This window comes from Arachis stenosperma, chromosome 9, assembly GCF_014773155.1.
Source record: "Arachis stenosperma cultivar V10309 chromosome 9, arast.V10309.gnm1.PFL2, whole genome shotgun sequence".
In the NCBI taxonomy this organism is placed as follows: domain Eukaryota; kingdom Viridiplantae; phylum Streptophyta; class Magnoliopsida; order Fabales; family Fabaceae; genus Arachis; species Arachis stenosperma.
The window spans coordinates 37,141,993-37,214,081 of record NC_080385.1 but is presented as its reverse complement, the minus strand read 5'-3'; the positions used below and the strand labels follow the sequence as shown (position 1 = coordinate 37,214,081).

The following is a 72,089-nucleotide window of genomic DNA, read 5'->3' as shown; positions in this document are numbered from 1 at the left end:
TCTCTTGGAGTTAAACGCCAGCTTTTGTGCCAGTTTGGGCGTTTAACTCCCACTTTAGTGCCAGTTCCGGCGTTTAACGCTGGGTAATCTGAAGGTGACTTTGAACGCCGGTTTGGGCCATCAAATCTTGGGCAAAGTATGGACTATCATATATTGCTGGAAAGCCCAGGATGTCTACTTTCCAACGCCGTTGAGAGCGCGCCAATTGGGCTTCTGTAGCTCCAGAAATCCACTTTGAGTGCAGGGAGGTCAGAATCCAACAGCATCTGCAGTCCTTTTCAGTCTCTGAATCAGATTTTTGCTCAGGTCCCTCAATTTCAGCCAGAAAATACCTGAAATCACAGAAAAACACACAAACTCATAGTAAAGTCCAGAAGAGTGAATTTTAACTAAAAACTAATAAAAATATACTAAAAACTAACTAGATCATACTAAAAATATACTAAAAACAATGCCAAAAAGCGTACAAATTATCCACTCATCACAACACCAAACTTAAATTGTTGCTTGTCCTCAAGCAACTGAAAATCAAATAAGATAAAAAGAAGAGAATATGCAATAAATTCCAAAAACATCTATGAAGATCAATATTAATTAGATGAGCGGGGCTTTTAGCTTTTTGCCTTTGAATAGTTTTGGCATCTCACTTTATCCTTTGAAATTCAGAATGATTGGCTTCTTTAGGAACTCAGAATCCAGATAGTGTCATTGATTCTCCTAGTTAAGTATGATGATTCTTGAACACAGCTACTTATTGAGTCTTGGCCGTGGCCCAAAGCACTCTGTCTTCCAGTATTACCACCGGATACATACATGCCACAGACACATAATTGGGTGAATCTTTTCAGATTGTGACTCAGCTTTGCTAAAGTCCCCAATTAGAGGTGTCCAGGGTTCTTAAGCACACTCTTTTTGGCTTGGATCACAACTTTATTTCTTTCTTTTTCTTTCTTTTTCGTTTTTTTTGTATTCACTGCTTTTTCTTGCTTCAAGAACCATTTTTATGATTTTTCAGATCCTCAGTAACATGTCTCCTTTTTCATCATTCTTTCAAGAGCCAACATTCATGAACCACAAATTCAAAAGACATATGCACTGTTTAAGCATACATTCAGAAAACAAAAGTGTTGCCACTACATCAAAATAATTAATCTGTTATAAAATTCAAAATTCATGCAATTCTTCTCCTTTTCAATTAAGAACATTGTTAATTTAAGAGAGGTGATGGATTCATAGGATATTCATAACTTTAAGGCATAGACACTAAGACACTAATGATCATAAGACACAGACATAGACAAACATAAGCATGAAAATTTCGAAAAACAAGAAAATAAAGAACAAGGAGATTAAAGAACGGGTCCACCTTAGTGATGGCGGCTTGTTCTTCCTCTTGAAGGTCTTATGGAGTGCTTGAGCTCCTCAATATCTCTTCCTTGTCTTTGTTGCTCCTCTCTCATGATTCTTTGATCTTCTTTAATTTCATGGAAGAGGATGGAATGTTCTTGGTGCTCCACCCTTAGTTGTCCCATGTTGGAACTCAATTCTCCTAGGGAGGTGTTCAGTTGCTCCCAATAATCTTGTGGAGGAAAGTGCATCCCTTGAGGCATCTCAGGGATCTCATGATGAGAGGGGTCTCTTGTTTGCTCCATCCTCTTCTTAGTAATGGGCTTGTCCTCATCAATGGGGATGTCTCCCTCTATGTCAACTCCAACTGAATAACAGAGGTGACAAATGAGGTGAGGAAAGGCTAACCTTGCCAAGGTAGAGGACTTGTCCGCCACCTTATAAAGTTCTTGGGCTATAACCTCATGAACTTCCACTTCTTCTCCAATCATGATGCTATGAATCATGATGGCCCGGTCTAGAGTAACTTCGGACCGGTTGCTAGTGGGAATGATTGAGCGTTGGATAAACTCTAACCTTCCTCTAGCCACGGGCTTGAGGTCATGCCTTCTCAATTGAACCGGCTTCCCTCTTGAATCTTTCTTCCATTGGGCGCCCTCTTCACAAATGTCAGTGAGGACTTGGTCCAACCTTTGATCAAAGTTGACCCTTCTTGTGTAAGGATGTTCATCTCCTTGCATCATAGGCAAGTTGAATGCCAACCTTACATTTTCCGGACTAGAATCCAAGTATTTCCCCCGAACCATAGTAAGCCAATTCTTTGGGTTCGGGTTCACACTTTGATCATGGCTCTTGGTAATCCATGCATTGGCATAGAACTCTTGAACCATTAAGATTCTGACTTGTTGAATGGGGTTGGTGAGAACTTCCCAACCTCTTCTTCAAATCTCATGTCAGATCTCCGGATATTCACTCTTTTTGAGTGAAAAAGGGACTTCGGGGATCACCTTCTTCAAGGCCACAACTTCATAGAAGTGGTCTTGATGCACCCTTGAGATGAATCTCTCCATCTCCCATGACTCGGAGGTGGAAGCTTTTGCCTTCCCTTTCCTCTTTCTAGAGGTTTCTCCGGCCTTGGATGCCATAAATGGTTATGGAAAAACAAAAAGCAATGCTTTTACCACACCAAACTTAAAAGGTTTGCTCGTCCTCGAGCAAAAGAAGAAAGAAGAGAGTAGAAGAAGAAGAAATGAGGAAGAAGGGAATGGCTTTGTGTTCGGCCAAAGAGGGGGAGAAGTGGTGTTTAGGTTGTGTGAAAATGAAGGGGTGAAGAAGGGTTTATATAGGAGAGGGGGCTCATGGTTCGGTCATGTATGGGTGGTTTGGGAGGGAAAGTGGTTTGAATTTGAAGGGTGAGGTAGGTGGGGTTTTATGAAGGATGGATGTGAGTGGTGAAGAGAAAGATGGGATTTGATAGGTGAAGGGTTTTTGGGGAAGAGGTGTTGAGGTGATTGGTGAATGGGTGAAGAAGAGAGAGAGTGGTGGGGTTGGTGGGGATCCTGTGGGGTCCACAGATCCTGAGGTGTCAAGGAAAAGTCATCCCTGCACCAAATGGCATGAAAAAACACGTTTTGAGCCAATTCTGGCGTTAAACGCCGGGCTGGTGCCCATTTCTGGCGTTTAACGCCAGGTTCTTGCCCTTTCCTGGCGTTTAACGCCAGTCTGGTGCCCCTTTCTGGCGTTAAACGCCCAGAATGGTGCCAGACTGGGCGTTAAACGCCCACCTGCTAGCCTTACTGGCGTTTAAACGCCAGTAGGTTCTTCCTCCAGGGTGTGCTGTTTTTCTTCCTGTTTTTCATTCTGTTTTTGCTTTTTCAATTGATTTTGTGACTTCTTATGATCATCAACCTACAAAAAACATAAAATAACAAAAGAAAATAGATAAAATATAACATTGGGTTACCTCCCAACAAGAGCTTCTTTAATGTCAGTAGCTTGACAGAGGGCTCTCATGGAGCCTCACAGATACTCAGAGCAATGTTGGAACCTCCCAACACCAAACTTAGAGTTTGAATGTGGGGGTTCAACACCAAACTTAGAGTTTGGTTGTGGCTTCCCAACACCAAACTTAGAGTTTGACTGTGGGGGCTCTGCTTGACTCTGATTTGAGAGAAGCTCTTCATGCTTCCTCTCTATGGTGACAGAGGGGTATCCTTGAGCCTTAAACACAAAGGATTCTTCATTCACTTGAATGATCAGTTCACCTCCATCAACATCAATCACAGCCTTTGCTGTGGCTAGGAAGGGTCTGCCAAGGATGATAGATTCATCCATGCATTTCCCAGTCTCTAGGACTATAAAATCAGTAGGGATGTAATGGTCTTCAACTTTTACCAGAACATCCTCTACAAGTCCATAAGCTTGTTTTCTTGAGTTGTCTGCCATCTCTAGTGAGATTCTTGCAGCTTGTACCTAAAGATCCCTAGCTTCTCCATTACAGAGAGAGGCATGAGGTTTACACTTGACCCTAAGTCACACAGAGCCTTCTTGAAGGTCATGGTGCCTATGGTACAAGGTATGGAAAACTTCCCAGGATCTTGTTTCTTTTGAGGTAATTTCCGCCTAGACAAGTCATCCAGTTCTTTGGTGAACAAAGGAGGTTTGTTCTCCCAAGTCTCATTTCCAAATAACTTGTCATTTAGCTTCATGATTGCTCCAAGGTATTTAGCAACTTGCTCTTCAGTGACATACTCATCCTCTTCAGAGGAGGAATACTCATCAGAGCTCATGAAAGGCAGAAGTAAGTCCAATGGAATCTCTATGGTCTCATTTTGAGCCTCAGATTCCCATGGTTCCTCATTGGGGAACTCAGTGGAGGCTAGTGCACACCCATTGAGGTCTTCCTCAGTGGCGTTCACTTCTTCTTCTTCCTCTCCAAATTCGGCCATGTTGATAGCCTTGCACTCTCCTTTTGGATTTTCTTCTGTATTGCTTGGGAGAGTACTAGGAGGGAGTTCAGTAACTTTCTTGCTCAGCTGTCCCACTTGTGCCTCCAAATTCCTAATGGAGGATCTTGTTTCAGTCATGAAACTTTGAGTGGTTTTGATTAGATCAGAGACCATGGTTGCTAAGTCAGAGTGGTTCTGCTTAGAATTCTCTATCTGTTGCTGAGAAGATGATGGAAAAGGCTTGCCATTGCTAAACCTGTTTCTTCCACCATTATTGTTGTTGAAACCTTGTTGAGGTCTCTGTTGATTCTTCCATGAGAAATTTGGGTGATTTCTCCATGAAGAATTATAGGTGTTTCCATAGGGTTCTCCTAGGTAATTCACCTCTTCTATTGAAGGGTTCTCAGGATCATAAGCTTCTTCTTCAGATGAAGCATCCTTAGTACTGCTTGGTGCATTTTGCATTCCAGACAGACTTTGAGAAATCAAATTGACTTGTTGAGTCAATATCTTAATTTGAGCCAATATGGCATTCAGAGTATCAATCTCAAGAACTCCTTTCTTCTGATTAGTCCCATTGTTCACAGGATTCCTTTCAGAAGTGTACATGAATTGGTTATTTGCAACCATTTCAATTAGCTCTTGAGCTTCTGTAGGCGTCTTCTTCAGATGAAGAGATCCTCCAGCAGAGCTATCCAAAGACATCTTGGATAGTTCAGAGAGACCATCATAGAAAATACCTATGATGCTCCATTCAGAAAGCATGTCAGAAGGATATTTTCTGATCAATTGTTTGTATCTTTCCCAAGCTTCATAGAGGGATTCTCCATCCTTTTGTCTGAAGGTTTGGACTTCCACTCTAAGCTTACTCAATTTTTGAGGTGGAAAGAACTTTGCCAAGAAGGCATTGACTAGCTTTTCCCATGAGTCCAGGTTTTCTTTAGGTTGTGAGTCCAACCATGTCCTAGCTCTGTCTCTTACAGCAAAAGGGAATAGCATAAGTTTGTAGACCTCAGGGTCAACCCCATTAGTCTTAACAGTGTCACAGATTTGCAAGAATTCAGCTAAGAACTGATGAAGATCTTCCAATGGAAGTCCATGGAACTTGCAATTCTGTTGCATTAGAGAAACTAATTGAGGCTTAAGCTCAAAGTTGTTTGCTCCAATGGCAGGGATAGAGATGCTTCTCCCATAGAAGTCGGGAGTAGGTGCATTAAAGTCACCCAACACCTTCCTTGCATTGTTTGCATTGTTGTTGTTTTCGGCTGCCATGTCTTCTTCTTCTTTGAAGATTTCTGTTAGGTCTTCTACAGAGAGTTGTGCCTTAGCTTCTCTTAGCTTTCGCTTCAAGGTCCTTTCAGGTTCAGGGTCAGCTTCAACAAGAATGCCTTTGTCTTTGCTCCTGCTCATATGAAAGAGAAGAGAACAAGAAAATGTGGAATCCTCTATGTCACAGTATGGAGATTCCTTGAGGTGTCAGAGAAATAGAAAAATAGAAGGAAGAGGTAGAAGAATTCGAACTTAGTTAGATAGAGTTCGAATTTGCATTGAGGAGGAGTGGTACTCCATAAATAGAAGGATGTGAGAAGAGAGGAAGAAATTTTCGAAAATTAAATTAAAAAGATTTTAAAAACATTTTGAAAAATTTTAATTGATTTTCGAAAATCAAGAGTGGGAAAGAGATCAAGTAATTTTTGAAAAAGATTTTGAAATTAGAAATCAAAAAGATATGATTGAAAACTATTTTGAAAAAGATGTGATTAAAAAGATATGATAAAAAAATTATGCTTTTAAAAAGATATGATTGAAAAGATATGATTTGAAAACAATTTAAAAAGATTTGATTAATGACTTGCCTAACAAGAAAAGATATGATTCAAACATTAAACCTTTCTCAACAGAAAAGGCAACATACTTAAAATGTTGAATCAAATCATTAATTGATAGTAAGTATCTTTGAAAAAGGAAAGAAATTGATTTTGAAAAAGGTTTGATTGAAAAGATATGATTTGAAAAAGATTTGATTTTGAAAAACTTTGAAAACTTGAAAAAAAAATTGATTCGAAAACAAAATCTTCCCTCTTGTGCCATCCTGGCGTTAAACGCCCAGAATGGTGCACATTCTGGCGTTTAACGCCCAATGCACTACCCTTTTGGGCGTTAAACGCCCAACCAGGCACCCTGGCTGGCGTTTAAACGCCAGTCTGTCCTTCTTCACTGGGCGTTTTGAACGCCCAGCTTTTTCTGTGTAATTCTTCTGCTGCATGTACTGAATCTTCAGTTCCCTGTACTATTGACTTGAAAACAGAACCAAGATCATATAAACAATGCATGCAAGACACCAAACTTAAAATGAGACACTAGACTTAACAAGAAACATAAAATATTTTTGGTTTTTATGATTTTGTAATTTTTTTGTGCTTTTTCGAAAATTATATGAAAATAGAAAATAAAGGTTTCAGAATTCTTGATTTGAATTCCAGGAATCATTGCAATGCTAGTCTAAGACTCTGGTCCAGGAATTAGACATGGCTTCACAGCCAGCCAAGCTTTCAAAGAAAGCTTCGGTCCAAAACACTAGACATGGCCAATGGCCAGCCAAGCCTTAGCAGATCATTGCCCCAAGAGCAAGATTGATAGAAATCAACAAGCTCCTGTGATGATGAGTTGAAACCTCGGTCCAATAAGATTAGACATGGCTTCACAGCCAGCCAGACTTCAACAGATCATCATGAAACTCTAGAATTCATTCTTAAGAACTCTGAAAAAAAAATACCTAATCTAAGCAACAAGATGAACCGTCAGTTGTCCATACACAAAATAATCCCCGGCAACGGCGCCAAAAACTTGGTGTGCAAAATTGTGATCACCACAACTTTGCACAACTAACCAGCAAGTGCACTAGGTCGTCCAAGTAATAAACCTTACGTGAGTAAGGGTCGATCCCACGGAGATTGTTGGTATGAAGCAAGCTATGGTCATCTTGTAAATCTTAGTCAGGCAGACTCAAATGGGTATAGATGATATATGAATAAAACATAAAGATAAAGATAGAGATACTTATGTATATCATTGGTGAGAGCTTCAGATAAGTGTATGAAGATGCTTGTCCCTTCCGTCTCTCTGCTTTCCTACTGTCTTCATCCAATCCTTCTTACTCCTTTCCATGGCAAGCTTATGCAAGGGTTTCACCGTTGTCAGTGGCTACCTCCCATCCTCTCAGTGGAAATGTTCAACGCACCCTGTCACGGCACGGCTATCCATCTGTCGGTTCAAGATCAGGCCGGAATAGAATCCAGTGATTCTTTTGCGTCTGTCACTAACGCCCCGCCCTCAGGAGTTTGAAGCACGTCACAGTCATTCAATCATTGAATCCTACTCAGAATACCACAGACAAGGTTAGACCTTCCGGATTCTCTTGAATGCCGCCATCAGTTCTTGCCTATACCACGAAGACTCTGATCTCACGGAATGGCTGGCTCGTTTGTCAGGCGAGCACTCGGTTGTCAGGCGATCAACCATGCATCGTGTATCAGGAATCCAAGAGATATTCACCCAATCTAAGGTAGAACGGAGGTGGTTGTCAGTCACACGTTCATAGGTGAGAATGATGATGAGTGTCACGGATCATCACATTCATCAAGTTGAAGAACAAGTGATATCTTGGACAAAGAACAAGCGGAATTGAATAGAAGAACAATAGTAATTGCATTAATACTCGAGGTACAGCAGAGCTCCACACCTTAATCTATGGTGTGTAGAAACTCCACCGTTGAAAATACATAAGAACAAGAGTGATCATTGGCTTCGGCCCCAAAGAGGGAACCAGAAAAACCAAGATCTGATCTAAGAACTAGATGTCCAAAGATGAAAATACAATAGTAAAAGGTCCTACTTATAGAGAACTAGTAGCTTAAGAATTACAAAGATGAGTAAAAGACATAAAAATCCACTTCCGGGCCCACTTGGTGTGTGCTTGGGCTGAGCAATGAAGCATTTTTGTGTAGAGACTTCTCTTGGAGTTAAACGCCAGCTTTTGTGCCAGTTTGGGCGTTTAACTCCCACTTTAGTGCCAGTTCCGGCGTTTAACGCTGGGTAATCTGAAGGTGACTTTGAACGCCGGTTTGGGCCATCAAATCTTGGGCAAAGTATGGACTATCATATATTTCTGGAAAGCCCAGGATGTCTACTTTCCAACGCCGTTGAGAGCGCGCCAATTGGGCTTCTGTAGCTCCAGAAAATCCACTTTGAGTGCAGGGAGGTCAGAATCCAACAGCATCTGCAGTCCTTTTCAGTCTCTGAATCAGATTTTTGCTCAGGTCCCTCAATTTCAGCCAGAAAATACCTGAAATCACAGAAAAACACACAAACTCATAGTAAATTCCAGAAAAGTGAATTTTAACTAAAAACTAATAAAAATATACTAAAAACTAACTAGATCATACTAAAAACATACTAAAAACAATGCCAAAAAGCGTACAAATTATCCGCTCATCACCATGCTTCATCAATGGTCTTGTACTTTTTCATAGACCCATTGCTAGCACCTTCCAATGTGGTCTTATCTTGAGGCTTCATGCCCTGTGTGAAGTAGCCAATCAACATTAATTTCTCAATCATATGGTGGGGACATGCTTCCAGAAGATTGTTGAAGTGCTCCCAATATTTGTGGAGAGTCTCGGATTCGCCTTGAACAATCATAGAAATTTCCTTCCTCAATCTATCAGTAACTTCAGCTGGAAAGAATTTTTCCAAAAATTCCCTTCTAAGCGTATCCCAGTTAGCAACAGTCACTCTAGGTTGGGCGTAGTACCACTCTCTCGCTTTTCCCTCAAGAGATAATGAGAAGGCTTTTAACAGAATAGAAGTTTCATCTGCACCATCACGCTTGACAGTAGAACAGGCTGCCTGGAAATTCCTAAGGTGCTTGATAGGCTCTTGAGCAGGTAAGCCATGAAACTTAGGCATCAAGTTGAGTAGTGTAGTTTTTAGTTCAAAATCTACAGCCACCGCTGGGTGATGCGCTTGATATGGTTGCAGTGTAAAATCAGGGGCTCCAGCTTCCTAGATAGTAACTCTCCTAGGTGCTGCCATGTCACCTGCACGTAAATTAACTGAATCAGTAGAAAAGGAGCTTGTTTCTTCCTTAAGTGACGTTTCAGATTCGCCCTCGGAGAGGACTAACCGATGTCGAGCTTGCCTTATACGTGAAATAGTTCTTTCAATCTCAGGATCAAATACTTGCAAGCTTGGATCAGGTAGTGAATGCGTCATTCAATGAAAGAAACATGCAGCTCATAGTAGCAAAATAAAATAAAATGCAAATAAATAAATTCTAATCAATAAATTAGCACTCTATTGCAACTCTCCGGTAAGGGTGCCAAAAATTGACGTGGCAGAAATTGGCAGATTAAGAATTATTAAGAAAAATAGCATTGCAAGTACAGCTCTTAACCAGCAAAAATCCACTTGTCAATTTAGAAAAGAGTTGTCACAATTAGAATTAAAAAACTGGGAGTATGAATCCCAGGTCGTCTCCCAACGAGTTGCAGAAAGATGTGCTATTTTATTAATCAGAGGTTTTCCAAAATGGTTTTGAGTTTGATAAACAGGAAATTAAATCAGAGAATTTATGTAATTTAAATAAAATCTTGACCGGGAGAAAATTAATTGGAAGTTCTATCATTGTTGGAATTTTCTCAAGATCAATTAATAATTAGTAATTGTTTCTACTTAGTTAACCCTCAACGAATGAAAGAAAGTCAAGTTAAAAGTCAACTTCTATTCACAAGTCCTAATCCTCTCCCTTGGGAAGGGTTAGAGTTAGTAACTAACAAGCCAACCAACAACGAACCAATTACAATTGAACTCTTGAGTATTCCAACTCAAGGTTCTCCTTTTAATCAACTCCCAATCAAGTTGGAAAACTACTCCATTATCATAAATGTAGACTTCACAAAATTAAAAGGGGAAATAAAAAGAGACACGATAAACAATAATCAAAGAGATCAATTAAAAAATAAAAATAGTCTTGTATTAATGAACTCCAAAAATAATCCAATTGTAACTCTGGACAAATTAAGGATATGAAAGAGTAAGTGAAAGGTAAGTAAACAAACTAGAATGACCAGTTCCGGAGGTAGACTCTTCTCAATAACCAAAGCAAAATCTTCAAATTCTAAACTATGAATGTAAAGAAAAACCTAGAGGAAGAGGTAGAATTCTCTCTCTTGATCCCAAAAATTAAAACTAGAAATTATGCGGAATGTGAATTGTCTTTTGTCTCTGCATGTTCCCTGGCTCTAATCTACGTTTTTGGGCCGAAAGCTGGGTCGAAACGCGGCCCAGAATCCACACCAGCGATTCTCATAAATTTTTCAGATTGCGCACGTCACGCGACTGCGTCGTCTATGCATTCGCGTCATCCAGCATTTTTCGTGCCACGCTGCACGTCGACCATGCATTTGCGTCACTCGTGCAGCTTCCAATCCACGCATTTGCAACAGGCACGCGAGCGCGTCACTGCGATTTCCTCTATTTCGCGCGGTCGCGTGAGCAATGCGCTCGCATCACTTCTCGCTGGTCGTCTCCTCAATTTCTTGTGTTTCTTCTATTTTTGCAAGCTTCCTCTCCATTCTCTAAGCCATTCCTGCCCTATGAAGCCTGAAACACTTAACACACAGATCATGGCATCAAATGGTATAAAGGAAAATAAAAATATATAATTAAAAGATCTTTAGGAAGCAAGTTTTCAATCATAGAACAATTTTGGGAAGGACTTGGAATATCATGCTAATCATATGAATAAGTGGGTGAAAGACTTGATAAAACCACTCAATTAAACACAATATAAATAATAAAATAATGGTTTATATCACACCTCAAGTCCAAGGTTTCTTATTCTTAAGACCTTATTCACTCACCATTCAAGTCCAAGTGTTCTAAGTGCAAATGCTAGCTTAGCTGCATTGGATTATGGGTTGCTAGTGCATTGAGAGGCTATCAAACAAGGTTTGGATTCTAGTATATATGTGACGAATAAGGTCTTAAAAATAAGAAACCTTGGACTTGAGGTGCAATTGCAGGACGCATCGACAAACAAATAAAACTACCTTGTTAATGCTTCTATTGCATAGATGCATATTGCGTGCTGTGAAAATGAAAGAAAGGAATTGGATAAGGGCCCTATTTAGAGAAAACCGTTAGCGGCTAATCATATTTTAGTCCATATAAAATGTTGTATTACTAATTCACTATATGTTAATCTTATTATTTTAAAAGACTTAAATCATAACGCAAAAGACAAATTTTATAATCTTCCTTAAGGACTAAAGTAATAACATGGAAAGATAAACTTTGTAACTATTTTAAATCTATAGGTTAGATAATGACAACAATTTTAAGGACAGTAACACTTACATTTTAGTAGTATCTTTTTAAGGAGTATCAAAAAAGGATGGTACTAAAATAATTACAATAGAAGTAAAGTTAATCCCCTATTTTATAGGTACCAATGCAATTAGAACAATAATTTAGGCATTAAAAAACATATTGGAAATATGCATCTAATAGCTTCAAAGTTCCACCATACAATTTAAGCTTTAATTACAATTAATAACTTCAAACCAAAGGTCAAAGAACTAAAAGAAGGAAGCTACTTCAAACGCAAATAGACCAAAAACTATAAATAGCTTATAAAATTTATTCATATTTAGTCTTTCCAAGTCCCACTTAAAATAAAATCATAAAAATACTCCCAAAAAAATGGGCATAATGATTATTCCAATTTCCAAATGCAATTATTAGATAATGTAACCCTATTACAAGTACTCTATAAAATTTTTAATTTTGAGTCGTTACCGTGCCTAGGTATTATTATAATAGTTTTGTCCAATGATTCCACTTTCTCTTTGTCACAAACTCTGCCAGCAAAAATATAAGCATGTTATCACCCCTTATGTCATCACCATGAATTCGGCAAGCTCCCAATAAATTGGCCCAAATCATAGCATTTGGTTCGACATTTAGTTTGTCGATGAACTCTTCAGCTTCTTTGAGATTACCCCAACGACCAAGAAGATCCACAATGCAAGTATAGTGATCAGCCCTGGGTTCAATGCCATAGCAGTTCACCATGAGATAAAAAATTTGACGGCCCTCGGAAACACACCCAGCGGCTGCAAGCAGTGAACACTCCGAGGAATGTGACATCATCTGGTGTAACACATGAGTGAGCCATCTCATTGAAGACCTTCAGCGAGATTTCTGCATGACCATTTTATGCAAATCCAACTAACATTGTGTTCTAAGGAATCACATCCTTTTTAGTGCCCATTTCATAAAAAACTTGCACCGCACTTTTTACATCCCCACATTTAGCATACATAACTATGAGTGCACTGCTGGTTAACTCATCCAAGTCAAAACTAGTATGAAATATTAGAGAATGTATCTATTTCCCATCTTGCAATGCCGATAAGAGAGCACAAGCTCGAAGAACTGAAACAAATGTTGCTTGGTTAAGGAAGATACTATTGTCCCACATTTCTCAGTATGAATTTATGGCCTCGTAACAGCAATCATTTTGAGTATTCCCAAAAATTAAAGCAGTCCACATAACAATGCTTTTAAGGTTCGAAAACCCTGAGAAAAGTAAGTTGCCATCTGCAATCCTTTGTGAGTCCTTATACATGCCCAACAAAGAGGTACCTAAGAACTCACTACCACATAATAGACCCCTCTTAACTATAGCACAGTGGATCTGCAACCCTAGAATTACCTGAGAACCGTTACAAGCATCTATCAGGCTTGCAAATGTAGTTTCAGATGGCTTGAACCCCAATGCCAACATCTCACTAAGAAGATTAATAACTTCTTTTATATTTTTCAGAACATATCCTGAAGTCAGAGCATTAATGGATACCACACTCCATTCAGGCATACTAGAATAGATTTTTCGTCCATCTTCAATGGACCAGCATTTAGAATAAGGTCTTAAGAATAAGAAACCTTGGACTTGAGGTGCAACTGTAAGACACATCGACAAACAAAAAAACCTACCTTTTAATGCTTCTATTGAATAGATGCGTATTGCGTGCTGTGAAAATGAAAGAAAGGAATTGGGTAAGTGTCCTATTTAAAGAAAACAGTTAGCGGCTAATCACATTTTAGTCCATATAAAATGTTGTATTACTAATTCACTATATGTTAATCTTATTATTTTAAAAGACTTAAATCATAACGCAAAAGACAAATTTTATAATCTTCCTTAAGGACTAAAGTAATAACATGGAAAGATAAACTTTGTAACTATTTCAAATTAATAGGTTAGGTAATGACAACAATTTTAAGGACAGTGATACTTACATTTCAATAGTATCTTTTTAAGGAGTATCAAGAAAGGATGGTACTAAAATAACTACAATAGAAGTAAAGTTAATTCCTTGCTTTATAGGTGCCAATGCAATTAGAATAATAGTTTAGGATTTAAAAAATATGTTGAAAATGTGCATCTAATAGCTTCAAAGTTCCACTAGACAATTTAAGCTTTAATTACAATTAATAACTTCAAACCTAAAGGTCAAAGAACTGAAAGAAGGAAGCTACTTCAAATGCAATTAGACCAAAAACTTTAAAAAGCTTATAAAATTTATTCATATTCAGTCTTTCCAAGTCCCATTTAAAATAAACACACAAAAATACTCCAAAACAATGGGCATAATGATTATTCCAATTTCCAAATACAATTATTAGATAATGTAACCCTATTACAAGTACTCAATAAAATTTTTAATTTTGAGTTATTACCAAGCTAAGGTAATATTAATAATAGTTTTGTCCAGTGATTCCACTTCCTCTTTGTCACAAACTCTACCGGCATAAATATAAGCATGTGGGGGCCATGTTCACAAAATTTGGTGTGTCCCACACTCCCTCCTTATATTATTTTTTCCCCAACTTGGATGTACCTATTCTTAAGATTTAATATGAGACATTAGGGAAGAATAAAATAGAAGGAGAAATCCTTCAATTATAATATATATAAGATATGGCTCCTAATTATATTAAATCACCAATGCACATGTAGTGAGAAAACAAATAAATCAGTGCAACATCATAGAAACAAGGAGCTCTTGCTTCTTGCAGTGTGAGTCACAAATTAAAAGTCTAGAACTTATTTCACGTGGATTGTTAAAGTGTTAAAAGTCAAGAAAAATATAGTTAGGAATAAAATTAGAGGAGCTTAATCCAGGTAACGTGAGGGTTTACTTTTTATTTTTTAAGTTCTAACCAGAAACTTATATTCAAACACATGAAAATGCATAATAAATTGTCAACAAACAGTTCATAAGTAATGCAAATAATAATATATTGCTTTTCGTTTGCGAGAAAGCAGTAACAATGGAATATATGTATGATTTGTTCTTTGTTAGAATGCAAATATGAGTTGATTACTTGATTTCCTATTACAGTGAAAAATTAAATTTAACCAACAAGCAAAATTCCATCATCCTAGAATCTGTTGTCTCTCATGAGTAGTGTCAAATGCTTCAAAGAATGTGAAATTTCAGTATAATTAGGATGTAATATACCTGCAACAAATGAGTTTGTCTTTTTTCTTACAACAATCCAGCTACACCCAGGCATCTTTTGGATTTCTTTCTGTATCATAGTGATCCTCAAAGATCTCGCTTCATTCCAATGTCCTGATGCAGCATACATATTAGAAAGCAATACATATGGGGAAGAATTGTCATGTCCTAACTTTATAAGGTTCTTAGCTGCTCGCTCTCTAATTATGTCATCACCATGAATTCGACAAGCTCCTAATAAATTGGCCCAAATCATAGCATTCGGTTTGATATTTAGTTTGTGGATGAACTCTTCAGCTTCTTTGATATTACCTCAACGACCAAGAAGATCCACAATGCAAGCATAATGATCAGCCCTGGGTTTAATGCCATAACAGTTCACCATTAGATAAAAAATTTGACGGCCCTCGAAAACCCACCCTGCATGGCTGCAAGCAGTGAGCACTTCGAGGAATGTGACATCATCTGGTGTAACACATGGTGAGCCATCTCATTGAAGACCTTCAGAGCGCTTTCTGCATAACCAATTTTTGCAAATCCAACTATCATTAAGTTCTAAGAAATCACATCCTTTTTAGTACCTATTTCTTCAAAAACTTCCACAACACTTTTTACATCCCCACGTTTAGCATACATGTCTATGAGTGCACTGCTGGTTAAATCATCCAAGTCAAAACCAGTGTGGAATATTAGAGAATGTATCTCTTTCTTATCCTGCAATGCTGGTAAGAGAGGACAAGCTCGAAGAACTGAAACAAATGTTGGTTGGTCAAGGAAGAAACTGTTGTCCCACATTTCTCGGTATGAATTTATGGCCTCGTAACAGCAATCATTTTGAGTACACCCAGAAATTAAAGCAGTCCACATAAGAATTCTTTTAAAGTTCAAAAACTCAGAGAAAAGTAAGTTGGCATCTGCAATCCTTTGTGAGTTCATATACATGCCCATCAAAGAGGTACCTAAGAACCCGCCTCTTAACTATAGCACAGTGGATATGCAACCTTAGAATTACTGGAGAACCCTCACAAGCATCTATCAAGCTTGTAAATGTAATTTCAGAGGGCTTGAGCCCTAATGCCATTATCTCACTAAGAAGATTAATAGCTTCTTTTATATTTTTCAGAGCATATCCTGAAATCAGAGCATTCATGGATACCACACTCCATTCAGGCATGCTAGAATAGATTTTTCGTGCATCTTCAATGGACCAGCATTTAGAATACATGTGAATCAAAGAACTTCCAACAAAAAAGTTTGTTTCTAATCCCAACTTAACTGCCAGGCAATGGAACTGCAATCCTGCCTCTAATAGCTTAATATTTCCACAAGCACTAAGTTTGATTGCCAAAGCTACCTCGTCAGGTACTATGCCATGTAACCTTATTCTGTTAAACATTTTGAAAGCATCAATTTCCTCTTCTTCCTGTAGGTATCCAACAATAATGGCATTCCAAGAAATGTTATCTCGGGTTTTCATGCGCCCAAACTGTTTCCTAGCATCCTTCAAAGCCCCAGCCTTGGCATACATATCTACTAATGCTTTGTTCACAAAAAAATTGTTTGCAAAACTTCTCTTGATAACTACTGAATGCACCTGACGACCAATTTTTAAGATTTCAAAACAAGCACATGAACTCAAAATGCTAGTGAAAGTAAATTCGTCCGGTTCAATGGTACGTCGTGTCATATCAAGGAATAGCTCAATTACATGATTGAAATAACCATTCTGTGCATAAACTCCCAGCATGGCATTCCAAGTGACCATATTTTTCTCAAACATGACATCAAATACTTGCTTTGTAGCATCTAACATTTTGCACTTCCCATACAAACTGGTCAAAGAACTTCCCACATATATACTAGAATCAAAACCTTGTTTGATAGCCTTTCCATGGACTAGTAGCCCATAATCCAACGCAGCTAAGCTAGCAATCGCACTAAGAACACTTGCCAGCGTGGACCTTGAGGACTTTATACCACACTTCCTCATTTCGAGAAAGAACTAAATGGCCTCTTTATAATGGCTCTTCTTAGCATGACAAGAGATCATCGCATTCTGTGCCACAACTTTGCTAGTGTGCATGTCTCGGAACAATTTAGAGGCATCATCCAACTTACCCAAGTTCACAAGAGCATTGAGAACAGTCACAAAAACCACCTGGTCAGGAGAGCAGCCAGCTATCTGCATTTTGTCAAATACCTGGAGGGCGTCCTGCAGTAGTCCAGCTCGAACATATCCAGAAATCAAAGCCGTCCAAGAAACAGTGTCCAAGTGGACTACGGCGTCAAATATGGCGCTAGCATGGCAGAGAAAGCCAGATTTTGCATAAAGATCGATAAGAGCACCTTGGCAGAACGAATTGGACTCAAAACTTTCCTTGATCGCGCATGAGTGAAGCAGCGTGCGAATTCAACATTCTTAAGCTTTGAACAAACAGAGAGAACTATAGCGAGCGTGAATTGGTCAGACAACTGGCCAAAACGCATCATAGAAACGAAACAACGGAGTGCATTTTGAAATAACTGTTGCCTTGAGTACATGAAAATGATAGAATTATAAGCGGATAAATGTCTCTGACGGGAATGGAGCTGGTGGAAGAGCCTCTGAGCGATGGGGACTTTGCCGGCAGCGGCATAGAGATCGATGGTGCCACTTGTGAGGAAGCCATCAGAGGAAATGTCGTGTTTGATGGCATATGCATGAATAGCTTTGGCCATTATCTTGTCGCCATGGTTGGAAATATTGTCGAACACCTGATAGTTGTGATGGTGATGAGAATTAGTTTTAGTTTGTTGTAAGCAGAAGCAAATGCAGAGAAGGTCGTCGTAGACTTGTGAGATGGTAGGAGAAGAAGGGGAAGGGCAGTGCTGAATGGTGAGTGAATAAGGTATTAAGAATAAGAAAACTTGGACTTGAGGTATAACTGCAAGATGCATCGACAAACAAACAAAACCACCTTGTTAATGCTTCTATTGCATAGTTGCGTATTGCGTGCTGTGAAAATGAAAGAAAGGAATAAGGGTCCTATTTAAAGAAAACAGTTAGCGGCTAGTCACATTTTAGTCCATATAAAATGTTGTATCACTAATTTACTATATGTTAATCTTATTATTTTAAAAGACTTAAATCGTAACGCAAAAGACAAATTTTATAATCTTCCTTAAGGGCTAAAGTAATAACATGGAAAGATAAACTTTGTAACTATTTCAAATCAATATGTTAGGTAATGACAACAATTTTAAGGATGGTGACACTTACATTTTCGTAGTATCTTTTCAAGGAGTATCAAAAAAGGATGGTACTAAAACAATTACAATAGAATTAAAGTTAATCCCCTGTTTTATAGGTGCCAATGCAATTAGAACAATAATTTAGGCTTTAAAAAATATATTAACTAATAGCTTCAAAGTTCCACGAGACAATTTAAGCTTTAATTACAATTAATAACTTCAAACCTAAAGATAAAAGAACTGAATGAAGGAAGCTACTTCAAATGCAATTAGACCAAAAACTATAAAAGCTTATCAAATTTATTCATATTCAGTCTTTCCAAGTCCAACTTAAAATAAAAACACAAAAATACTCCAAAAAAATGGGCATAATGATTATTCCAATTTCCAAATGCAATTATTGGATATTGTAACCCTATTACAAGTACTCTATAAAATTTTTACTTTTTAGACATTACCATGTGTACGTAATATTAGTAATAGTTTTGTCCAGTGATTTCACTTCCTCTTTGTCACAAACTCTGCCGTCATAAATATAAGCATGTGGGGGCCTTGTTCACAAAATTTGGTGTGTCCCTGATAAACCACTATTTTATGGTTTATCTTGTGCTCAATTGAGTGGTTTTTATCAACTCTTTACCCACTTATTCATACTATTTGCATGGTTTTATATTTGCCTTCCTAATTATGTGCTTTGATTGAAAACATGCTTCTTTGGTCTTAAATTAGCTAAATCTTAATCCTCTCTTATTACCATTCGATGCCTTGATCTGTGTGTTAAGTGTTTCAGGCTTTATAGGGCATGAATGAGTGAGAGATTCGGAAGGAAGCTTGCAAAAATGGAAGGAACACAAGAAATTGAGGAGATGACCAGCGAGAAGTGACGCGTACGCGTCACCGACGCGACCGCACAGAAGAAAGGAATTCGCCGTGACGCGGACGCGCGGATTGGAAAAGCAGAAGCGACGCGGAGGCATAGACGACGCGCCTGCATAGAAAAGAAAAACCCCAAATGACGCGTCCGTGTGAATGACGCGTCCGCGTGACGTGCGTGGTGGACGAAATTGTGATTCATATACAACAACAACAACAACAACAACAAAAACAACAACAACAACAAAGCCTTGTCCCACTAAGTGGGGTCGGCTACATGAATCAAACGACGCCATTGTGCTCTGTCATGTATCATGTCTACAGAGAGACCGTTTACATGTAGATCTCGTTTGACCACCTCACGGATGGTCTTCTTAGGTCTTCCTCTGCCTTTCGCTCTTTGTCCATCTTCCATCTCATCCACCCTCCTGACTGGATGTTCTATCGGTCTTCTTCCCACATGTCCAAACCACATGAGACGCGATTCAACCATCTTTTCCACAATGGGTGCTACTCCAACTCTCTCCCTTATATCTTCATTCCTTATTTTATCCAATCGCGTATGACCACTCATCCATCTCAACATCTTCATCTCTGCCACACTCAGCTTATGTTCGTGCTCCCCTTTAGCCGCCCAACACTCCGTACCATACAGCATAGCCGGTCTTATAGCGGTGCGATAGAATTTACCTTTAAGTTTTAAAGGCACTTTTTTGTCGCATATAAAACCAGACGCACTCCGCCATTTTGACCAACCTGCTTGGATCCTATGATTTACATCCTGTCAATCTCTCCATTATCCTGTATGATGCACCCAAGATACTTAAAACTTTTAACTTTTCGTAGGATGTTTTCTCCAATCTTCACCTCTATATTGGAGTTTTCCCTTCTCAGACTGAATTTACATTCCATATATTCCGTCTTGTTACGGCTTATGCGCAGACCATACACTTCTAGAGCTTCTCTCCATAACTCCAACTTCTTATTTAGGTCTTTCCTTAACTCTCCCATAAGGACGATATCATCGGCAAAAAGCATGCACCATGGCACAGGCTCTTGGATGTGCTCTGTGAGTACTTCCAAGACTAATGTGAAAAGGTATGGACTTAAGGATGATCCCTGGTGTAATCCTATACCAATAGGGAATTCCTCTGTCACACCACCTTGAGTCTTCACACTAGTTGTGGCCCCATCATACATGTCTTTGATTGCCCGAATATATGCGATCCTTACTCTCCTCTTTTCTAAAACCTTCCATAAGACCTCCCTTGGTACCCTATCATACGCTTTTTCCAAATCAATAAACACCATGTGCAGATCCCTTTTATTACTACTGGTGCACGAAATTGTGATCAATACTTTTCAAAACATAAACAATCCCTAGTAATGGCTCCAGAGACTTGGTGCTCAATACCATGGCATAAACACAACTTCGCACAACTAACCAGCAAGTGCACTGGGTCGTCCAAGTAATAAACCTTACGCGAGTAAGGGTCGATCCCACGGAGATTGGTGGTATGAAGCAAGCTATGGTCATCTTGTAAATCTCAGTCAGGCAGACTCAATTGGGTATAGATGATGAACGAAAATAACATAAAAGATAAAGATAGAGATACTTATGTATATCATTGGTGTAAGAGCTTCAGACAAGCGTATGAAGATGCCTTCCCTTCCGTCTCTCTGCTTTCCTACTGTCTTCATCCAATCCTTCTTACTCCTTTCCATGGCAAGCTCGTGTAGGGTTTCACCGTTGTCAGTGGCTACCTCCCATCCTCGCAGTGAAAGCTAATGCTCACGCACTCTGTCACAGTACGGCCAATCACCGGTCGGTTCCCGCTCCTACTGGAATAGAATCCCTCTTTTGCATCTGTCACTAACGCCCAGCAGGTTACAAGTTTGAAGCACGTCACAGTCATTCAATCATTGAATCCTACTCAGAATACCACAGACAAGGTTAGACCTTCCGGATTCTCTTGAATGCCGCCATCAGTTCTTGCCTATACCACGAAGACTCTGATCTCACGGAATGGTTGGCTCGTTTGTCAGGCGAGCACTCGGTTGTCAGGCGATCAACCATGCATCATGCAATCAGAAATCCAAGAGATATTCACTAAGCCTCAGATGCTTGTAGAACAAGAATGGTTGTCAGTCACCTTGTTCATAGGTGAGAATGATGATGAGTGTCAATCATCACCTTCATCAGATTGAAGAACAAGTGATATCTTGGACAAAGAACAAGCGGAATTGAATAGAAGAACAATAGTAATTGCATTAATACTCGAGGTACAGCAGAGCTCCACACCTTAATCTATGGTGTGTAGAAACTCCACCGTTGAAAATACATAAGAACAAGGTCTAGGCATGGCCGAATGGCCAGCCTCCCAATGATCTAAGAACTAGATGTCCAAAGATGAAAAATACAATAGTAAAAGGTCCTATATATAGAAAACTAGTAGCCTAGGGTGTACAGAGATGAGTAAATGACATAAAAATCCACTTCCGGGCCCACTTGGTGTGTGCTTGGGCTGAGCAATGAAGCATTTTCGTGTAGAGACTCTCCTTGGAGTTAAACGCCAGCTTTTATGCCAGTTTGGGCGTTTAACTCCCAATTAGGTGCCAGTTCCGGCGTTTAACGCTGGAATTTCTTGAGGTGACTTTGAACGCCGGTTTGGGCCATCAAATCTTGGGCAAAGTATGGACTATCATATATTTCTGGAAAGCCCAGGATGTCTACTTTCCAACGCCGTTGAGAGCGCGCCAATTGGGCTTCTGTAGCTCCAGAAAATCCACTTCGAGTGCAGGGAGGTCAGAATCCAACAGCATCTGCAGTCCTTTTCAGTCTCTGAATCAGATTTTTGCTCAGGTCCCTCAATTTCAGCCAGAAAATACCTGAAATCACAGAAAAACACACAAACTCATAGTAAAGTCCAGAAAAGTGAATTTTAACTAAAAACTAATAAAAATATACTAAAAACTAACTAAAAGATACTAAAGACATACTAAAAACAATGCCAAAAAGCGTACAAATTATCCGCTCATCACAACACCAAACTTAAATTGTTGCTTGTCCTCAAGCAACTGAAAATCAAATAAGATAAAAAGAAGAGAATATACTATAGACTCCAAACTATCAATGAAACTTAGCTCCAAATTAGATGAGCGGGACTAGTAGCTTTTTGCCTCCAAACAGTTTTGGCATCTCACTTTATCCTTTGAAATTCAGAATGATTGGCTTCTTTAGGAACTCAGAATCCAGATAGTGTTATTGATTCTCTTAGTTAAGTATGATGATTCTTGAACACAGCTACTTTATGAGTCTTGGCCGTGGCCCAAAGCACTCTGTCTTCCAGTATTACCACCGGATACATACATGCCACAGACACATAATTGGGTGAACCTTTTCAGATTGTGACTCAGCTTTGCTAGAGTCCCCAATTAGAGGTGTCCAGGGTTCTTAAGCACACTCTTATTGCCTTGGATCACAACTTTATTTCTTTCTTTTTTCTTTCTTTTTTTCTTTTTTTTTTGTTTTTTTTGTTTTTTTTTTGCATTCACTGCTTTTTCTTGCTTCAAGAATCATTTTTATGATTTTTTAGATCCTCAGTAACATGTCTCCTTTTTCATCATTCTTTCAAGAGCCAACAATTTTAACATTCATGAACCACAAATTCAAAAGACATATGCACTGTTCAAGCATACATTCAGAAAACAAAAAGTATTGTCACCACATCAAACTAATTAAGCTAGTTTTAAAGATGAATTTGAAATCCTGTACTTCTTGTTCTTTTGTAATAAAAACAGTTTTCATTTAAGAAAGGTGATGGATTTCATAGGACATTCATAACTTTAAGGCATAGACACTAAGACACTAATGATCATAAGACACAAACATGGATAAACATAAGCACTAAAATTCGAGAAACAGAAGAATAAAGAACAAGGAAATCAAGGAACGGGTCCACCTTAGTGATGGCGGCTCTTCCTTTCTCTTGAAGGTCCTATGGAGTGCTTGAGCTCCTTAATGTCTCTTCCTTGCCTTTGTTGCTCCTCTCTCATGATTCTTTGATCTTCTCTTATTTCATGGAGGAGAATGGAGTGTTCTTGGTGCTCCACCCTTTTCTTAGTGATGGGCTTGAGGTCATGCCTTCTTAGTTGAACCGGCTTTGGATGCCATAAATGGTTATGGAAAAACAAAAAGCAATACTTTTACCACACCAAACTTAAAAGGTTTGCTCGTCCTCGAGCAAAAGAAGAAAGAAGAGAGTAGAAGAAGAAGAAATGAGGAAGAAGGGAATGGCTTTGTGTTTCGGCCATTAGGGGAAGAAGTAGTGTTTGGGGTGTGTGAAAATGAAGGAGTGATGATGATAGTGGGATTTGAAGGGTGAGGTTGGTGGGGTTTTATGAAGGATGGATGTGAGTGGTGAAGAGAAGAGAGAGTGGTGGGGTTGGTGGGGATCCTGTGGGGTCCACAGATCATGTGGTGTCAAGGAAAAGTCATCCCTGCACCAAATGGCATTCAAAATCACGTTTTGAGCCATTTCTGGCGTTAAACGCCGGGCTGGTGCCCATTCCTGGCGTTTAACGCCAGGTTCTTGCCCTTTTCTGGCGTTTAACGCCAGTCTGGTGCCCCTTTCTGGCGTTAAACGACCAGAATGGTGCCAGACTGGGCGTTAAACGCCCAACTGCTAGCCTCACTGGCGTTTAGACGCCAGTGGGTTCTTCCTCCAGGGTGTGCTGTTTTTCTTCCTGTTTTTCATTCTGTTTTTGCTTTTCCAATGGATTTTGTGACTTCTTATGATCATCAACCTACAAAAACATAAAATAACAAAAGAAACTATATAAATTATAATCATTGGGTTGCCTCCCAACAAGCGCTTCTTTAATGTCAGTAGCTTGACAGAGGGCTCTCAATGAGCCTCACAGATACTCAGAGCAATGTTGGAACCTCCCAACACCAAACTTAGAGTTTGAATGTGGGGGTTCAACACCAAACTTAGAGTTTGGTTGTGGCCTCCCAACACCAAACTTAGAGTTTGACTGTGGGGGCTTTGTTTGTCTCTGATTAGAGAGAAGCTCTTCATGCTTCTTCTCCATGGTGACAGAGGGATATCCTTGAGCCTTAAACACATAGGATTTTTCATTCACTTGAATGATCAGTTCACCTCCATCAACATCAATCACAGCCTTTGCTGTAGCTAGGAAGGGTCTGCCAAGGATGATGGATTCATCCATGCACTTCCCAGTCTCTAGGACTATGAAATCAGTAGGGATGTAATGGTCTTCAACTTTTACCAAAACATTCTCTACAAGTCCATGAGCTTGTTTTCTTGAGTTGTCTGCCATCTCTAATGAGATTCTTGCAGCTTGTACCTCAAAGATCCCTAGCTTCTCCATTACAGAGAGAGGCATAAGGTTTACACTTGACCCTAAGTCACACAGGGCCTTCTTGAAGGTCATGGTGCCTATGGTGCAAGGTATGGAAAACTTCCCAGGATCTTGTCTCTTTTGAGGTAATCTCTGCCTAGACAAGTCATCCAGTTCTTTGGTGAGCAAAGGAGGTTCATTCTCCCAAGTCTCATTTCCAAATAACTTGTCATTTAGCTTCATGATTGCTCCAAGGTATTTAGCAACTTGCTCTTCAGTGACATCCTCATCCTCTTCAGAGGAAGAATACTCATCAGAGCTCATGAAAGGCAGAAGTAAGGCCAATGGAATCTCTATGGTCTCATTTTGAGCCTCAGATTCCCATGGTTCCTCATTGGGGAACTCATTGGAGGTTGGTGCACGCCCATTGAGGCCTTCCTCAATGGCGTCCACTTCCTCTCCATCCTCTCCAAATTCGGCCATACTGATGGCTTTGCACTCTCCTTTTGGATTTTCTTCTGTGTTGCTTGGGAGAGTACTTGGAGGGAGTTCAGTAACTTTCTTGCTCAGCTGTCCCACTTGTCCTTCCAAATTTCTAATGGAGGACCTTGTTTTATTCATGAAACTCTGAGTGGTTTTAATTAGATCAGAGACCATGGTTGCTAAGTCAGAGTGGTTCTGCTTAGGATTCTCTGTCTGTTGCTGAGAAGATGATGGAAAAGGTTTGCCATTGTTAAACCTGTTTCTTCCACCATTATTATTGAAACCTTGTTGAGGTCTCTCTTGATTCTTCCATGAGAGATTTGGGTGATTTCTCCATGAAGAATTATAGGTGTTACCATAGGGTTCTCCTAGGTAATTCACCTCTTCCATTGAAGGGTTCTCAGGATCATAAGCTTCTTCCTCAGATGAAGCCTCCTTAGTACTGCTTGGTGCATTTTGCATTCCAGACAGACTTTGAGAAATTAAATTGACTTGTTGAGTCAATATTTTGTTCTGAGCCAATACGGCATTCAGAGCATCAATCTCAAGAGCTCCTTTCTTCTGACTTGTCCCATTGTTCACAGGATTCCTTTCAGAAGTGTACATGAATTGGTTATTTGCAACCATCTCAATTAGCTCTTGAGCCTCTGTAGGCGTCTTCTTCAGATGAAGAGATCCTCCAGCAGAGCTATCCAAAGACATCTTGGACAGTTCAGAGAGACCATCATAGAAAATACCTATGATGCTCCATTCAGAAAGCATGTCAGAAGGACATTTTCTGATTAATTGTTTGTATCTTTCCCAAGCTTCATAGAGGGATTCTCCATCCTTCTGTCTGAAGGTTTGGACTTCCACTCTAAGCTTACTCCATCTTTGTGGTGGAAAGAACTTTGCTAAGAAGGCATTGACTAGCTTTTCCCAAGAGTCCAGGCTTTCTTTAGGTTGAGAGTCCAACCATATCCTAGCTCTGTCTCTTACAGCAAAAGGGAATAGCATCAGTCTATAGACCTCAGGGTCAACCCCATTAGTCTTGACTGTGTCACAGATTTGCAAGAATTCAGCTAAAAACTGATGAGGATCTTCCATTGGAAGTCCATGGAACTTGCAATTCTGTTGCATTAGAGAAACTAATTGAGGTTTAAGATCAAAGTTGTTTGCTCCAACGGCAGGGATAGAGATGCTTCTCCCATAAAAATCAGGAGTAGGTGCAGTAAAGTCACCCAGCACCTTCCTTGCATTGTTTGCATTATTGTTGTTTTCGGCTGCCATGTCTTCTTCTTCTTTGAAGAATTCGGTCAGGTCCTCTAAAGAGAGTTGTGCTTTGGCTTCTCTTAGCTTTCTCTTCAAGGTCCTTTCGGGTTCAGGGTCAGCTTCAACAAGAATGCCTTTGTCTCTGCTCCTACTCATATGAAAGAGAAGAGAACAATAAAATGTGGAATCCTCTATATCACAGTATAGAGATTCCTTGAGGTGTTAGAGGAAGAAAAATGGAAGACAGAGGTAGAAAATTCGAACTTATTAAAGAAGATGAAGTTCGAATTTTGTATTAAGGAATAGTGTTAGTCCATGAACAGAAGGATGTGAGAAGAGGAGAAGTAATTTTCGAAAATTAAGTAAAAAATTTTGAAAACATTTTGAAAAACACTAATTGATTCTCAAAAACTAAGAATAGAAAAAGAATCAAGTGATTTTTGAAAAAGATTTGAAATTAGAAATAAAAAAGATATGATTGAAAACTTATTTTGAAAAAGATGTGATTAAAAAGATATGATTGAAAAGTTATGCTTTTAAAAAGATGTGATGAAAAGATATGATTTGAAAACAATTTTAAAAAGATTTGATTTTAAAACAATTTTAAAAAGATTTGATTTTAAAAATTAATGACTTGCCTAACAAGAAAAGATATGATTCAAACATTAATCCTTCCTCAACAGAAAAGGTAACATATTTGAAATGTTCAATCAAATCATTAATTGTTAGTAAGTATCTTTGAAAAAGGAAAGAAATTGATTTTGAAAACATTTGATTGAAAAGATATGATTTGAAAAAGATTTGATTTTGAAAAACTTTGAAAACTTGAAAAAAAATTGATTTGAAAACAAAATCTTCCCCCTAGCACCATCCTGGCGTTAAACGCCCAGAATGGTGCACATTCTGGCGTTTAACGCCCAAAACTATACCCTTTTGGGCGTTAAACGCCCAGCCAGGCACCCTGGCTGGCGTTTAAACGCCAGTCTATCTTCTTCACTGGGCATTTTTGAATGCCCAGCTTTTTCTGTATAATTCCTCTGCAGTATGTTCTGAATCTTCAATTCTCTGTATTATTGACTTGAAAAGACACAAATTAAAAATATTTTTGGATTTTTAATAATAAGGAATAATCAAAATGCAACTAAAATCAAATAACAATGTATGCAAGACACCAAACTTAGCAGTTTGTTTACTACTGACACTAACAAAATGAGAATGCATATGAGAAACAACAAAACACTCAAGTCAATAAAATTCAAAGATCAAAACAAGGGAATCATCAAGAACAACTTGAAGATCAATGAAGACACATGCATGAATGCAATAAGAACAGAAACATGCAATTGACACTAAACTTAACATGAGACTCTAGACTCAAACAAGAAACATAAAATATTTTTGGATTTTATGATTTTGTAATTTTTTTTTTGTGCTTTTTCGAAAATTAAGTGAAAAGGAAAATAAAGGTATCAAAATTCTTAATGAGAATTCCAGGAATCATGCAATGTTTGTCTAAAGCTTTAGTCTAAAGGAATTAGACATGGCCGGCCAAGCTTCAGCAGGACATTGCATTCAAGAGCTAAATTGATGAGAATCAATCAGCTTTGGTGATGATAAGAACATCACCTTGAAACACTAGAATTCATTCTTAAGAACTCTGAAGAAAAATACATAATCTAAGCAACAAGATGAACCGTCAGTTGTCCATACACAAGTGAAAGCTAATGCACTGGGTCGTCCATACACAAGATGAACCGTCAGTTGTCCATACACAAGATGAACCGTCAGTTGTCCAGAGACTTGGTGCTCAATACCATGGCATAAACACAACTTCGCACAACTAACCAGCAAGTGCACTGGGTCGTCCAAGTAATAAACCTTACGCGAGTAAGGGTCGATCCCACGGAGATTGGTGGTATGAAGCAAGCTATGGTCATCTTGTAAATCTCAGTCAGGCAGACTCAATTGGGTATAGATGATGAACGAAAATAACATAAAAGATAAAGATAGAGATACTTATGTATATCATTGGTGTAAGAGCTTCAGACAAGCGTATGAAGATGCCTTCCCTTCCGTCTCTCTGCTTTCCTACTGTCTTCATCCAATCCTTCTTACTCCTTTCCATGGCAAGCTCGTGTAGGGTTTCACCGTTGTCAGTGGCTACCTCCCATCCTCGCAGTAAAAGCTAATGCTCACGCACTCTGTCACAGTACGGCCAATCACCGGTCGGTTCCCGCTCCTACTGGAATAGAATCCCTCTTTTGCATCTGTCACTAACGCCCAGCAGGTTACAAGTTTGAAGCACGTCACAGTCATTCAATCATTGAATCCTACTCAGAATACCACAGACAAGGTTAGACCTTCCGGATTCTCTTGAATGCCGCCATCAGTTCTTGCCTATACCACGAAGACTCTGATCTCACGGAATGGTTGGCTCGTTTGTCAGGCGAGCACTCGGTTGTCAGGCGATCAACCATGCATCATGCAATCAGAAATCCAAGAGATATTCACTAAGCCTCAGATGCTTGTAGAACAAGAATGGTTGTCAGTCACCTTGTTCATAGGTGAGAATGATGATGAGTGTCAATCATCACCTTCATCAGATTGAAGAACAAGTGATATCTTGGACAAAGAACAAGCGGAATTGAATAGAAGAACAATAGTAATTGCATTAATACTCGAGGTACAGCAGAGCTCCACACCTTAATCTATGGTGTGTAGAAACTCCACCGTTGAAAATACATAAGAACAAGGTCTAGGCATGGCCGAATGGCCAGCCTCCCAATGATCTAAGAACTAGATGTCCAAAGATGAAAAATACAATAGTAAAAGGTCCTATATATAGAAAACTAGTAGCCTAGGGTGTACAGAGATGAGTAAATGACATAAAAATCCACTTCCGGGCCCACTTGGTGTGTGCTTGGGCTGAGCAATGAAGCATTTTCGTGTAGAGACTCTCCTTGGAGTTAAACGCCAGCTTTTATGCCAGTTTGGGCGTTTAACTCCCAATTAGGTGCCAGTTCCGGCGTTTAACGCTGGAATTTCTTGAGGTGACTTTGAACGCCGGTTTGGGCCATCAAATCTTGGGCAAAGTATGGACTATCATATATTTCTGGAAAGCCCAGGATGTCTACTTTCCAACGCCGTTGAGAGCGCGCCAATTGGGCTTCTGTAGCTCCAGAAAATCCACTTCGAGTGCAGGGAGGTCAGAATCCAACAGCATCTGCAGTCCTTTTCAGTCTCTGAATCAGATTTTTGCTCAGGTCCCTCAATTTCAGCCAGAAAATACCTGAAATCACAGAAAAACACACAAACTCATAGTAAAGTCCAGAAAAGTGAATTTTAACTAAAAACTAATAAAAATATACTAAAAACTAACTAAAAGATACTAAAGACATACTAAAAACAATGCCAAAAAGCGTACAAATTATCCGCTCATCACCTCTCCATCATCCTTCTTAATAGGTATATCGCTTCAGTGGTAGATCTGCCTGGCATAAATCCAAATTGGTTCTCTGTTACTTGTGTCTCTTTTCTCAACCTCCGTTCTATCACCCTTTCCCATAACTTCATAGTATGACTCATAAGCTTAATCCCTCTATAGTTTCTGCAACTTTGTATATCCCCCTTATTCTTGTAGATAGGTACCAAAGTGCTCTTTCTCCACTCATCAGGCATCTTTTTTGACCTTAAAATCTCATTAAAAAGCTTGGTTAACCAGTTGATACCTTTTCCTCCAAGACCCTTCCAAACCTCAATCGGGATATTATCAGGTCCTACTGCCCTGCCATTTTTCATCCGCTTTAGAACCTCTTTTACCTCGAAGTCTCGAATCCTTCGATAGTAGTCAAAGTTTTGATCTTCTTCCCTTGTGCATAATCGACCAAGGCTCGGAAGAGTCTTCTGTCCCTCATTAAATAACTCGTAGAAGTAGCTCTTCCACCTTTCATTAATCTTCTCCTCTTGAGCCAACACCTCTCCATCCTTATCCTTTATGCACTTAACCTGATCCAAATCTCTCGTTCTTCTTTCCCGACTCTTTGCGATTCTATATATACATTTTTCTCCTTCTTTCGTGCCCAAAGACTGGTAGAGACCCTCATATGCTCTTGTCCTTGCTTCACTTACAGCCACTTTTGTCTCTTTCTTAGCCGCCTTATATTTTTCCCAGTTATCTGCATTGCGGCATAAAGACCACTCTTTAAAGCATTCCCTTTTTATCTTTATCTTTTCTTGTATACTCGCATTCCACCACCAGGACTCCTTGTCTCTTGGTCCTATTCCTTTAGATTCACCAAAACTTTCTTTTGCTGTTCTTCTAATAACTTCTGCCATCTCCCTCCACATCTCTTCCGCGCTTCCATTCCCATCCCACTTTGCCTCTTCTCCTACCCGTCTTAGGAAGCTTCTTTGTTCCTCACCTTTCATCCGCCACCACCTCGTCCTTGGGTTCTTCGTATGATGTCTTTTCCTCAACTTTTGCTCAACGCAAAAATCCATGACGAGCACCCTATGTTGTGTTGTCAAACTCTCTCCCGGGATAATTTTACAGTTAATGCAAAATTTCCGGTCGACTCTCCTCAACAAGAAGAAGTCGATTTGAGAGCTTGTCATGCCACTCTTATAGGTTATAAGATGTTCGTCTCTCTTTTTAAAACATGTATTTGCGATGAGAAGATCAAAAGTTGAGGAAAAGTCCAAAATAGTTTTACCCTCGGCATTGATCACCCCGAAACCATGGCCTCCGTGAATACTCCCATATCCAGTCACTTCTCTCCCAACATGGCCATTTAAATCTCCTACTAAGAAAATCTTATCTCCCAAAGGTATGCCTTGAACCAAACTCTCTAGATCCTTCCAAAACCTTATCTTGTGTTGTTCGTTTGAACCCACTTGCGGTGCATAGGCGCTAATCACATGGAAAGCACCTCCCTCCACCACAAGTTTGATAGAGATGATCCGATCTCCCACCCTCTTGACATCCACTACGTCCTTCTTCCACTGCTTATCCACAATTATTCCAACCCCATTCCTATTCTTCACCTTTCCTGTATACCAAAGTTTGAAACCAGAAGTATCCAACTCCCTAGCCTTTGCACCAACCCATTTCGTTTCTTGTAGGCACATAATGTTAATCTTCCTCCTTGTCATGGTGTCCACCACCTCCATGGACTTTCCTGTTAGAGTGCCTATGTTCCATGTCCCAAATCTCAACCTTCTGTCGCTTCGACCTTTATCTTTTCCTTTGTGAACTAGCTTATTTACCCTCGTCCGTTCACGAAAACGCGAGAACCCTTGCTCATTTAACACTACATCCGGGCACCGATGCAGCGGCTCTTGCTTCGACACCGTACTTGAGCCATACGGCGCGTTGCTTCTGGGAAACGACCTAGCTTTAGCACAATAATGTCTTTGACTCATGTCATGGGGGTTCGGCTATATTTTTATGTTGGTTGCCGAAGACCTAACACGACCTTCCTCCTTTATCCGGGCTTGGGACCGGCTATGTACCGCAAATGTAACATAGGCGGAGTTGAAATTGTGATTCATATGTTTATGTAAAATTCATTGCTCTTTCTTTCCCTGGTAATGGCGCCAAAAACATGATGCCAATACCATGGTTCATAACTATGTGTGGACACAACTCCGTTCAACTAACCAGCAAGTGTACTGGGTCATCCAAGTAATACCTTACGTGAGTAAGGGTCGATCCCACATAGATTGTTGGTATGAAGCAAGCTATAGTCATCTTGTAAATCTCAGTCAGGCGAATAAAATTATGGAATTTGGAAAATCAAATATGTTAAATGAACATAAAATAAAGATAAAGTTACTCATGTAATTCCATGGTGGGAATTTCAGATAGGCGTATGGAGATGCTGTGTTCCTTTTGAATCTCTTCTTTCCTACTGCTTTCATCCAATCCTTCTTACTCCTTTCCATGGCAAGCTGTAAGTAGGGCATCACCGTTGTCAATGGCTACATCCCATCCTCTCAGTGAAAAAGGTCCAAATGCTCTATCACAGCATGGCTAATCATCTGTCGGTTCTCAATCAGGTTGGAATAGAATCCCTTGATTCTTTTGCGTCTGTCACTAACGCCCAACCTTCAGGAGTTTGAAGCTCGTCACAGTCATTCAATCCCGGAATCCTACTCGGAATACCACAGACAAGGTTAGACTTTCCGGATTCCCATGAATGCCGCCATCAATTCTAGCTTATACCACAAAGATTCTGATTAAGGAATCCAAGAGATATGTGCCCGGTCTAAGGTAGAACGGAAGTGGTTGTCAGTCACGCGCGTTCATAGGTGAGAATGATGATGAGTGTCATAGATCATCACATTCATCAAGTTGAAGTGCAACGAATATCTTAGAATAGGAATAAAGAGAATTGAATAGAAAATAGTAGTAATTGTATTGAAACTTGAGGTACAGCAGAGCTCCACACCCTTAATCTATGGTGTGTAGAAACTCCACCGTTGAAAATACATAAGTGAAAGGTTCAGGCATGGCCGAGTGGCCAGCCCCCCATGATCTGAGAACTAAACATCCCAAGATGTCTAATACACTAGTAAAAAGTCCTATTTATAATAAACTAGCTACTAGGGTTTACATGAGTAAGTAATTGATGCAAAAATCCACTTCCGGGGCCCACTTGGTGCATGTTTGGGCTGAGCTTGATCTATCCACGACTGAGGCTTCTCTTGGAGTTGAACGCCAAGTTGTAACGTGTTTTGGGCGTTCAACTCCGGGTCGTGACGTTTTTCTGGCGTTTTACTCTAGACAGCAACATGGAACTGGCGTTGAGCGCCAGTTTACGTCATCAATTCCTGAATAAAGTATGAACTATTATATATTGTTGGAAAGCTCTGGATATTTACTTTCCAACGCCATTGAGAGCGCACCATTTGGAGTTCTGTAGCTCCAGAAATTCTATTTCGAGTGCAGGGAGGTCAGATTCCAACAGCATCAGCAGTCCTTTGTCAGCCTCCTATCAAAGTTTTGCTCAAGTCCCTCAATTTCAGCCAGAATTTACCTCAAATCACAGAAAAACACACAAACTCATAGTAAAGTCTAGAAATGTGAATTTAACATAAAAACTAATGAAAACATCCCTAAAAGTAGCTTGAACTTACTAAAAACTATCTAAAAACAATGCCAAAAAGCGTATAAATTATCCGCTCATCACAACACCAAACTTAAACTGTTGCTTGTCCCCAAGCAACTAAAAATCAAATAAGATAAAAAGAAGAGAATATACTATAAATTCCAAAATATCAATGAATATTAATTCTAATTAGATGAGCGGGACTTGTAGCTTTTTGCTTCTGAACAGTTTTGGCATCTCACTTTTTCCTTTGAAGTTTAGAATGATTGGCTTCTCTAGGAACTTAGAATTTCGGATAGTGTTATTGACTTTCCTAGTTAAGTATGTTGATTCTTGAACACAGCTACTTATGAGTCTTGGCCGTGGCCCTAAGCACTTTGTTTTCCAGTATTACCACCGGATACATAAATGCCACAGACACATGACTGGGTGAACCTTTTCAGATTGTGACTCAGCTTTGCTAGAGTCCCCAGTTAGAGGTGTCCATAGCTCTTAAGCACACTCTTTTTGCTTTGGATCACGACTTTAACCACTCAGTCTCAAGCTTTTCACTTGGACCTTCATGACACAAGCACATGGTTAGGGACAACTTGATTTAGCCGCTTAGGCCTGGATTTTATTTCCTTGGGCCCTCCTATCCATTGATGCTCAAAGCCTTGGATCCTTTTTCCCCTTGCCTTTTGGTTTTAAGGGCTATTGGCTTTTTCTGCTTGCTTTTTCTTTTTCTTTCTATTTTTCTTCGCCATTTTTTTCTTTTTTTTTTCACAAGCTTTTTACTTTTCACTGCTTTTTCTTGCTTCAAGAATCAATTTCATTGATTTTTCAGATCATCAATAACATTTCTCTTTGTTCATCATTCTTTCAAGAGCCAACAGTTTTAACATTCATAAACAACAAGATCAAAATCATGCACTGTTCAAGCATTCATTTAGAAAACAAAAAGTATTGTCACCACATCAATATAATTAAACTAAATTCAAGGATAAATTTGAAATTCATGTACTTCTTGTTCTTTTGAATTAAAAACATTTTTTATTTAAGAAAGGTGAAGGATTAATGGAATTATTCATAACTTTAAGACATAGTTACTAAACACTAATGATCATGAAGTAGAGACACAAAACATAAATGAACACAACATTAAAACCGAAAAGCAAAAAGAAATAAGAATAATGAATGAATCCACCTTAGTGGCGTCTTCTTCTTGAAGGACCAACAATGCCCTTAAGTTCTTCTATGTCCCTTCCTTGCGTTTGTTGCTCCTCTCTCATTGCTCTTTGATCTTCTCTTATTTCATGGAGAATGATGGAGTGCTCATGATGTTCCACCCTTAATTGTTCCACATTGTAGCTCAAATCTTCTAAGGAAGTGTTGAGTTGTTCCCAATAGTTATTGGGAGGAAAGTGCATCCCTTGAGGCATCTCAGGGATTTCTTGATGATGAGTTTCCTCATGCATCTCTTGAGATCCGTGGAGGGTCTCTCTTGCTTGCTCCATCCTCTTCTTGGTGATGGGCTTATCCTCTTCAATGAGGATGTCTCCTTCTATGATAACTCCAGCTGAGTAACATAGATGGCAAATAAGATGAGGAAAAGCTAGCCTTGCCGTGTTGGAGGACTTATCGGCTATTTTGTAGATTTCATTGGAGATGACTTCATGAACTTCTACTTCCTCTCCAATCATGATGCTATGAATCATGATGGCCCGATCCACAGTAACTTCAGATAGGTTGCTAGTGGGAATGATGGAGCGTTGAATGAACTCCAACCATCCTCTAGCCACATGCTTGAGGTCTAGTCTTCTCAGTTGAACTGGCTTGCCTTTGGAGTCTCTTTTCCATTGAGCTCCTTCCACACATATGTCCATAAGGACTTGGTCCAACCTTTGATCAAATTTGACCCTTCTAGTGTAGGGGCGTTCATCTCCTTGCAACATGGGCAAGTGAAATGCCAACCTCACATTTTCCGGACTAAAATCTAAGTATTTTCCCCGAACCATTGTGAGATAATTCTTTGGACTCGGGTTCATACTTTGATCATGGTTCTTAGTGATCCATGCATTGGCATAGAATTCTTGAACCATTAAGATTCCGACTTGTTGCATGGGGTTGGTTAGGACTTCCCAACCTCTTCTTCGGATCTCATGTCGGATCTCCGGATACTCATTTTTCTTGAGCTTGAAAGGGACTTCGGGGATCACCTTCTTCTTTGCCACAACATCATAGAAGTGGTCTTGATGGCTTTTGGAGATGAATCTTTCCATCTCCCATGACTCAGAGGTGGAAGCTTTTGTCTTCCCTTTTCCTTTTCTAGAGGATTCTTCGGCCTTAGGTGCCATTGATGGTAATGGAAAAATAAAAAGCTTATGCTTATACCACACCAAACTTAAAATATTGCTCGCCCTCGAGCAAGAGAAGAAAGAAGAGAAGAAGAAGAAGAAGAAGAAAATATGGAGGAGAGTGAGAGATGGTGTTTCGGCCAAGGTGTAGAAGAGGGGGTTGTGTTGTGTGAAAATGAAGAAGAATGGAAGGGTATATATAGGGAGGGGAGTGGGTGTAGTTTCGGTCATTTAGGGTGGGTTTGGGCGGGAAAGATTTTTGAATTTTGAAGGTGGGTGAGGTTTATGGGGAAGAGTGGATGGATGTGAGTGGTGAAGGGGGTAATTGGGAAGAGAGATTGAAGTTGTTGGGAAGTGTGTTTTGGGGAAGAGTGTTATAGGATTAGGAGGTTGATGAGCGGATAATTTGTACACTTTTTGGCATTGTTTTTAGTATGTTTTTAGTATCTTTTAGTTAGTTTTTAGTATATTTTTAGTAGTTTTTAATTAAAATTCACTTTTCTGGACTTTACTATGATTTTGTGTGTTTTTCTGTGATTTCAGGTATTTTCTGACTGAAATTGAAGGTTCTGAGCAAAAATCTGATTCAGAGACTGAAAAGGACTGCAGATGCTGTTGGATTCTGACCTCCCTGCACTCGAAGTGGATTTTCTGGAGCTACAGAAGCCCAATTGGCGCGCTCTCAACGACGTTGGAAAGTAGACATCCTGGGCTTTCCAGCAATATATGATAGTCCATACTTTGCCCAAGATTTGATGGCCCAAACCGGCGTTCAAAGTCACCCTCAGGAATTCCAGCGTTAAACGCTGGAACTGGCATAAAACTTGGAGTTAAACGCCCAAACTGGCATGAAAGCTGGCGTTTAACTCCAGAAAAGGTCTCTACACGAAATTGCTTCATTGCTCAGCCCAAGCACACACCAAGTGGGCCCGGAAGTGGATTTTTATGTCATTTACTCATTTCTGTAAACCTTAGGATACTAGTTTACTATTAATAGGATCTTTTGACATTGTATCAAGGACCTCATGACATTTTTAGACGTTTCATTGTATACATTCCACGGCATGAGTCTCTAAACCCCATGGTTGGGGGTGAGGAGCTCTGCTGTGTCTTGATGGATTAATGCAATTACTACTGTTTCTTATTCAATCATGCTTGCTTCCATTCTAAGATATCACTTGTTCTTAACCCGGATGAATGTGATGATCCGTGACACTCATCATATTCTCAATTATGAACGTGTGCCTGACAACCACCTCCGTTCTACCTTAGATTGAGTAGATATCTCTTGGATTCCTTAACCAGAATCTTCGTGGTATAAGCTAGAACTGATGGCGGCATTCAAGAGAATCCGGAAGGTCTAAACCTTGTCTGTGGTATTCTGAGTAGGATTCAATGACTGAATGACTGTGACGTGCTTCAAACTCCTAGCAGGCGGGGCGTTAGTGACAGACGCAAAAGGATCGATGGATTCTATTCCGGCCTGACCGAGAATCGACAGCTGATTAGCCATGCTGTGACAGAGCATAGGAACATTTTCACTGAGAGGATGGGAGGTAGCCACTGACAACGGTGAAACCCTACATACAGCTTGCCATGGAAGGAGCCTTGCGTGTTTGATGAAGAAGACAATAGGAAAGCAGAGATTCAGAAGATGGAGCATCTCCAAAGCCTCAACCTATTCTCCATTACTGCAAAACAAGTAACCATTTCATGTTCTTTTGCTTTTTACAATCAATCCTGATAATTTCTGATATCTTGACTAAGATTTACAAGATAACCATAGCTTGCTTCAAGCCGACAATCTCCGTGGGATCGACCCTTGCTCATGCAAGGTATTACTTGGACGACCCAGTGCACTTGCTGGTTAGTTGTGCAGGATTGCAAAAGTGTGATTGCAATTTCGTGCACCAAGTTTTTGGCGCCGTTGCCGGGGATTGTTCGAGTTTGGACAACTGACAGCTTATCTTGTTGCTTAGATTATGACTGTTTTATTTTTGTTGGTTTAGAGTCTTTTAGTTGAGTCTAGTTTCATATTTTAAGTTTGGTGTCAATTGCATGCTTTTGCTTTTCTTTTAATTTTCGTTTTTGCATGTTCCTAGTCCCTTTTTGATTCATAAAAATTCTAAGTTTGGTGTCCTCTTTGTGTTTTTCCTTTAAAATTTTCGAAAATTAGTGTTTGATTTTCTAAAAATTTTAAGTTTGGTGTCTTTTTGTTGTTTTTCTCTTTCCTCTTTTCAAAAATCAAATCTTTTTCATAAAAATTTTTCAATCATATCTTTTTGATTGCTATTTTCAAAATCTTTTTAATTAACTAATTGATTCAGTTCTCAATTTGCTTTGATCTTATTTTCTTATTGATTTTCGAATTTTTTATTTTAATTGCCTTTTGTTTTATTTTATTTTTTTTCGGTTAAATAAAAAAAAAAAACAAAATTTATCTGTTTGCAATCATTATCATTTCCCTTTTGTCCATTATGGACCTAAGAGGGATTGATCAGTCCAAAAGGACTCTGGGGTCATATGCTAACCCCATTACAACTGCATATGGGAGTAGCATCTGTACACCTCCCATCAAAGCAAGCAGCTTTGAGCTAAATCCTCAACTCATTATCATAGTGCAGCAAAACTGCCAGTATTCTGGTCTTCCACAGGAAGAACCTACTGAGTTTCTGGCACAGTTCTTACAAATTGCTGACACAGTACATGATAAAGAGGTAGATCAGGATGTCTACAGACTATTACTGTTTCCATTTGCTGTAAAAGATCAAGCAAAAAGGTGGTTGAATAACCAACCTACAGCAAGCATAAAGACATGGAAACAGTTGTCAGACAAATTCCTGAATCATTTTTACCCTCTAAAGAGGATGACACAGCTAAGGCTGGACATCCAAGGCTTTAAACAAAAGGATAATGAATCCCTTTATAATGCCTGGGAGAGGTATAGAGGTATGCTTAGAAAATGCCCCTCTGAAATGTTTTCAGAGTGGGTACAGTTAGACATCTTCTACTATGGGCTCACAGAAAAAGCTCAGATGTCTTTAGACCACTCAGCTGGTGGATCTATACACATGAGGAAGACAATTGAAGAAGCTCAAGAGCTTATAGACACTGTTGCTAGAAACCAATATTTGTACTCTAGCAATGAGTTCTCTCCAAAAGAGGAAGTTATGACAGTAGTCACTGATCCTAATCCTCAAGAACAGATGAAGGAGCTTGATGAGCGGATAATTTATACGCTTTTTGGCATTGTTTTTATATAGTTTTTAGTAAGTTTGAGCTACTTTTAGGGATGTTTTCCTTAGTTTTTATGTTAAATTCACATTTCTGGACTTTACTATGAGTTTGTGTGTTTTTCTGTGATTTCAGGTAAATTCTAACTGAAATTGAGGGATTTGAGCAAAACTCTGAAAAAGGCTGACAAAAGGACTGCTGATGCTGTTGGAATCTGACCTCCCTGCACTCGAAATGGATTTTCTGGAGCTACAGACCTCCAAATGGCGCGCTCTCAACGGCGTTGGAAAGTAGACATCCAGGGCTTTCCAGCAATATATAATAGTCCATACTTTATTCGAAGAATGACGACGCAACTTGGCGTTGAACGCCAAGTACACGCTCCTTTCTGGAGTTAAACGCCAGAAAAACGTCATGATCCGGAGTTGAACGCCCAAAACACATCATAACTCGAAATTCAACTCCAAGAGAAGCCTTAGCTCGTGTATTGATCAAGCTCAGCCCAAGCACACACCAAGTGGGCCCCGGAAGTGAATTTATGCATCAATTACTTACTCATGTAAACCCTAGTAGCTAGTCTAGTATATATAGGACATCTATCTATTGTATTAGACATCCTGGATTGTATTTTGAATCCTGTGATCACGTTTTAGGGGGCTGGCCATTCGGCCATGCCTGGACCTCTTTCACTTATGTATTTTCAACGGTGGAGTTTCTGCACACCATAGATTAAGGGTGTGGAGCTCTGCTGTACCTCAAAGATTAATGAAGTTCTATTTTCTTTTATTCAAATCTCTATCTTATTCTTATTCCAAGATATTCATTCGTACCCAAGAACATGATGATAGTAATGAGTTAGATAACCCTCATCACTATTCTCACTGATGAACGCGCGTGATTGACAACCACTTCCGTTCTACATGCAACAAGGCTTGAATGTGTATCTCTTAGATTCCCCAACAGAATCTTCGTGGTATAAGCTAGATAGATGGCGGCATTTATGAGGATCCGGAAAGTCCAACCTTGTCTGTGGTGTTCCGAGTAGGATCCTGGGAATCCGGAAAGTCTCACCTTGTCTGTGGTATTCCGAGTAGGATTCCGGTAATGAATGACTGTGACGTGCTTCAAACCTGTAACCTGCTGGGCGTTAGTGACAGACGCAAAAGAGGGATTCTATTCCAGTAGGGGAGGGAACCAACCGGTGATTGGCCGTACTGTGACAGAGTGCGTGAGCATTAGCTTTCACTGCGAGGATGGGATGTAGCTATCAACCATGGGTGATGCCTCCAGACTGGTTAGCTGTGCGAGTGACAGCCGCATAGGATATTTCCCCGTGAGGATGAAAGTAGCCACAGTTGATGGTGAACCCCTATACAAAGCTTGCCATGGAAAGGAGTAAGAAGGATTGAGTAGAAGCAGTGGGAGAGCAGGCGTCCGAGAGCTCTACAGCATCTCCATTCCGCTTATCTGAAATTCCTACCAATGAATCTGCATAAGTATTTCTATCCCTTTTTATTATTCCTTTTTATTTACAATCCAATAATCACAATTACCTTTTTAATCTGCCTAACTGAGATTTGCAAGGTGACCATAGCTTGCTTCATACCAACAATCTCTGTGGATTCGACCCTTACTCACGTAAGGTTATTACTTGGACGACCCAGTACACTTGCTGGTTAGTTGAACGGAGTTGTGAATTCCAATAAAGAAAATAAACAGTGCCCTAAGGGTATATTCATACTAAAGCTCAAAAGATAGAAGAACATAGTGATCACAATTTCGTCCACCAGAGCTTAATCAACAATTGCTCCTGATGACTGAACAGTTAGCAGAATTTAAAGAAATGCTCCATGATACTAAGGTTGCTAACAAGAGCATAGAACTGCAGTTGAATCAGGCAAAACAGCAAATATCTAAGCAGATAACAGAGGAATGTCAAGCAGTTCAACTGAGGAGTGGGAAGACACTGAATAACACTGCTCAAAAGAGCAAAAGGCCAAACAAGGAACAATTGACAGAGGATAACCAACCCACTGTTCAAAATCCCTCTGAGGACAGTAAGAGCCCAGAGAGGAATGTTATTGGCGTTCAAACGCCAGAAAGGGAAGGAAAGCTGGCGTTAAACGCCCATTCCTTGCCCAGTTCTGGCGTTCAAACGCCAGAAAAGGGGGAAAAGTTGGCGTTAAACGCCCATTTTCCACCCAATCCTGGCATTCATATGCCAAGGGAAGATCAGACACCTGAGAGTGCTGACAGTAATCCCTCTAACAAGGCTTCTTCAACCACTTCTGTAAGGAATAAACCTGCAGCATCTAAGGTTGAAGAATATCAAGCCAAGATGCCTTATCCTCAGAAACTCCGCAAAGCGGAACAGGATAAGCAATTTGCCCGCTTTGCATACTATCTAAGGACTCTTGAAATAAATATTCCGTTTGCAGAGGCACTTGAGCAAATACCTTCTTATGCTAAGTTCATGAAAGAAATCTTAAGTCATAAGAAGGATTGGAGAGAAACTGAAAAAGTGTTTCTCACTAAAGAATGCAGTGCAGTCATTCTGAAAAGCTTACCAGAAAAGCTTCAAGATCTTGGAAGCTTTATCATACCATGCACATTAGAAGGTGCTTGCACCAAGACAGCTCTATGTGATCTTGGAGCAAGCATCAATCTAATACCTGCATCCACTATCAGAAAGCTTGGGTTGGCTGGAGAAGTCAAACCAACCAGGATATGCCTCCAACTTGCTGATGGCTCCATTAAACACCCATCAGGCATAATAGAGGACATGATTGTCAAGGTTGGGCCCTTTGCCTTTCCAATTGACTTTGTGGTGCTGGAAATGGAGGAGCACAAGAGTGCAACTCTCATTCTAGGAAGACCTTTCCTAGCAACTGGACGAACTCTCATTGATGTACAAAGAGGGGAAGTAACCCTGAGAGTCAATGAGGATGAGTTCAAGTTGAATGCTGTAAAAGCTATGCAGCATCCAGACACACCAGATGACTGCATGGGCGCTGACATTATTGACTCTCTGGTAGAAGAGATCAATATGGCTAAAAGCCTGGAATCAGAGCTTGAGAACATCTTCAAAGATGCTCAACCTGATCAAGAAGAACTAGAGGAAGCAAAGGAATTTTCGAAAATTCCTCAGGAGGAGAATAGACCTCCCGAACCTGAACTCAAACCTCTACCACCATCCCTGAAGTACGCATTTCTGGGAGAGGGCGACACTTTTCCAGTGATTATAAGCTCTGCTTTGAATCCACAGGAAGAGGAAGCACTGATTCAAGTGCTAAGGACACACAAGACAGCTCTTGGGTGGTCCATAAGTGATCTTAAGGGCATTAGCCCAGCTAGATGCATGCACAAGATCCTGTTGGAGGATAATGCCAAACCAGTGGTCCAACCACAGAGGAGGCTAAATCCAGCCATGAAGGAGGTGGTGCAGAAAGAGTGGTGCACGAAATTGTGAACAATACTTTTACACAAGAACAATCCCCGGTAATGGCTCCAAAGACTTGGTGCTCAATACCATGGCATAAACACAACTTCGCACAACTAACCAGCAAGTGCACTGGGTCGTCCAAGTAATAAACCTTACGCGAGTAAGGGTCGATCCCACGGAGATTGGTGGTATGAAGCAAGCTATGGTCATCTTGTAAATCTTAGTCAGACAGACTCAAATGGATATGGTGATGAACGAAAATAACATAAAAGATAAAGATAGAGATACTTATGTATATCATTGGTGAGAGCTTCAGACAAGCGTATGAAGGTGCCTTCCCTTCCGTCTCTCTGCTTTCCTACTGCCTTCATCCAGTCCTTCTTACTCCTTTCCATGGCAAGCTCATGTAGGGTTTCACCGTTGTCAGTGGCTACCTCCCATCCTCGCAGTGAAAGCTAATGCTCACGCACTCTGTCACAGTACGGCCAATCACCGGTCGGTTCCCGCTCCTACTGGAATAGAATCCCTCTTTTGCGTCTGTCACTAATGCCCAGCAGGTTACAAGTTTAAAGCACGTCACAGTCATTCAATCATTGAATCCTACTCAGAATACCACAGACAAGGTTAGACCTTCCGGATTCTCTTGAATGCCGCCATCAGTTCTTGCCTATACCACGAAGACTCTGATCTCACGGAATGGTTGGCTCGTTTGTCAGGCGAGCACTCGGTTGTCAGGCGATCAACCATGCATCATGCAATCAGAAATCCAAGAGATATTTACTAAGCCTCAGATGCTTGTAGAACAAGAATGGTTGTCAGTCACCTTGTTCATAGGTGAGAATGATGATGAGTGTCAATCATCACCTTCATCAGATTGAAGAACAAGTGATATCTTGGACAAAGAACAAGCGGAATTGAATAGAAGAACAATAGTAATTGCATTAATACTCGAGGTACAGCAGAGCTCCACACCTTAATCTATGGTGTGTAGAAACTCCACCGTTGAAAATACATAAGAACAAGGTCTAGGCATGGCCGAATGGCCAGCCTCCCAAAGTGAGTTCAATCATCAAAACATGATCAAAAGACTCTCTATATCTTACAATAGTAAAAGGTCCTACTTATAGAAAACTAGTAGCCTAGGGTGTACAGAGATGAGTAAATGACATAAAACTCCACTTCCGGGCCCACTTGGTGTGTGCTTGGGCTGAGCAATGAAGCATTTTCGTGTAGAGACTTCTCTTGGAGTTAAACGCCAGCTTTTATGCCAGTTTGGGCGTTTAACTCCCAATTAGGTGCCAGTTCCGGCGTTTAACGCTGGAATTTCTGTAGGTGACTTTGAACGCCGGTTTGGGCCATCAAATCTTGGGCAAAGTATGGACTATCATATATTGCTGGAAAGCCCAGGATGTCTACTTTCCAACGCCGTTGAGACCGCGCCAATTGGGCTTCTGTAGCTCCAGAAAATCCACTTCGAGTGCAGGGAGGTCAGAATCCAACAGCATCTGCAGTCCTTTTCAGTCTCTGAATCAGATTTTTGCTCAGGTCCCTCAATTTCAGCCCGAAAATACTTGAAATCACAGAAAAACACACAAACTCATAGTAAAGTCCAGAAAAGTGAATTTTAACTAAAAACTAATAAAAGTATACTAAGAACTCAACTAAAACTACTAAAAACATACTAAAAACAATGCCAAAAAGCGTACAAATTATCCGCTCATCACAACACCAAACTTAAATTGTTGCTTGTCCCCAAGCAACTAAAGATCAAATAAGATAAAAAGAAGAGAATATGCAATGAACTCCAAAAACATCTATGAAGATCAGTATTAATTAGATGAGCGGGGCTTTTAGCTTTATGCCTCTGAATAGTTTTGGCATCTCACTTTATCCTTTGGAACTCAGAATGATTGGCTTCTTTAGGAACTCAGAATCCAGATAGTGTTATTGATTCTCCTAGTTAAGTATGATGATTCTTGAACACAGCTACTTTATTGAGTCTTGGCTGTGGCCCAAAGCACTCTGTCTTCCAGTATTACCACCGGATACATACATGCCACAGACACATAATTGGGTGAACCTTTTCAGATTGTGACTCAGCTTTGCTAAAGTCCCCAATTAGAGGTGTCCAGGGTTCTTAAGCACACTCTTATTGCCTTGGATCACAACTTTATTTCTTTCTTTCTCTTTCTCTTTTCTTCTTTCTCTTTTTTTTTGTTTTTTTTTTCGTTTGCTTTTTGCTTCTCTCTTTTTTTTTTTGTTCACTGCTTTTTCTTGCTTCAAGAATCATTTTTATGATTTTTCAGATCCTCAGTAACATGTCTCCTTTTTCGTCATTCTTTCAAGAGCCAACATTCATGAACCACAAATTCAAAAGACATATGCACTGTTCAAGCATACATTCAGAGAACAAAAGTGTTGCCACCACATCAAAATAATTAAACTGTTATAAAATTCAAAATTCATGCAATTCTTTTCCTTTTCAATTAAGCACGTTTTTATTTAAGAAAGGTGATGGATTCATAGGACATTCATAACTTTAAGGCATAGACACTAAGACACTAATGATCATAAGACACAAACATGGATAAACATAAGCACTAAAATTCGAAAAACAGAAGAATAAAGAACAAGGAAATCAAGGAACGGGTCCACCTTAGTGATGGCGGCTCCTCCTTCCTCTTGAAGGTCCTATGGAGTGCTTGAGCTCCTCAATGTCTCTTCCTTGCCTTTGTTGCTCCTCTCTCATGATTCTTTGATCTTCTCTTATTTCATGGAGGAGAATGGAGTGTTCTTAGTGCTCCACCCTTAGTTGTCCCATGTTGGAACTCAATTCTCCTAGGGAGGTGTTTAGTTGCTCCCAATAGTTTTGTGGAGGAAAGTGCATCCCTTGAGGCATCTCAGGGATCTCATGATGAGAGGGGTCTCTTGTGTGCTCCATCCTTTTCTTGGTAATGGGCTTATCCTCATCAATGGTGATGTCTCCCTCTATGTCAACTCCAACTAAATAACAGAGGTGACAAATGAGGTGAGGAAAGGCTAACCTTGCCAAGGTAGAGGACTTATCCGCCACCTTGTAGAGTTCTTGGGCTATAACCTCATGAACTTCCACGTCTTCTCCAATCATGATGCTATGGATCATGATGGCCCGGTCTAAAGTAACCTCGGACCGGTTGCTAGTGGGAATGATTGAGCGTTGGATAAACTCCAACCATCCTCTAGCCACGGGTTTGAGGTCATGCCTTCTCAATTGAACCGGCTTGCCTCTTGAATCTCTCTTCCATTGTGCGCCCTCTTCACATATGATTGTGAGGACTTGGTCCAACCTTTGATCAAAGTTGACCCTTCTTGTGTAAGGATGTTCATCTCCTTGCATCATAGGCAAGTTGAACGCCACCCTCACACTTTCCGGACTAAAATCCAAGTATTTCCCCCGAACCATAGTAAGATAATTCTTTGGATCCGGGTTCATACTTGATCATGGCTCTTGGTGATCCATGCATTGGCATAGAACTCTTGAACCATCAAGATTCCAACTTGTTGAATGGGGTTGGTAAGTACTTCCCAACCTCTTCTTTGGATCTCATGGCGGATCTCCGGATATTCACCCTTTTTGAGTGAAAAGGGGACCTCAGGGATCACCTTCTTCAAGGCCACAACTTCATAGAAGTGGTCTTGATGCACCCTTGAGATGAACCTATCCATCTCCCATGACTCGGAGGTGGAAGATTTTGCCTTCCCTTTCCTCTTTCTAGAGGTTTCTCCGGCCTTGGATGCCATAATGGTTATGGAAAAACGAAAAAGCAACGCTTTTACCACACCAAACTTAAAATGTTTGCTCGTCCTCGAGCAAAAGAAGAAAGAAGAGAGTAGAAGAAGAAGAAATGAGGAAGAGGGAGATGGTGGTGTATTCGGCCAAAGAGGGGGAGAAGTGGTGTTTTGGTTGTGAAGAAGGGTATTTATAGGAGAGAGGGGAAATGGGGTTCGGCCATATTGGGTGGGTTTGGGAGGGAAAGTGGTTTGAATTTGAAGGGTGAGGTTGGTGGGGTTTTATGAAGGATGGATGTGAGTGGTGAAGAGAAAGATGGGATTTGATAGGTGAAGGGGTTTTGGGGAAGAGGTATTGAGGTGATTGGTGAATGGGGAAGAAGAGAGAGAGTGGTGGTGGGGTTGGTGGGGATCCTGTGGGGTCCACAGATCCTGTGGTGTCAAGGAAAAGTCATCCCTGCACCAAATGTTGCTCAAAATCACGTTTTGAGCCATTTCTGGCGTTAAACGCCGGGCTGGTGCCCATTCCTGGCATTTAACGCCAGGTTCTTGCCCTTTTCTGGCGTTTAACGCCAGTCTGGTGCCCCTTTCTGGCGTTAAACGCCCAGAATGGTGCCAGACTGGGCGTTAAACGCCCAACTGCTAGGTTTACTGGCGTTTGAACGCCAGCAACATCTTCCTCCAGGGTGTTCTGTTTTTCTTCCTGTTTTTCATTTTGTTTTTGCTTTTTCAATGGATTTTGTGACTTCTTATGATCATCAACCTACAAAAAACATAAAATAACAAAAGAAACTATATAAATTATAATCATTGGGTTGCCTCCCAACAAGCGCTTCTTTAATGTCAGTAGCTTGACAGAGGGCTCTCATGGAGCCTCACAGATACTCAGAGCAATGTTGGAACCTCCCAACACCAAACTTAGAGTTTGAATGTGGGGGTTCAACACCAAACTTAGAGTTTGGTTGTGGCCTCCCAACACCAAACTTAGAGTTTGACTGTGGGGGCTCTTCTTGACTCTGATGTGAGAGAAGCTCTTCATGCTTCATCTCTATGGTGACAGAGGGATATCCTTGAGCCTTAAACACAAAGGATTCTCCATTCACTTGAATGATCAGTTCACCTCCATCAACATCAATCACAGCCTTTGCTGTGGCTAGGAAAGGTCTGCCAAGGATGATAGATTCATCCATGTACTTCCCAGTCTCTAGGACTATGAAATCAGTAGGAATGTAATGGTCTTCAACCTTTACCAAAACATTCCCTACAATTCCATGAGCTTGTTTTCTTGAGTTGTCTGCCATCTCTAGTGAGATTTTTGCAGCTTGTACCTCAAAGATCCCTAGCTTCTCCATTACTGAGAGAGGCATGAGGTTTACACTTGACCCTAAGTCACACAGAGCCTTCTTGAAGGTCATGGTGCCTATGGTACAAGGTATGGAAAACTTCCCAGGATCTTGTCTCTTTTGAGGTAATTTCTGCCTAGACAAGTCATCCAGCTCTTTGGTGAGCAAAGGAGGTTCATCCTCCCAAGTCTCATTTCCAAATAACTTGTCATTTAGCTTCATGATTGCTCCAAGGTATTTAGCAACTTGCTCTTCAGTGACATACTCATCCTCTTCAGAGGAAGAATACTCATCAGAGCTCATGAAAGGCAGAAGTAAGTCCAATGGGATCTCTATGGTCTCATTTTGAGCCTCAGATTCCCATGGTTCCTCATTGGGGAACTCATTGGAAGTTGATGCACGTCCATTGAGGTCTTCCTCAGTGGCGTCCACTTCCTCTCCATCCTCTCCAAATTCGGCCATATTGATGGCTTTGCACTCTCCCTTTGGATTTTCTTCTGTGTTGCTTGGGAGAGTACTTGGAGGGAGTTCAGTAACTTTCTTGCTCAGCTGTCCCACTTGTCCTTCCAAATTCCTAATGGAGGACCTTGTTTCAGTCATGAAACTTTGAGTGGTTTTAATTAGATCAGAGACCATGGTTACTAAGTCAGAGGGGTTCTGCTTAGGATTCTCTGTCTGTTGCTGAGAAGATGATGGAAAAGGTTTGCCATTGTTAAACCTGTTTCTTCCACCATTATTATTGAAACCTTGTTGAGGTCTCTCTTGATTCTTCCATGAGAGATTTGGGTGATTTCTCCATGAAGAATTATAGGTATTACCATAGGGTTCTCCTAGGTAATTCACCTCTTCCATTGAAGGGTTCTCAGGATCATAAGCTTCCTCCTCAGATGAAGCCTCCTTAGTACTGCTTGGTGCATTTTGCATTCCAGACAGACTTTGAGAAATCAAATTGACTTGTTGAGTCAATATTTTATTCTGAGCCAAAATGGCGTTCAGAGTGTCAATCTCAAGAACTCCTTTCTTCTGACTAGTCCCATTGTTCACAGGATTCCTTTCAGAAGTGTACATGAATTGGTTATTTGCAACCATCTCAATTAGCTCTTGAGCCTCTGTAGGCGTCTTTTTCAGATGAAGAGATCCTCCAGCAGAGCTATCCAAAGACATCTTGGACAGTTTAGAGAGACCATCATAGAAAATACCTATGATGCTCCATTCAGAAAGCATGTCAGAAGGACATTTTCTGATTAATTGTTTGTATCTTTCCCAAACTTCATAGAGGGATTCTCCATCCTTCTGTCTGAAGGTTTGGACTTCCACTCTAAGCTTACTCCATCTTTGTGGTGGAAAGAACTTTGCCAAGAAGGCATTGACTAGCTTTTCCCAAGAGTCCAGGCTTTCTTTAGGTTGTGAGTCCAACCATATTCTAGCTCTGTCTCTTACAGCAAAAGGGAATAGCATCAGTCTATGGACCTCAGGGTCTACCCCATTAGTCTTGACTGTGTCACAGATTTGCAAGAATTCAGCTAAGAACTGATGAGGATCTTCCATTGGAAGTCCATGGAACTTGCAATTCTGTTGCATTAGAGAAACTAATTGAGGTTTAAGCTCAAAGTTGTTTGCTCCAATGGCAGGGATAGAGATGCTTCTCCCATAGAAGTCGGGAGTAGGTGCAGTAAAGTCACCCAGCACCTTCCTTGCATTGTTTGCATTATTGTTGTTTTCGGCTGCCATGTCTTCTTCTTCTTTGAAGAATTCGGTTAGGTCCTCTAAAGAGAGTTGTGCTTTGGCTTCTCTTAGCTTTCTCTTCAAGGTCCTTTCGGGTTCAGGGTCAGCTTCAACAAGAATGCCTTTGTCTCTGCTCCTGCTCATATGAAAGAGAAGAGAACAAGAAAATGTGGAATCCTCTATATCACAGTATAGAGATTCCTTGAGGTGTCAGAGGAAAAGAGAAATAGAAAGAAGAAGGAGAAGAAGAATTCGAACTTTACTTAGATAAGGTTCGAATTGTGCATTGAGAAGGAGTGGTACTCCATAAAGAGAAGGATGTGAGAAGGAGGGAAGAAGATTTTCGAAAATTAATTAAAATATTTTGAAAACATTTTTGAAAAACATTAATTGATTTTCGAAAATCAAAGTGGAAAAGAAACCAAGTGTTTTTTTTTTGAAAAAGATTTTTAAATTAGAAATCAAAAAGATTTGATTGAAAACTATTTTGAAAAAGATGTAGTTAAGAAGATATGATTGGTTTTAAAAAGATGTGATGAAAAGATATGATTTGAAAACAATTTTAAAAAAGATATGATTTGAAAAACATTTTAAAAAGATTTGATTTGAAAACAATTTTAGAAGATTTGATTTTTTTTTTTAAAAATTGATGACTTGCTTAACAAGGAAAGATATGATTCAAACATGAAACCTTCCTCAACAGAAAAGGCAAAAAATGTTCAATCAAATCATTAATTGTTAGTAAGTATCTTTGAAGAAGGAAAAAAATTGATTTTGAAAACATTTGATTGAAAAGATATGATTTGAAAAAGATTTGATTTTGAAAAACTTTGAAAACTTGAAAAAAATTGATTTTGAAAACAAAATCTTCTCCCTAGCACCATCCTGGCGTTAAACGCCCAGAATGGTATCCATTCTGGCGTTTAACGCCCAAAATGCACCCTTTTTGGGCGTTAAACGCCCAACCAGGTACCCTGGCTGGCGTTTAAACGCCAGTCTGCCTTCTTCACTGGGCATTTTTGAATGCCCAGCTTTTTCTGTATAATTCCTCTGCAGTATGTTCTGAATCTTCAATTCTCTGTATTATTGACTTGAAAAGACACAAATTAAAAATATTTTTGGATTTTTAATAATCAAAATGCAACAAGAATCAAATAACAATGCATGCAAGACACCAAACTTAGCAGTTTGTATACTACTGACACTACATGAGACACAAAAACACTCAAGTCAAGAGAATTCAAAGATCAGAGTAAGAAATCATCAAGAATTACTTGAAGATCCTTAAGACACAAGAATGAATGCATGCAATTGACACCAAACTTAAGATGAGACACTAGACTCAAGCAAGAAATATTTTTGGTTTTTATGATTTTCTAATTTTTTTTTTTTGTGATTTTCGAAAATTAATTGGAAAAAGATATCAAAATTCTTAATGAGAATTCCAGGAATCAGTGCAATGCTAGTCTAAGACTCCGGTCCAGGAATTAGACATGGCTTCACAGCCAGCCAAGCTTTCAAAGAAAGCTTCGGTCCAAAACACTAGACATGGCCAAAGGCCAGCCAAGCCTTAGCAGATCACTGCTCCAAAAGCAAGATCAACAAGCTCTTGTGATGCTAAGTTGAAACCTCGGTCCAATGAAATTAGACATGGCTTTACGGCCAGCCAGATTTCAGCAAATCATCATGAAACTCTAGAATTCATCTTCAAGAATTTCGAAAAAAAATAAATGCCTAATCTAAGCAACAAGATGAACCGTCAGTTGTCCATACTCAAACACAATCCCCGGCAACGGCGCCAAAAACTTGGTGCACGAAATTGTGAACAATACTTTTACACAAGAACAATCCCCGGTAATGGCTCCAAAGACTTGGTGCTCAATACCATGGCATAAACACAACTTCGCACAACTAACCAGCAAGTGCACTGGGTCGTCCAAGTAATAAACCTTACGCGAGTAAGGGTCGATCCCACGGAGATTGGTGGTATGAAGCAAGCTATGGTCATCTTGTAAATCTTAGTCAGACAGACTCAAATGGATATGGTGATGAACGAAAATAACATAAAAGATAAAGATAGAGATACTTATGTATATCATTGGTGAGAGCTTCAGACAAGCGTATGAAGGTGCCTTCCCTTCCGTCTCTCTGCTTTCCTACTGCCTTCATCCAGTCCATCTTACTCCTTTCCATGGCAAGCTCATGTAGGGTTTCACCGTTGTCAGTGGCTACCTCCCATCCTCGCAGTGAAAGCTAATGCTCACGCACTCTGTCACAGTACGGCCAATCACCGGTCGGTTCCCGCTCCTACTGGAATAGAATCCCTCTTTTACGTCTGTCACTAACGCCCAGCAGGTTACAAGTTGAAGCACGTCACAGTCATTCAATCATTGAATCCTACTCAGAATACCACAGACAAGGTTAGACCTTCCGGATTCTCTTGAATGCCGCCATCAGTTCTTGCCTATACCACGAAGACTCTGATCTCACGGAATGGTTGGCTCGTTTGTCAGGCGAGCACTCGGTTGTCAGGCGATCAACCATGCATCATGCAATCAGAAATCCAAGAGATATTTACTAAGCCTCAGATGCTTGTAGAACAAGAATGGTTGTCAGTCACCTTGTTCATAGGTGAGAATGATGATGAGTGTCAATCATCACCTTCATCAGATTGAAGAACAAGTGATATCTTGGACAAAGAACAAGCGGAATTGAATAGAAGAACAATAGTAATTGCATTAATACTCGAGGTACAGCAGAGCTCCACACCTTAATCTATGGTGTGTAGAAACTCCACCGTTGAAAATACATAAGAACAAGGTCTAGGCATGGCCGAATGGCCAGCCTCCCAAAGTGAGTTCAATCATCAAAACATGATCAAAAGACTCTCTATATCTTACAATAGTAAAAGGTCCTACTTATAGAAAACTAGTAGCCTAGGGTGTACAGAGATGAGTAAATGACATAAAAATCCACTTCCGGGCCCACTTGGTGTGTGCTTGGGCTGAGCAATGAAGCATTTTCGTGTAGAGACTTCTCTTGGAGTTAAACGCCAGCTTTTATGCCAGTTTGGGCGTTTAACTCCCAATTAGGTGCCAGTTCCGGCGTTTAACGCTGGAATTTCTGTAGGTGACTTTGAACGCCGGTTTGGGCCATCAAATCTTGGGCAAAGTATGGACTATCATATATTGCTGGAAAGCCCAGGATGTCTACTTTCCAACGCCGTTGAGATCGCGCCAATTGGGTTTCTGTAGCTCCAGAAAATCCACTTCGAGTGTAGGGAGGTCAGAATCCAACAGCATCTGCAGTCCTTTTCAGTCTCTGAATCAGATTTTTGCTCAGGTCCCTCAATTTCAGCCAGAAAATACCTGAAATCACAGAAAAACACACAAACTCATAGTAAAGTCCAGAAAAGTGAATTTTAACTAAAAACTAATAAAAATATACTAAGAACTCAACTAAAACTACTAAAAACATACTAAAAACAATGCCAAAAAGCGTACAAATTATCCGCTCATCAAAGAGGTCACTAAATTACTGGAGGCTGGGATTATTTATCCTATTTCTGATAGCCCCTGGGTGAGCCCTGTCCAAGTTGTCCCCAAAAAGGGAGGCATGACAGTGGTTCATAATAAAAAAAATGAACTGGTTCCTACAAGAACAGTCACAGGGTGGCGCATGTGTATTGACTACAGAAGGCTCAATACAGCCACCAGAAAGGATCACTTCCCTTTACCATTCATAGACCAAATGCTAGAAAGACTAGCTGGTCATGATTTCTACTGCTTTTTGGATGGCTATTCAGGCTACAACCAAATTGCAGTAGATCCTCAGGACCAAGAGAAGACAGCATTTACTTGCCCTTCTGGCGTGTTTGCCTACAGAAGGATGCCTTTTGGTCTGTGCAATGCACCTGCAACCTTTCAGAGGTGCATGCTCTCTATCTTCTCAGATATGGTAGAGAAATTTCTGGAAGTCTTCATGGACGACTTCTCAGTATATGGAGACTCATTCGGCTCCTGTCTTAACCACCTAGCACTTGTCCTGAAAAGATGCCAAGAGACTAACCTGGTTTTAAACTGGGAGAAATGTCACTTTATGGTGACTGAGGGAATTGTCCTTGGGCATAAAATTTCAAGCAGGGGAATAGAGGTGGATAAGGCAAAGTTAGAGGTAATTGAAAAATTACCACCACCTGCCAATATTAAGGCAATCAGAAGCTTTCTGGGGCATGCAGGATTTTACAGAAGGTTTATAAAGGATTTTTCAAAAATTGCAAAACCTCTGAGTAACCTGCTAGCTGCTGACACACCATTTGTGTTTGACACACAGTGTCAGCAGGCGTTTGAGACCCTGAAAGCTAAGCTGGTCACAGCACCAGTCATCTCTGCACCAGACTGGACATTGCCATTTGAGTTAATGTGTGATGCCAGTGATCATGCCATTGGTGCAGTGTTGGGACAGAGGCATAACAAACTTCTGCATGTCATTTATTATGCTAGCCGTGTTCTAAATGATGCACAGAAGAATTACACAACCACAGAAAAAGAATTACTTGCAGTGGTTTATGCCATTGACAAGTTTAGATCTTATCTAGTAGGATCCAAGGTGGTTGTGTACACTGACCATGCTGCTCTTAAATACTTACTCACAAAGCAGGATTCAAAACCCAGGCTTATCAGATGGGTGTTGCTTCTGCAAGAGTTTGATATAGAAATAGGAGACAGAAAAGGGACAGAGAACCAAGTAGCTGATCATCTGTCCCGAATAGAACCAGTAGTTGGGGCGTCCCTCCCTTCTACTGAGATCTCTGAGACTTTTCCAGATGAGCAACTCTTTGCCATTCAGGAAGCTCCATGGTTTGCAGATATTGCAAATTATAAAGCTGTGAGGTTCATACCCAAGGAGTACAGCAGTGTGCAAAGAAAGAAATTAATTTCAGATGCCAAGTACTACCTCTGGGATGAACCATATCTCTTTAAGAGATGTGCTGACGGAGTGATCCGCAGATGTGTACCCAGAGAAGAAGCACAAAGGATCCTATGGCATTGCCATGGATCACAGTATGGAGGACATTTTGGAAGTGAGCGAACAGCCACTAAAGTCCTCCAGTGTGGCTTCTACTGGCCTACTCTCTATAAAGATTCCCGAGAGTTTGTGCGTAACTGTGACAGTTGCCAAAGAGCTGGTAACCTGCCTCACGGATATGCCATGCCTCAACAAGGGATATTAGAGATAGAATTGTTTGATGTATGGGGAATTGACTTCATGGGGCCATTCCCACCATCATACTCAAACACTTACATTCTGGTGGCGGTGGACTATGTATCTAAATGGGTAGAGGCAATTGCTACACCCACTAATGATACCAAGACCGTGCTAAAATTCCTCCAGAAACACATCTTCAGCAGGTTTGGTGTTCCCAGAGTACTAATCAGTGATGGGGGCTCTCATTTCTGCAACAGACAGCTATACTCTGCTATGGTTAGATATGGAATCAGCCATAAAGTGGCAACTCCGTATCATCCACAGACAAATGGGCAAGCTGAAGTCTCTAACAGAGAGCTAAAAAGAATCCTAGAATGGACTGTGATAGCCCGGAGAAAGGATTGGGCAAAGAGCTTGGATGATGCTCTGTGGGCATACAGAACAGCATTCAAAACTCCGATAGGAACCTCTCCATACCAACTGGTGTATGGGAAGGCCTGTCATTTGCCTGTGGAACTGGAACATAAAGCCTACTGGGCAACCAGATTCCTAAACATGGATGCTCAGTTAGCTGGTGAAAGAAGATTGCTCCAGTTAAATGAGCTAGAGGAGTTCAGACTCAATGCCTTTGAAAATGCAAAAATCTATAAGGAAAAGGCAAAGAAGTGGCATGACAAGAAATTGTCAACCAGAGTCTTTGAGCCAGGACAAAAAGTTCTGCTCTTCAACTCTAGGCTCAAATTGTTTCCAGGAAAACTCAAGTCCCGGTGGAGGGGTCCGTATGTGATTACAGGAGTTTCACCATATGGATATGTTGAGCTTCAGGATATTGATTCTGAGAAAAAGTTCATTGTTAATGGACAGAGAATCAAGCATTATCTTGAAGGCAATTTTGAGCAGGAATGCTCAAAACTGAGACTTGAGTGATTCTCAGTGAAGGTCCAGCTAAAGACAGTAAAGAAGCGCTTGCTGGGAGGCAACCCAGTCATTAGGAGGTTATATGATTTGTTCTTACAGAGGCAAGTATCAAAAATGAAGGAATTCACAGAGTTACAGAAGGATTCAGCTCAAAAAATAGAGAAAAAGAGCTTACTGGCGAAAAAATGCCAGTAAGGGGCATTTTGGGCGTTAAACGCCAGAATGGATACCATTCTGGGCGTTTAACGCCAGGAATGGTGCCATTTTGGGCGTTAAACGCCAGAATGGGCACCATTCTGGGCGTTTAACGCCAGGTGTGCAGCATCCTGGGCGTTTTTGGAAAAACGCCCAGTGATAAAGGAATTCTGGCGTTAAACGCCCAAAAGGGGCATCAATTGGGCGTTAAACGCCAGAATGGGTGCCATTCTGGGCGTTTAACGCCAGAAAGGTGGGGGGACCACAATTTCGTTTTCAACTCAAATTTTTTCAAACTTTCCTTTTCTTACCCATACTCTTCTACATAAATGCACTTCAACCTTTCATCATTCACTTTCAAATCTTCACAAATCAAAACCATTCTTCAAATCTATCTCAAATTAATCCCAAATCTTCTTCAAAAAACTCACCCTTCTCTCAAATCCTTTCCATATCTTCTCAAATTTTCTTTCAAATCTCTCTTTTTTTTCGAAAACTCCCCTCCCCACCTTATAAATACACGTTTGGCTCCCTCTTTCCACCACACCATTCGAATTTGCTCTTCCTCTCTCTCTCTTCTCTTCTTTCTTTTGCTTGAGGACAAGCAAACCTCTAAGTTTGGTGTGCTTTTCCGTGATCACTAAGCCAAGATTCATCAAGATTATGACTTCTAAGGGAAAACAAACCAATTTAAGAGGAAAGAAAGAGAATAATCCAAAGAATCTTTGGAACCAAGAGAAGTTCTTAACCAAAGAACATGAAGACCATTATCACAAGATAATGGGTCTGAGGTCAGTGATCCCGGAAGTTAAATTTGATCTGAAAGAAGATGAATATCCGGGGATCCAAGAGCAAATTCGAAACAGAGGATGGGAAGTTCTAACCAATCCTGAGATAAAGGTTGGAAGGAACATGGTTCAGGAATTCTACTCAAATCTGTGGTTAACAGATAAGCAGAGAATGACTGGAACTGCTTACCATACCTACAGAACTATGGTCAGAGGGAAAGTTATGTACTTTCATCTGGACAAAATAAGAGAAATCTTCAAATTGCCTCAACTGCAAGATGATCCTGACTCCTTTAATAGGAGGATGGTGAGAGTACATAAAGGGTTGGATCAAGTTCTAGAGGACATATGCCTCCCTGGAACTAAGTGGATAACCAATTCTAAGGGTGTCCCAAACCAACTCAAGAGGGGAGACCTCAAACCAATTGCAAGAGGTTGGCTGGACTTTATTGGGCGTTCCATACTACCCACTAGCAACCGTTCTGAGGTCACCATCAAGAGAGCAGTGATGATTCATTGCATTATGCTTGGAAGAGAAGTGGAGGTTCATCATGTGATTGCTTGTGAGATCTACACAATTACAAATAAAAATTCCACTGAAGCCAAACTGGCTTACCCAAGCTTGATCTCCTTGCTCTGTAAAGAGGCTGGGGTGAAGATGGGAGTAGATGAATTCATACCCATTGAACACCCAATCACCAAGAAGTCTATGGAAGGACAAGTGCAAGACAACTCTATCAAAAGGAGGGCGCAGGAGTTCCTCCCTGAATTCCCTGAAATTGGCTACTGGGCCAGCCTAGAAGCATCTATCACCAAGTTGCAAGAAACTATGGAGCAACTGAAGGAAGAACAGCAGAATCAGAACTGCATGCTCTGAAAATTGCTGAAGGAACAAGAGAAGCAGGGGCGTGAACTCCAAGAGATGAAACGCCAAAAGCTCTCCTCTCAAGTTGAGGGAGCATCCACTTCTCAAAATCAAGGTTGTTGAGTCCTAACTCTGTGAAAACCTCTATCATTAGGAGCCTATTTTTGCGTTTTTCTTTTGTTTTCTATTCCTATTTTTATTTTTTTAGTCTCATCTTATATCTATATTTGAGTCTTGTTCATAATTCATAATTAATAAAATTTATGCCTTAAAGTTATGAATGTCCTATGAATCCATCACCTCTCTTAAAAGAAAAATGCTTTAATCACAAAAGAACAAGAAGTACAGGATTTCGAATTTATCTCTGAAACTAGTTGAATTAGTTTGATGTGGTGACAATACTTTTTGTTTTCTGAATGAATGCTTGAACAGTGCATATGTCTTTTGAATTTGTTATTCATGAATGTTAAAATTGTTGGCTCTTGAAAGAATGATGAAAAAAGAGACATGTTATTGAGGATCTGAAAAATCATAAAAATGATTCTTGAAGCAAGAAAAAGCAGTGAATACAAAAAAAAAATGTTCGAAAAAAAAAGAGAGAAGAAAAGAAAAAGAAAGAAATAAAAAGTTGTGATCCAAGGCAAAAAGAGTGTGCTTAAGAACCCTGGACACCTCTAATTGGGGACTCTAGCAAAGCTGAGCCACAATCTAAAAAGGTTCACCCAATTATGTGTCTGTGACATGTATGTATCCGGTGGTAATACTGGAAGACAGAGTGCTTTGGGCCACAGCCAAGACTCATAAAGTAGCTGTGTTCAAGAATCATCATACTTAACTAGGAGAATCAATAACACTATCTGGATTCTGAGTTCCTAAAGAAGCCAATCATTCTGAATTTCAGAGGATAGAGTGAGATGCCAAAACTGTTCGGAGGCAAAAAGCTACTAGCCCCGCTCATCTAATTGGAACTATGTTTCTTTGATATTTTGGAGTCTATAGTATATTCTCTTCTTTTTATTCTATTTTGATTTTCAGTTGCTTGGGGACAAGCAACAATTTAAGTTTGGTGTTGTGATGAGCGGATAATTTGTACACTTTTTGGCATTGTTTTTAGTATGTTTTTAGTATCTTTTAGTTAGTTTTTAGTATATTTTTAGTAGATTTTAATTAAAATTCACTTTTCTGGACTTTACTATGAGTTTGTGTGTTTTTCTGTGATTTCAGGTATTTTCTGACTGAAATTGAAGGTTCTGAGCAAAAATCTGATTCAGAGACTGAAAAGGACTGCAGATGCTGTTGGATTCTGACCTCCCTGCACTCGAAGTGGATTTTCTGGAGCTACAGAAGCCCAATTGGCGTGCTCTCAACGGCGTTGGAAATTAGACATCCTGGGCTTTCCAGCAATATATGATAGTTCATACTTTGCCCAAGATTTGATGGCCCAAACCGGCGTTCAAAGTCACCCTCAGGAATTCCAGCGTTAAACGCTGGAACTGGCATAAAACTTGGAGTTAAACGCCCAAACTGGCATGAAGGCTGGCGTTTAACTCCAGAAAAGGTCTCTACACGAAAATGCTTCATTGCTCAGCCCAAGCACACACCAAGTGGGCCCGAAAGTGGATTTTTATGTCATTTACTCATTTCTGTAAACCTTAGGATACTAGTTTACTATTAATAGGATCTTTTGACATTGTATCAAGAACCTCATGACATTTTTAGACGTTTCATTGTATACATTCCACGGCATGAGTCTCTAAACCCCATGGTTGGGGGTGAGGAGCTCTGCTGTGTCTTGATGGATTAATGCAATTACTACTGTTTCTTATTCAATCATGCTTGCTTCCATTCTAAGATATCACTTGTTCTTAACCCGGATGAATGTGATGATCCGTGACACTCATCATATTCTCAATTATGAACGTGTGCCTGACAACCACCTCCGTTCTACCTTAGATTGAGTAGATATCTCTTGGATTCCTTAACCAGAATCTTCGTGGTATAAGCTAGAACTGATGGCGGCATTCAAGAGAATCCGGAAGGTCTAAACCTTGTCTGTGGTATTCTGAGTAGGATTCAATGACTGAATGACTGTGACGTGCTTCAAACTCCTAGCAGGCGGGGCGTTAGTGACAGACGCAAAAGGATCGATGGATTCTATTCCGGCCTGACCGAGAACCGACAGCTGATTAGCCATGCTGTGACAGAGCATAGGAACATTTTCACTGAGAGGATGGGAGGTAGCCACTGACAACGGTGAAACCCTACATACAGCTTGCCATGGAAGGAAAGCAGAGATTCAGAAGATGGAGCATCTCCAAAGCCTCAACCTATTCTCCATTACTGCAAAACAAGTAACCATTTCATGTTCTTTTGCTTTTTACAATCAATCCTGATAATTTCTGATATCCTGACTAAGATTTACAAGATAACCATAGCTTGCTTCAAGCCGACAATCTCCGTGGGATCGACCCTTGCTCACGCAAGGTATTACTTGGATGACCCAGTGCACTTGCTGGTTAGTTGTGCGGGATTGCAAAAGTGTGATTGCAATTTCGTGCACCAGAGGTAAGGTGGGAATATGTTAGGTGGGGGTTGATAAACCCCATTTTTAGGGTTTAACTTGTATTGAATTTAGAGTATTTTGATGACCTTTTCTCGCATTTAGCCTATGAATTGGCATGGTTTTGTTATCTCTCCCGTATTTGTGCTTAAGTGTAAAAACATGCCTTTTAAGCCTTTAATTTGATAATTTTAATTCATCCTTGATTCCATAAGATGCCTTGATGTGTTTGCTAGTAATCTCAGGTTGAAATAGGCTAGACATGGATCAAGGGAGCAAGGAAGAAAGCATGCAAGTGGAGAGAAGCACAAAAACCAAAGAATTGATCTCGACCAAGCACGCGCACGCGCACAAGGCGCTCGCACGCACATTGCAGAATCGGCCAGGGACGCGCACGCGTCGATGATCACACATGACTTCATTAAAGCAACACGTGCCTGGCGATTTGAGAGGGTTTTTGAACCCATTTTGGCGCCAATTGCTAAGAGAAAGGAATAAAAGGATCAAGGATTGAGGGGAAAGGCATCTAGGAATCTAGCATATAGCATAATTAGGATTAGTTTAGAGCTAGTTTAGAGAGAGAAGCTCTCACTTCTCTCTAGGATTAGGATTAGGTTAATCTCTCCTCTTAGATCTAGGTTTAATTCATGCTTCAATTCACTTTTTCCCTTATCAAGTTTTAATCTTCTCCTCTTCCTCTTTCTAGTTATGTACTTTAATAATTGTAATTCTTCATTTTGTTTTGGATAGATTGTTGTTCATTTGTTTTCTTTCAATAATGCAATTTGAGGTAATTCATGATAATTGTGATTTCCTTGATTTGTTATTGTTAATTCTTTGCAATAATTGTTGTTAGATTTTAGTATGCTTTCCTTTTGTGCCTTCCAAGTGTTTGATGAAATGCTTGGTGGGATTTTAGTGTAGGTTTTGTTCCTCTTGGCCTAGGTAGAGTGATTAGTGACTCTTGAGTTATCTAATTCCTTTGTTGATTGATAATTAGAGATTGCTAATTGATTTGAATGCCTCTAAAGCTAGTCATTCCTCTAGGAGTTGATTAGGACTTGAGGAATCAAATTGATTCATCCACTTGACTTTCCTCCATGGTTAGAGGTTAACCAAGTGGGAGCAATGAATAATTCTCATCACAATTGAGGAGGATAACTAGGATAGGACTTTTAGTTCTCATATCTTACTAAGAGTTTTATTAGTTGTTAGTTTATTTCTTTTGCCATTTATATTTCTTGTCTAAAATCTCAAAAACCCCAAAATAACTCACAACCAATAACAAGACACTTTATTGTAATTCCTAGGGAGAACGACCCGAGGTTCAATACTTCGGTTTATAAATTTTAGGGGTTTGTTTTAGTGACAAACAACTTTTTGTATGAAAGGATTATTGTTTGGTTTAGAAACTATACTTTACAACGAGATTTCATTAGTGAAATTCTAAACCGTCAAAAATCCAATCATCAAAATGGCGCCGTTGCCGGGGAGTTGCAATGGTGTTATGTTATTGGTTATTGTACATATGTGAATAGTGTGAATATCTTGCTTTTTGCTTTATTTGCTAGTTGTAGAATTTTATTTTCTCTTTCCACCATGAATTCTCACTTTGGCTATGAGTGTGATTACGACTATGTTGTAGGAGATGAGAACTTCAATGAGGATGTGCATCAAGGATGGAACAATCAAAGGTGGGAGGAGCCATATGCATATGATCAATCTTCTTGGCAACAACCCCCACCAATGCACTATGAAGAAGAGCCATTCTATGATGCATACCAATCAAATGGCTATGGTGAATCCCTTTGTAACTTTCAAGTGCCACCACCATACGCCTATGAGACATATCCTCAACATCAACCTCAACCACACTCACAAGCTTATTTTCACCAAACACTTCCCTATGACCCCAATCCGTATTCGTCACACCATCCATCTTTAGAACCATATGAGCCATACATGGAACCACAATTCCAAGATTACTCCCAAGAACCACCTCAATACACACAACCTCCACAACCTTACCAAGAAGAACCACCTTCCTATTATGAACCCTTTCTTCAAAATGATGAACCTCCCTACCCACCCCAAGCCCCAATAGACGATCCTCTCACTTTGTTACTTCAAAGACAAGAAGCCATGAAGCGGGATACACTTGAGTTTGTGACCAATTTGACCAAGGTGGTGCATACTCTAGCCCACCAATGTTTGAAGACTCAAGGTAATTCCGTAACCACATGTGAAAGGTCAAAAGAAGAGCAAAGTATGAAGGAGAAATTGGAAAATTCGGTGGAAAAGGAGGAGTTAAATTTTGTGTTAGAATATTTGGAGGAGCCTATGATCATTGAAGAAAAGGAAGAAGTGGTTGAAGATTTGGGAGATGTTGAAAGTCCATGGGAATGTAGCATCATGGAGAACTCTTCCAAGAAGCTTGATATCGATGTTGAAGAGGGTGCGCAACCTCCAAGGCATATCATCGTTAGAGACTTGGAAGAGGCTTATCAAGAGATGGATTCAATCATGGATGAATTTCTCTTTACAATGGAATTCTCTCCCATTGGACATGGAGTTGAAATTATAGAAGAGTGTGCACAACCTTCCATACCCTTGGTGAACAATAAAGAAGAGAGTGAATCGAAAGAGAGCTACCAAGAGGAAAAAGTTGGCATGGTGTATATTGAAATTGAAGAATATGAAGAGGTTGATCAAGAGATGGATTCATTCATCAATGAATTCCTATCCAAAATTGACTCACCTCCCATTGGGCAAGATGAAGTTCTTGAAGACAACACCAAGCCAAGTGAAAAAGGGGATAAGGTTGAAATTGAAGAAGCTTGTGAAGAGGTGGAAACAACTAAAGAAGAGCCTAAAGAAGTGGACCTTGCATTGTCTAAGTGTGGGGAAGTTTCCTTCCCCAAGATACCATCCAATACAACATTTAAGTGGGTAACGCCTCTATCTCTGAGCTTTATTTTCTCGCTTGAATATGGTTTGATTGAAACGGATGGTCAACTTAGAGCTCTTTGTGGAATCCAAAGTAGTGATGGGAAATTTGGTATAAAGCTCACTAAGGTCAAAGCTTTAAGGTATAGGAATGATGTTGGGACAAGAACCACTTTGTATGGGTGTAGAAGGATGAATTGGTGGACAAAAGAGAATTCTATGTATCAACTACAATCATGTCAATCACCCGTACGGAATAATCATGGAATTCAACTCACGGATAGGTGTGAAGATAAGATATGGGATCCCGATTCGCTATGTGAAGACCAACTATGGAGACTCATATCTTGGGTAGAACTTTGCCCAAGCGTGATGAAAATGGTTGGAAATTCTGTCAACCAATTGAGAAGCAAGGATCCTTGGAGATTCAAGGATGAGTACAAACATAAGCCACCATGACAATAAGCACCTCAAAATGTCCAACTTAAGGACTTAAACTAAAAGTGCTAGGTGGGAGATACCCCACCATGATAAACTCTTTCCATTCTCTTTTAAATTTGCTTAATAAGTGATTTGAGTTACCATTGTAGGTAGATGTCTCATATAAATTTGTTTGTACAACTTAATTGTTAGCTTAGTCACATGTATGTTGTGTTTAGTAGTAGATGAATAATATCATATTGCATTTTTGTGAATTGTATTTTTGTGTTTAGTAGTAGATGCATAAAGAGTTGTGAGTAGTATGGGAAGCACCTGAGCATAATTTTTCTGAAAAAAGGGGGGGTGGGCGCGCGCGCACAATGTACGCACACGCGTCCAGGAGCGGATGCATCATCACCCACATTCCCGAGAGTTGGGCCTCTCTTGGGCAACCACTATGCCCTGAGCCCAACATGACCCACGCTGACGCGCACTACGTACGTGCGCGCCGATCACGAGAACAAGGAAGTTCACGCGGACGCGCACCTGCCGCGTCCGCGTCGATCTACTGCTGCAAAATTTTGAGCCAAGCCCCAGAGAGTTGTGCTGGATTTGGGCCAACTTTAAGCCCCTAGCCCAACACAATCTGCGCAGACGCGCACTCGCCGCGTGCGCGCCCATATGCCTGAGGGAGGAACAGACGCATCCGCATGCATCGCGCTAGCGCACCTTACAACAAATCCTCAATATACGCGGACGCGCACTTGCCGCGCGCGCGCCCCTTATATGATGCTGCCACTCCAGGCCTTTGCCCAGAGAGTTGGGCGTGCGTCAAGCCCACTCCAAGCCTCCAGCCCAACCCCATGTACGCGTGCGCGCAATGTACGCGCACGCGTCCTTGTATAGTCTCCCCATCCACGCTTGAGCGCACTGCACGCCCACGCGTGGGTGATACGTAAAAATTAGATTTCACGTACAACCGGCAAGTATACCGGGTCGTATCAAGTAGTAAAACTCACTTAGAGTGAGGTCGATCCCACGAGGATTAATGGATTAAGCAAGCAATAGTTAATTAATTGTTCTAGTTAGACGATTCATGTTTGAGTGATAAGCAACAAGAAATGTAAATGACTTGAAATTAAAGAAAAGCAATAAAGTGCAAGGAAAGTAAATGACAAGAAATTAAAGTGCTAAAAATTAAAGTGCAAGAATGTAAATTGCAAGGAATAGAAAGTACAAGAAAGTAAAGTGCAAGAAAGTAAATGACTAGAAAGTAAAACCAAGTGAAGTATTTCTACAAACACTTGGAAGGCATAAAGGTGCCAAAGTAAAGAAAGCCATAAATGTGCATAAGTAAATGACAAGAATTTAAAGAGAACAATTAAATGACAAGAATTAAAGACAAGAAGTAAATAACAAGAATTAAGAATGAAATTAACATTGGGATCAAGAGATATTGCATTCTCAAGATCAACAATTCTCATCTCCACTTCAATCATGCAATCATTGATCTCTTGGCAAATCATAAGTAATCAAACCCCAATCTCTTGGTGATTTGATTTCTCTTAACTTGATCAATTGCCAATCTCTTGATCTAATTGCTCATGAGAAGAGATGAAGAATGGTCTCTAATTTAGAGCCACACAACCCTCAAGATTTCAATTCAAAGTGATTACATCTCACATATCAAGCTAAGAATTATCAATCAAGAGAGTTGTGAGAGAAGAGCCTCAAACTAAATTCTATGACTCCTTTCTCAAGTTCATCATAGAATTTAAATAGATCTAATCCCTCTCTCGATAGTAATTAGATCTTTGAAGCACAAAGACTCTCTCTAAAGAAACAATGAAAGAAGAATTGAAGATGAAGAATGAAAATAAATCAACCCATTAAATTGCAATAGAGCTCTCTTTCCCAAATGTTGGAAATTAGAAACTCATCATAACAAAAATATTTACTAAAGTGTGAATGAAAGAAAATGGAAGAAGAGAAGAGAATGAGAGTGAAAGGGGAGTGGAGTCACCTCCACCCCTCCATGGTGTCTCTCAAATGATGAATCTAAGACCCTATTTATAAGCTACCTAAATTACAAATTCAAATGAAATTACAATCAAATGCAAATTTCCTAATTACTTCTAGATGATTCTTGTGGCCTTGATTGATTGTTACTTGTGGCTTGACTTGGGCTTGTGAACTTTTAACTCCCTTCATAGAAGCTTGAAATATTGAAGAATAAATGAAGGGATTGGAGTATTTGGAAGTGGCCCAATGTGGAGTGTCATTGAAGTGGCATTTTGGGCTTTTGAAGGTTTGGAAAAAGCTTACACGCTGAAGTATTGGTCTGTTTGGGTCTCCAAATTGAATGTCCACTATGGACTATTATATATCTTTGGAAAGCCCTAGATCTCAGCTTTCCAACGCCGCTGGAAGCATGTCAATTGGACTTCTCTAGCCCAAGTTATGATCTTTTGAAGATGAAGAGGTCAGTCTGGCGAACTGCAGGGACTTGTTTTACGCTGAAATTGTGAAGCTAAACGAATAGCAATTTGTCCCCTCAAATCAGTGTCAACTATAAAGTGTTATATATGGTTGGAAAGCTCTAGAAGTCTACTTTCTAATGACACTAAGATCACTTCATTTGGAGCTTTGTAGCTCGAGTTATTCTTGTTGGAGTGTGAAGAGGTCAGGGTTGCAAATCCTCTTTGCTTCTCTTTGAGTTTGTTTCCAACTTTTTGCCACCTTGGGAGTGTGCTTCCTCTATTAGTGCTTTTATTGCTTCATTTTCCATAATTTCCTACAAAATTTATTAACTCAAGCAATCAAAGCAATATTCAATTTAATCACCAAAACACTCCCATAATTAAGCATTATGAATTGATTTTTATATGAAAAAGCATAGAAAAACATAACATGATGCGTAGTCATCACAACACCAAACTTAAACTTTGCTTGTCCTCAAGCAAACAAAGAATCATTCAATAAAGATTGACAATCCAAGGTGAGAAGAATAGCAATTAAATGTTCATGGTTGGCTAGTTTATTATGCATGCTACAATCTCAAAAGAAATTCAAATGATTGATGCTTCTATCTAGCTCATTTTATGAAATATTTTTCTTTATGTTCCTTACTTGAAACAAGCTTTTCATCTTTTTCTTAGCTTAGCTTCTTGGGTGCTTTGCACCATTAGTTAAAAGCTTTGACTCTAAATGCTTTGTTTTCAAGTATTACCACTTGATACATAAGCACCACAAGCATTTAATTAGAGGACTTTTTAAGCTCATTTATTCCTTTTCTTTACTTTCCTTCTAATCATTGGTGCTTAGAGCCTTGAGCTTTGAGGGAGTGCTTTGCACTTGAGCCTAGTCTTGACTCTAAGTGTTTTGTTTTCAAGCTTTTTGCTTGATACATAAACACCACAAGTACTTGACTAATGAAATGTCATTGGTACTCAGAGTCTTCAACTTTCTCATTTTTCCCTTTTTCTTTCTTAATCTTTTAATTGATTTGCTTGTTCAAGGTTTTCAATATTTCAAACATTTCATAAAATGTCCTAGATGAAAACTTCAATTAAACAAATTCAAATGTAATTGAGCAACAATAGTCATGCTAGCCTTCCAATACTTATATGCTCATGCTAGATTCTTCTATAATTACCTTGTTTGTTTATGATCATGATACTTAATTACTTTGACTCACAAAATTCAAAATGGTAGTTATGATGTAAAAGCAACATGTTGCAATTCAAATATCAAGCTATGCTTTTCCAAAAAGAAGAACACGCATGCATATAAAAGAAATGGAAGACAATCATGCAATTGAAAGTATAGAAGATAAATAAGAGGAAAAAGAACTTAACCACCTTGTAGATCTTCATCTTTGTTATTGTCATTTTCCTCCTACTCCTTCCTTCCCCAACACCAAACTTAGAATGATTGCTTGTCCTCAAGCAACAAATAAAATAATGGTGGTGGAATTTATGATTAATTATGAATGTCTTCAAGAAAGAGATGTAAGTAATGCATGTGTTTAAGCAAGCAAAAATTAAAGATGACAATCAAGGCACAAAGAAAAGAGACAATATGATTACATCAATAAGTGAGTTGTGCATGGTACTATGCATGAAAGGTAAGTGGCAACACCAAACTTAGTGTGACACTTTCATTTTAGAATGATGCAAGTACCCACTAAAGATTGAAGATCAAATTGTTGCATGCAACACCAAACTTAGAATGCAATCATATGCCAAATTATTGAAAGTAAACTAAGCAAGGAAAGAAAATGTTACCAACAGTTGGGTTGCCTCCCAACAAGCGCTCTTTTAATGTCATTAGCTTGACATGTGGTTCTTAATTTTCTTCCTCTTCTTCCAATTGGTTAAAAGAAATGACTTCAAGGGAGAAGAAGAGAAAATTGATGCCCCTTGATTTGATTGTCTCCTAACAAGCCTTCTTTTGTTGTTATTAGCTTGATTCCTCTTGCTTGTTGGGGTGGGGGTTGGATTGCTTTTTGTTGACCTTCTCTTTTTCATGGATGTTGTCTTTTGTTTCTTGGTCACAATCCTTCTTTGAATGTTTTTATTGATTGCCTTCACTTCCTTGATTTCAAGACTTAGGTGTTGTGTGATGGTTGGAGTGTCCTCTTCATCAAGAACCTCTTGGATTGATGGTTCAATTAAATCATCTTCCATACAACTTTCTACTTCATTGGAGTGTGGACTCCCTTGGTTGTTTTCCTCCCTTACAACCTCATTCTTCATTGGGATTTTACTTGGTATAGGGGCCTCTTTTTCTTGCTCTTCCAATTCCTCTTTTACACTAAACATTTGCTTTAATAGCTCTTCTATGGAGGAGGTTTGTTGATCTTCCCAAGATTTCTTCATCTCCTCTTCATATTTTTCGATCACAAATTCAAGGGAAGTTTGTGAGGGTTGTGAATGTTCATGTTCCTTTATCACCTCAAGTTCAATTTCATTCTCAATCACCTCATTCTTCATTGAAATTTCACTTGACACATGGACCTTTTGTTCTTCTTTTTCCACTTCCTCACCCACAAATTGGTCTTCATCCTCACTGCTTGGCAACCCGAAGTGTTTCCTTATTTGCTCTAAGTGCCCATCTATTTTCTTGCAGAGGATTTCTTGTTCTTTCCAAGATTCTAATATTTCTCTAGACCATTGAAGGTGATCCTCAACTATTAGCTCCAAAGATGAAGGTTGGGAGTAATTTTGTGGATATGGATGTGTTGTGGTGAAGTCATTTTGGGGAGTATGGAAGGAGTTTTGTGAGTTGTGAAATGAATTTTGTGGTTGATGAATTGAATTGTATGGATTTTGGAAAGAATTTTGTGTTGAGGCAAACTCAAGTGGTGAAGAATTTGATATGAAAAATTTGGAGATGAGGTTGGATAATTAAGAGGTGAGGGCTCTTGATGGATGGGATAGGAAATATTGAATTCTCTTTGGTTTTGTCCTTCCCAATCACAATTTGGATAGTTGTCCCATTCATAGGAGTATGAATCATTTTGTGTTCTTGGAAAGTATCCCATTTGGTTTGATTGCTCAAACCCCATCATTCCTTGATCTTGATTTTCCCAACCACAATTAGTATAGTAACTTGAATCATTTTGTGGTGGTGAAAAATACCCCATGTAACTTGCTTGATCATTGTGTGACCTAGGGGCATGTCCCATTTGGGTTGATTGCTTATGATCCATCATTTCTTGTTGATATTCCCATCCACCATGAGGATAATGACATGAATCATTTTGTGGTGGTGGGCAATATCCCATGTAATATGATTGATCAACATGTGAGGTAAACTCCATTTTAATTGAAAAATGTTGTATCAAACACAACCACCAAGAAAAATTGAAATTCCTTGTGTCACAACTAAAGAATTCTTAGTGAGGCAATAACACAAACACTTAACTTGCAATAAGAAAAGAGAAATAAAAATAAAAAAATAAAGTAAAAACAGAAAAAAATGTCTAATCTAGAAAATTAATCAACCGGTAGTTTGTTAATCAAAATTAATCCCCGGCAACGGCGCCAAAAATTTGATACGTAAAAATTAGATTTCACGTACAACCGGCAAGTATACCGGGTCGTATCAAGTAGTAAAACTCACTTAGAGTGAGGTCGATCCCACGAGGATTAATGGATTAAGCAAGCAATAGTTAATTAATTGTTCTAGTTAGACGATTCATGTTTGAGTGATAAGCAACAAGAAATGTAAATGACTTGAAATTAAAGAAAAGCAATAAAGTGCAAGGAAAGTAAATGACAAGAAATTAAAGTGCTAAAAATTAAAGTGCAAGAATGTAAATTGCAAGGAATAGAAAGTACAAGAAAGTAAAGTGCAAGAAAGTAAATGACTAGAAAGTAAAACCAAGTGAAGTATTTCTACAAACACTTGGAAGGCATAAAGGTGCCAAAGTAAAGAAAGCCATAAATGTGCATAAGTAAATGACAAGAATTTAAAGAGAACAATTAAATGACAAGAATTAAAGACAAGAAGTAAATAACAAGAATTAAGAATGAAATTAACATTGGGATCAAGAGATATTGCATCCTCAAGATCAACAATTCTCATCTCCACTTCAATCATGCAATCATTGATCTCTTGGCAAATCATAAGTAATCAAACCCCAATCTCTTGGTGATTTGATTTCTCTTAACTTGATCAATTGCCAATCTCTTGATCTAATTGCTCATGAGAAGAGATGAAGAATGGTCTCTAATTTAGAGCCACACAACCCTCAAGATTTCAATTCAAAGTGATTACATCTCACATATCAAGCTAAGAATTATCAATCAAGAGAGTTGTGAGAGAAGAGCCTCAAACTAAATTCTATGACTCCTTTCTCAAGTTCATCATAGAATTTAAATAGATCTAATCCCTCTCTCGATAGTAATTAGATCTTTGAAGCACAAAGACTCTCTCTAAAGAAACAATGAAAGAAGAATTGAAGATGAAGAATGAAAATAAATCAACCCATTAAATTGCAATAGAGCTCTCTTTCCCAAATGTTGGAAATTAGAAACTCATCATAACAAAAATATTTACTAAAGTGTGAATGAAAGAAGAAGAAGAGAAGAGAATGAGAGTGAAAGGGGAGTGGAGTCACCTCCACCCCTCCATGGTGTCTCTCAAATGATGAATCTAAGACCCTATTTATAAGCTACCTAAATTACAAATTCAAATGAAATTACAATCAAATGCAAATTTCCTAATTACTTCTAGATGATTCTTGTGGCCTTGATTGATTGTTACTTGTGGCTTGACTTGGGCTTGTGAACTTTTAACTCCCTTCATAGAAGCTTGAAATATTGAAGAATAAATGAAGGAATTGGAGTATTTGGAAGTGGCCCAATGTGGAGTGTCATTGAAGTGGCATTTTGGGCTTTTGAAGGTTTGGAAAAAGCTTACACGCTGAAGTATTGGTCTGTTTGGGTCTCCAAATTGAATGTCCACTATGGACTATTATATATCTTTGGAAAGCCCTAGATCTCAGCTTTCCAACGCCGCTGGAAGCATGTCAATTGGACTTCTCTAGCCCAAGTTATGATCTTTTGAAGATGAAGAGGTCAGTCTGGCGAACTGCAGGGACTTGTTTTACGCTGAAATTGTGAAGCTAAACGAATAGCAATTTGTCCCCTCAAATCAGTGTCAACTATAAAGTGTTATATATGGTTGGAAAGCTCTAGAAGTCTACTTTCTAATGACACTGAGATCACTTCATTTGGAGCTTTGTAGCTCGAGTTATTCTTGTTGGAGTGTGAAGAGGTCAGGGTTGCAAATCCTCTTTGCTTCTCTTTGAGTTTGTTTCCAACTTTTTGCCACCTTGGGAGTGTGCTTCCTCTATTAGTGCTTTTATTGCTTCATTTTCCATAATTTCCTACAAAATTTATTAACTCAAGCAATCAAAGCAATATTCAATTTAATCACCAAAACACTCCCATAATTAAGCATTATGAATTGATTTTTATATGAAAAAGCATAGAAAAACATAACATGATGCGTAGTCATCAGTGGGTCCCTAGTTTCATCAATGTACGCGGACGTGCAAGGTGCGCGCTCGCGTCGATTCAAAAATAGTATAACCCTAGTGCGCGAAGGGCATTGTGCAGTCGTGCACTCTCTCCTGCCCTTCATCATCTTCTTCTTCTTCTCACCCTCAACCCCCGCCGCCGTCGCCACCACCGCACGGACAGCTTCTCTCTCTCACCACCAACCAACTCTTATTCGCATTCTCTCTCTCACACTCATCAACTCCACCTTGTCTCTCACTCCGCCGTCACCGTCAGCAGCTTCCTCGCTGCTCCGCCGTGCTCGCCACCCTCCGTGGTGGCGCCCCACCCAGTCACTCCCTTGCTTCCTTACGCCCCTGCCCTATTTCCATTCCCACTCTGCTCCAGGTTTCTGCTTCGACCCCTGTATATTCTGTTTACTGTTAGTATTGTTAGTTGTTTGTAGTTAGTTAGAGTTGAAAACTTTGTATGTTAGGATTTGTTAGAGATAATTGCGGTTAGGTAGCTAGGACTGGATAGAGGATTCTAGGCCTGATAAGTGCTCCGTTTGTGTTCATATTCTGTTGGTTCACTTGTCTGATAAGTGCCAATTTTGAGTTGCTCTGTATGCAATCTGTGTTGCCTGGATGCTGTCTTATTGCTGCTGTGCTTAGTTGTTATTGTATTCATGCTAGTGGTGCTATGTTGCCATCCGGGAACGTCCATTTTTAAGCCGGAATGCTGCCCAATTTTCAAGAATTATTTTTCCCTCTAATTTTTATTGACAAATTGAACTTGGCATATACATTTTCTAAACCTTTGCTTAATGCACACCAAGTTCATATTGGGCTAATTTCCGTTTCTATTTGACTCCTGGGTTCGGCATTGGCTTAATGGAAACAAGTGATGGTGTACTTCTATGTGCAACTTCTTCTTTCTTCCAAATTCGATTTCTACTTGTTCATAGTTGCACATTCACTTTCTAGTGTTTACAGCACCAATACTTGTGAAAGCTAATTCTGTTAGGTCCATACCCTCATGCTTGTGAACATGATTTGTTTACTTGAAAGATTCATCTCTCATCATACTACTAATTTCTACCTCCACTTTTCTAACTCACTGACTTCTTTACTT

General features: G+C 39.8%; 3 non-coding genes and 1 pseudogene across 3 annotated transcripts; 3 read left to right on the top strand and 1 right to left on the bottom strand.

Annotated features, from left to right (window-relative positions):
• The first annotated feature begins 5,054 nt into the window (after positions 1-5,054).
• LOC130953525 (small nucleolar RNA R71) lies at positions 5,055-5,162 on the top strand. Its single transcript, XR_009075695.1, has one exon. It is a non-coding gene; the product is annotated as a small nucleolar RNA R71 (small nucleolar RNA).
• A 9,645-nt stretch (positions 5,163-14,807) lies between these two features.
• On the bottom strand, positions 14,808-17,824 carry LOC130949403 (pentatricopeptide repeat-containing protein At3g09040, mitochondrial-like; annotated as a pseudogene).
• A 7,770-nt stretch (positions 17,825-25,594) lies between these two features.
• LOC130953688 (small nucleolar RNA R71) lies at positions 25,595-25,702 on the top strand. Its single transcript, XR_009075849.1, has one exon. It is a non-coding gene; the product is annotated as a small nucleolar RNA R71 (small nucleolar RNA).
• Positions 25,703-48,539: 22,837 nt separating this feature from the next.
• Positions 48,540-48,647, top strand: LOC130952708 (small nucleolar RNA R71). The gene has a single exon (XR_009074886.1). It is a non-coding gene; the product is annotated as a small nucleolar RNA R71 (small nucleolar RNA).
• The last annotated feature ends 23,442 nt before the right edge of the window (positions 48,648-72,089 follow it).